This window comes from Cyrtonyx montezumae, unplaced genomic scaffold, assembly GCF_038088225.1.
Source record: "Cyrtonyx montezumae isolate F1298 unplaced genomic scaffold, pur_monq_1.0 scaffold_2, whole genome shotgun sequence".
In the NCBI taxonomy this organism is placed as follows: domain Eukaryota; kingdom Metazoa; phylum Chordata; class Aves; order Galliformes; family Odontophoridae; genus Cyrtonyx; species Cyrtonyx montezumae.
The window spans coordinates 18,756,896-18,817,843 of NW_027071936.1; the positions used below are offsets into that span (position 1 = coordinate 18,756,896).

At 43.2% G+C, this 60,948-nt stretch overlaps 2 protein-coding genes across 6 annotated transcripts; both read left to right on the forward strand.

Moving 5' to 3' along the window:
- The first annotated feature begins 886 nt into the window (after positions 1-886).
- On the forward strand, positions 887-7,018 carry CASP3 (caspase 3). Its single transcript, XM_065736556.1, has 7 exons — positions 887-939; positions 1,453-1,545; positions 2,931-3,055; positions 3,554-3,682; positions 5,500-5,675; positions 6,125-6,242; positions 6,487-7,018. The coding sequence occupies exons 2-7, from the start codon at positions 1,472-1,474 to the stop codon at positions 6,711-6,713; spliced, it is 849 nt and encodes a 282-aa protein (XP_065592628.1). The 5' UTR covers positions 887-939; positions 1,453-1,471; the 3' UTR covers positions 6,714-7,018.
- A 12,051-nt stretch (positions 7,019-19,069) lies between these two features.
- Positions 19,070-58,794, forward strand: IRF2 (interferon regulatory factor 2). 5 transcript variants are annotated; one of them, XM_065736550.1, is made up of 11 exons: positions 19,238-19,307; positions 20,252-20,366; positions 35,002-35,132; positions 36,066-36,163; positions 41,411-41,510; positions 42,125-42,301; positions 44,786-44,832; positions 48,042-48,153; positions 51,957-52,121; positions 56,147-56,193; positions 57,435-58,794. In XM_065736550.1, exons 4-11 carry the CDS (start codon positions 36,077-36,079, stop codon positions 57,744-57,746), a joined length of 1,047 nt encoding a protein of 348 aa, XP_065592622.1. In that variant the 5' UTR covers positions 19,238-19,307; positions 20,252-20,366; positions 35,002-35,132; positions 36,066-36,076; the 3' UTR covers positions 57,747-58,794. The 5 variants fall into 5 exon arrangements, with proteins under 5 accessions (XP_065592625.1, XP_065592621.1, XP_065592622.1 ...); XM_065736549.1 differs by lacking the exon at positions 20,252-20,366 and having other exon boundaries at positions 19,217-19,307; XM_065736552.1 differs by lacking the exon at positions 35,002-35,132.
- Positions 58,795-60,948: the final 2,154 nt, after the last annotated feature.

Below are 60,948 nucleotides of genomic sequence, written 5' to 3' on the forward strand. Positions count from 1 at the left end.
GATGCGTCTTTATTGTTACTGTTAGCAGCAAGTGTTAATTCTGTGATAGTGAAGCATTTGGTTGTTGCAGAGTGTGCTAAGTCTTAAAGCTACTTGCTAAAACTCTGTGGCTGTTTGTCAGGGTTGTTCCTGCTGTGTTACTAAAACTAGACCTAATGGGACGCAGCGGTTTGTGTGGAGCAGTTTGAAGTGAACCCAGAGCAGCCTGGTAATCTGCTTACACTCCCTAACAATCCCAAAGCCAGGGCAGGTCAGAGAGTTGCTATACTTTGGCTGAGTCTTTCTCGAAGTAGTCCTTGGCAGCCCAGGTTGGCTCATGTGATGAACAAGGTGTGACCACGTCTCAGGTGGTCATATATTTGTTAGTTTACACTACCTGAGGCCTTAGTGCTGGCATTGCAGAGCTTCACAGTGCTGGAGCAGGTGGACATCAGGTTTTCTTCTCAGTGACAGCTGTTCTTGTCAATTCCAGCAGTCACAAACTCTGCTTTTCAGTTACAGAAAACTGTAGAGAGACAAAGTGTTGCTGGAGACTCATTTTTCTGCCAGTGATAAGGCATAGGGTTGGATCACTGTGGTGCCATGGGTCCTGAGTACTTGAGTTACCCTTTGGAAGCACGTGTCTTTTTTCACATAGGGAACTTCTAAGAAATTAGACTTCATAGTTGGACAGAATGAATCCAGATCAGGGTGCTAGTCAGGTAAGTTTAACATAACCAACCAAGTTACTACCTCATGATATCGTGTTTAAAGTATCTTTCTAAAATATAATCTGATAATGCATTTTATAAGCCTTGTTTCTAAAATAACACCTTTTTTGATGCTTCTGAAATTTGCTTTTCAGATCTCCTATATATTTCAATGTAGTTCCGAAGTCTGGAATCATCAGAGAAAAAGTATTCAGAGAAACTCTGAAGATCTTTTGGTGCTACTAAAAATGTAAGTAAATGTCTTTTAAGAAACAAGGAGTGAGAAAAATTACATACTCAGAACAGTGCTTTTAATGCATGCATTCATTGCTACCACAGAAAATGTGTGGTCCCAAGGATATTTGTGGTGTGTTATCTAGAATATAAATAAGAAGACAGCAGACAATAATGACACTATGAGGTGACAAATTTAGTTGTGATACTCACATTAAGAACCTTAGCCCTAAGTTTAATACATTCCAGGAGGTCTTTCTAATTAGCCTGGTTACTTACAGGTACCTTAGGCTGAAGTCATTCAGTGTGAATATTCTTTTTGAACTTCATTTTCTCCATAACCAAAAAATCAATACTCTCTGATTATGCAGAGCTTTAAGGAAAGCAAACAAAATGACGAGTTGATTGTTGGACTAGGTGATCTTGGTGGTCTTTTCCAACCTTTATGATTCTGTGGAAAAGTTAAGCAAACGTGAAGGTATTTCGCTGCATGCATTGTCATGTATTTGTGTTTGCTTGTGTTTTCAAGTTGATAATCAAGAGCCATAATGACAGACATAAAAGATGGACCACACTCAGGGGAAGATCTGGCAGATGCAAAATCTTTCTCTGGTTCCAAAGGGTAAGTGAGATACTTTTGGCTTAAGTTCTCTATTTAAGGAATCTTGTGCTGTAAGTGAAGATGAGAGCTGTAGAGGAGCTACTATTAAAAATTAAGCTTTTAAATATGGTGAATTATGCTAATCATTACAAAAAACCTTAATATAGTTATTGTACTGGCTTTGAAAGTATACTATCTCTGACAAAACAGGCCCTATATTTGGACAAGGAACTAAGAAGCAGAGTACTTAAGGTGCAGTTAGATATGGGTTAGCAGTATTACCAAGTCATCAGCTATTCTCGAAGAGAAATTTTTGTCTTACCCTGGGCTAAATGTTCACACCTTTCCTTGTTCTGCTTCTAGAACTTGTGTGAACCTGCAGCAGTCATTTCAGTCTCTTAAACTGACCTATATGTGCAGAAGAACTAGTGCAAGGGGAATTGACTGCAGTGGAAAGGAAGATGAGCAGTCCTGTTTTTCCCAGTGACATTGGTTGTTGTACTGGTGTTGCTCTATGATCATAGTACTCTCCCTTTGGGAAGCTAATTTCCTCCTGAGGTCATTCATTCTAGTGCTTTAAGAAAGAGATGATTTAAGAGCATTACAAACACTTTATTTGTAAAACACAATGTGATAGCAGGTCTCAGTCTTGTAACCACTTGCCTATGTGCTTAAATGAGTAAGGAAAGACAGACTTGAGCATGTGTTGACTGTAATGATGGAAATGGCCTCAGAGTCACGAGGGGTGGTGTAGTTAGTGTGCACATGGAGGAAGAATTACAGCTGTGTAGTCATTTTCTAGCTTTGGAGTATTTACCTGTGAAAATGTAGTGGTAATACAGTTTTTAGGTGGAATTCAGATCCAGTTTTGGTTTACAGTCTTAGAGCTGATCTTGCCTCCACGTACACGGCTATCAGAAGACAATTGTAAAGAAACAAACAAATCCATAACTGATTGTTATTGGTATGATCATTGTTTTCCTTAACTTAATGTTTTAAGTGTTAAGTTATTCTGTGCAGAGGCATTATCACTTTAGCAAGTTCATCCTTGATGCTTTGAATTTTAAGCTAGCTACAAGTTGCACAGAAGATTACTACAAGTACAGATAATTTGTTTATTTGTATATGTGTAGATTTAACAGAACTTGAAACAGTCATATTCTTTGGATGCATAACCATACAAAGCAGTTTCATGGGTTGCTTCAACCTCTGGGCATACGACTTTTTCGTTACTCTCGAGTCAGATCTGTCCACTGATTTTACAGGTGTCACTTCTGTGAATCAGATAGCAAATCTTACCAGTTTCACTGGTTTTGCTAAAACAGCCATTTACTTATTTGGATATTAAGAAATCAGAGAAGAGAGAACAGAAACTAATACTTGAAATTTGTCTGATTTGTGTATAGAATGAACTTACCTGCTAGCAAGTCTGTGGACTCTGGAATTCTGCCTGATGACAGTTACAGAATGGATTATCCAGAGATGGGAGTATGTGTTATAATAAATAATAAGAACTTCCACCGAGATACTGGTACTGCTTTCAACTACTATTATTTTTTCTGTATTTCAGATAAATTTGAGGCATGTGTTATTTGACAGAATTGAATATGCAACCCAGTTTTGAATGCCTTCTAAAATTAAGTGGTTTGGATGGATAGGATTAATTTCAGTGTGTTCTAAGTATGCAGAGAGGGAATATATCAGGGTTTGCAGTAGTGGGGAGGAGAAACTTGATTGGCAGTGTGCAAGTGTGCCATGTTTTTAAGTCATGACTTTTGTTATGCGAATTAGATAATTTTCTCCATCTTAATATAGATGGATAGGTATAAGTAATAAATAAATACATGAAATAAATATTGGAGCGGGGGCATGGAGTGTATGTATAATAGTGCATTGTTTTTTTCTGTGAGTGGACCTGGAATAATTGAATGATATTCTAGACTGATGCAGGTATAAGAAGGAAAATAATTCAGCTCAATCAGACCATGCTATTTATATCATACCAAAATAATACCTCTTTTACATGTAGGACTGTCATCTCGTTCAGGCACGGATGCAGATGCTGCAAGTGTCAGAGAAGTTTTTATGAAGCTGGGATATAAAGTCAAGCTTAACAATGATCTATCAAGCAGAGACATTTTTAAGCTATTGAAGAATGGTAAGTTAAAGTATGTTCAGAATGTGTGTTAAATCCACTGTTTCCAAAATCACTTCTAGCACTTAAATCTCTTCTTCTGTGGTTCTTTTACAGAGTATTTCACACCTCCCATGGTTTATTGCTAAAGAAAACATATACATCATAGTTCCTATGTTAATTCATCTTTGCTGTCTCTTCGTCTTTTGTGCCATGACTTGTCTCAGAAACCTTTCTCATCTTCTAAAGAGAGCTGGAAAAAACAGGCTGAAATTTAAATGCAGAATGATTTATTTCCTGACCTTTGGATCACCAAAACTGTGAGCTGGAAAGAAACCTGCATAATTGGGTAGAAGGGTTCTGGGCAGTGTAGTCTAAGATTTTTCTTACTGAGTATCTTACACGTAGACTGAATTACTCTTAGAGAAGTAACTCGTGTTTTGACTTGTGATGCAAAACAGCTCTCTTTCAAGTGAGACCTTTACTATTGTTTGCATTGATCCTGTTTTGTTTGGACTTGGCAACATCTACACTAGTAAATTAAATGGTGCCTTTAGGTGTTCTGTTGACCTGAAATAGTCTACTCTAGTAAACTGTATGGTTGGAAAGTTCTCTGGCACAACTGTAGCACTCTCTCAGACTGTTTCTCAGTTCAGCAGTGAAAATGTTCCAGGGAGTATTCCCAACAGTAAAGGACTCTGAAGCAATCCTGTTTTTAAGTTTATATGTTTGTGTTAACATAGATTTGGCTCTTTAGTGCCAGTTAATGTTCATGCCAGAGAAGACTCTTAGGTGTGATTCACTTGCAGCTTATCTGTTGACAGTAGCTGAAAGTGGAGTGTCACATTCTCTGATATCAGGCTTCTCTATTACCTGCGGTGTATATATAAGGCTTTAAATGGATGTTGTAAACTACAGCCTAACTAGAGGTTCCCCAAAACTAGCCTGTAGATCCCATAGATGTAGTGTTTGTCTGTAGATTAGAGAAATGCCTGAGCATGTATCGCTTCAGAAAAATAAAAACAGTTGAATTTTTCCAGAATAGAAATGCAGTATTTCAGCAAGCTGTAGAACAGAAGATTTCAGCTTTTGGGACTCTCATGTTTTCTGTCTACTTACTCTTTCATCTTCTTGACATTCCCACTCAAAATTCCTTTTGGGTCTCTTCTTTTAAAACCTTGTTTGTATGTTTTCATATGCTTAAAAGAATCATCTTGGTCATCAAGAACAAGTCCCACAGTTTCAGGCAGCAGAAACATAGCATAACATATTTTCTTTGTCTTTATATACTGCAAGATGGAAAGCTTTATGTCATGCTTAAAGGTCTTTAAGTAGAAAACTCAGGGGCCTGAAAAGTCTTGCTAGACCTTCCTTCTAGTAGGCAGTAGCAAAATGAGAGGTGTAATGTTAGTACCTAGGTCCATCTAGTATCAACAGTTTTCATGCTACAGTTGCCATGTAATCCAAGCTGTTGACATGGAAGGAGAAACGAGACTTCCCTATCCTTTCCCAAAACTCAGAACTTCCCATCAACCTGATCCCATTGACCTTTACCACGTGAGTAAGGTGTGTCATGTAGAGTCTGAGATAGTTGAGTGCAATGATTCAGCACACTCACTTTGTCTCTTCACAGTGTTCATTGCCATTTTTTCCACTCGGCCACATTCTGCAATGAGTAGGGTTGGCCTTCAGTTTAAGGTTTTCTGAAAGTACAATGGCTCCATTTATTAGAAGTGAAAAGTGTTTGAGGTTTTTAGATCTGGGAACAGTTGTTCTTAAGAAATACCAATTGTCCAAAGCTTCCAGGGGAGCGCAATAAATTAATTCTCTTTTCTTCCAAGTTTCTGAAGAAGATCACAGCAAGCGAAGCAGTTTTGTTTGCGTGTTGCTAAGCCATGGCGAAGAAGGACTCTTCTATGGTACAGATGGCCCTCTTGAGCTAAAAGTACTAACAAGCCTTTTCAGAGGTGACAAATGCAGAAGTCTAGCGGGGAAACCCAAACTCTTTTTCATTCAGGTGAGGTATAACTGAACAATAATCATCAAATCATAAGAATACTTAAAGTTTTCCCACTAGCTACAAGTACAAAAAAATTATTCCTAAAATTGCTTTAAAGGGATTTGCTTCTGGAATAAGATTCCCTGCAGGTCTAATATTGGAGTAGTCTGCCCTCTTAGATAGTATTTGTAGTAATTGAAATTACCATAATTCAGATTGTTAAGGTGATGCAAAATCTTTATGAATGCTAGCCAATATTTCGGTGAGCTTCTGCATGTACCTTCATAGGAATATCCATTCTAATTGAACTACGTAGTGAATATGAATAAATACTAGTTACTTTTCTTATGAGTCTTACTAGTCTAATAATCTTCAAAGCTGAAAATTATTAGTAATATTCTTATCATTACAATCATTGCCTTTTTTTCTTCTATTTTTTATTGTCCATTCTTCTTTCCAACAAATAGGCCTGTAGAGGGACAGAATTAGATTCTGGAATTGAAGCAGACAGTGGATCAGATGAAACGATGTGTCAGAAAATACCTGTAGAAGCAGACTTCCTTTATGCATATTCTACTGCTCCAGGTGAGAAACCTGCAAAGAAAATCTTTATTGCTGAAGTTGTATCTATAAAAGTTGTATCAGTACTGGCAGGTAGCAGTTTTCTCTGTACAGTGGATGATTACTCTGAAGTTTCTGATTTTCTTTGAAGTACTTGCTACTCTAAGTTTCTAGAAAAAAAGCTGAATGTGTTATGTCATTCTGTAGGTGCTATCCTGTCCTGTGTCAGAGGCTGCAGTATCTGATTGGCTTGATCTGTTTTCTACAGGCTATTACTCCTGGAGGAACGCAGCTGAAGGCTCCTGGTTTATTCAGTCTCTGTGTAGAATGCTGAAGGAGCACGCAAGAAAACTCGAACTCATGCAGATTTTAACTCGTGTGAATCGCAGAGTGGCAGAATATGAATCCTGTTCCACTCGACAGGATTTTAATGCTAAGAAACAGATTCCATGCATCGTGTCTATGCTCACCAAAGAATTCTACTTTCCTTGCTAAAAAAAAAACCAGAAATTGCACTTTGCAATTTTTCAGTTCGGGTTTTATATGTAATTTATACGCTGTTAGTACGGAAGACCACTTGTAAATCTGAATTACTGTTCACTGCCATATGTGGCATAATGAGCTATCTGAGAGTTGGATATGTCCATTATTAAAAGTAAGCCATGGTGTGGCAAGTTAGAAAAGCAAACCCGTGTAGGGAAATTTGAAAGTAGTAAGAATTTGGAAAAATGATGAAGAAGGGGCTGGAAAGTAAGTCACATCACTTACAAGACCTACTTGGTGCTGCATTTTGCTTTGCAGAAGGAGCAGAGGAAAGAAACAGGTCTTACAAATGGTTTTGTTTTGTATCTTTGCCAATAGGAAGAAGATTCAGAATGTGATCTGTTTGCTAATTACAATTAATATGATGGTAGTGTCATTAACATTTCTTAAAAAAAAAATCAAGCTTTTCAGGTTTAGGTTATAAGCTAGCCTAAACTACTTGTATTACTTAGGGTGTGAACTGTGAAAAATGTCCGTTTCATTTTTTACATACACTTAGGAGGCATCTTTAGAATTAAGTTCATTTTGTCTTGATTTTTTTATAACTTTTTATATGGAGCAGTAGGCAAGATAATTTTATCAACACAGTATCTGTTTCTAAGTAAACTTTGTATTTTTGGCCTTGAAGCTGAGTAAGGGACCAGTCTTCCCAAATGCCTTTTTCTTGCAGCTCCTAGGGAGAGCTTTAATACTCTTTGGGCATGTATGTGCCATCAGGGTTCAATGCAGAAGGAAATATGCATTCTGAAGAGCCAGATTTCTTCTTTCTGGCCATTAAATCAGAGTGGTTCTGCTTTCTGCTGTGTACATGCCACATTTGATCTTTGTGGAAACCTAAATATGGTGGTACGAGAGAAATTTCCATTGTCTGCTATCAGTTGGGCTAATTACACCTTTTACAATAATATAGTATGTTAATGAATAGTAACTAAGTCTCTTAGTTTTGAGCCTGGATTTTGTGAAATAGGCTTTTAGAAAATTGTGAAGCATGTATGCTTTTGGTGATGTTTCAGCTTGTATCAGTCTTTCAGTGAACAGGGGAAGCCAATGGTAAATGACCGTAAGGTGCTTGGAAAACAAGACTTGAATTTCTTTATGTAGCATAAATGATGTTAGCAGATTGATGCCTTCTTCCTGAGGTGTTTGGATTTGTTTTTAAACTAAATGTTGTCACCTAATTGTGTAATGCTTTTCTATTTGTTTAGGATCATGATAACTTTTGGAAATTAATTTCAATTATATCCCTTTGAAACAGAACTTTCCCTTCTCCCCATCATCTTTAACACCAGAAGTTTTAAAGCATTATATACACAATAGCCAGGTAATAAGGGGAGTGAGTGAGACATGGGGATTAAAGGTACAAAAGTTACACGGAGGAAGGTGATTTTAAACATTGATAACGGGTGATCTGGTGACTGCTGAATGGAAGGGAACACATCTCTCCCAGAAATGTTTAGGGAGAGAGGGTTAATCTGTCAGAGCTTTTACAAAAGCCCCATGTATGCTGTGAACCACAAGACACGGCTGTGCAGTTACTTATTTGAAGTGACTGATGGGAATTCTGTTAATCTGCTTTGAAATAACTGGGAATAGGAATGTTCCTTGAATTCTTCGTTGTGGAAAAAGTCGTTCATCCTGTCCCAGCTAAAGCAATATTGTTTCAAACACAGGTGAAAGAGCACTAAAGAGGGCAAAGTCTTGGCAATTGGTTTTGGTCTGTTGGACATTCTGTTTACGTCTGGGCAGTGTTTTTCCTGCAGGGGTATTTCAGCCACACAAATACCACTCTTTCAAAATAGCTATTTTGACTGTAGGAGTTCCTGTATCTTCAGGTCCTGAGGGTATTGTAGAATTCTGCTCAACTTTTGCAAGTTGAAGCTGGGATATATGGGCTCTGGGCTTGGCTCTGCTGCACTATAGTGAAATCCTGGGCAAATCTCTACCTGGTCTTTTCCAGCACTAAAATATTAGAACCAAGACTCACCAGCAACTGCTTCAGAGTTCTTCAAGAGAAACAGAAACGCTGTGTTAATTCAGGTCCTGTTGCATATCAGAGCTGTTATTTAGTCCTGCCTTACAAGACTTAGCATGACTTGATAAAGTAGTCATTACAGACAGTAACCTCATTTTCGTTCTTGGTTCTTTAAAGAAAAAATGATGCTATGACTTCAGGTATTTGCTAAAACGGAGAAAAGCAAAGTTGAAGCTTAGCTACAAGTGTAGGCTATTGAGGAAGATACAGAGGTTGGGCTTAGGGGAAGATAATTTGGAAGGCATACTGTCCAACGAACTTATGAAATACAAGGGAGGCAATTGCCTGGTTGTTGTGGTTTATATTTGGTTTGTTTTCCAGAAGTTTTTCACTGTTCCAGGGCAGGCGTTCATGCCAAGTGTTGCAGTTCTGAAGCTGAAGTTGAAAACAAGTGCTTGTGTTTTCAGCTAAATATACATTAGGCCGAGAGCTCCGTTGTGTCTGAAGTGAACCCTTATATTCAAGGCGGTTAGTTTGGCCCCTCCCACAACACCCTCTGGGAGTGTATATGGCCACATATGCGTCTCTGTCTTGCAGAGAGCCTTGGCTCTGGTAGGGCTGAGACTCCTCTGCCTTATGGCTCATTCGTGGAAGTGGTGGTTGGAGGCAGCCTCTAGAGGGCATCTCCAGCTTCCCACTCTAAGCAGCTCCATCACCAGCGCTGTGTCAGCTCAGCAGCCGTTTCCTTTAGCCAAATCCTGAAAGCCTCCGAGGATGAAAATACAGCGACCTTCCTGGGCGGTCTGTTCTGTACTGTGTTGTACTACCTGCCCAAGAGCATAGCTAAAACAGCCCCCAGAGCGTTCCCAGCACCCATCCTGACCTTCCCAAGCTGCAGCATATGGCCTTGTCGTGGCACCTCTAAGAGCTGCCTCCTCTTTTACTATTCGTCCAGTAGTTGAAGGATGTAACAGAGCTCCCCTTTCACGAGCCGCCTTTGTATTTTCCTCAAGTACTTTCTGCCTACTTTAAAATAAGTGGTCTTGATAAAGCAGACTATAATAAATAAATCATCCAAAGCCCCAAATACTTTGGTTGACGCTATCTGGATACGTACATTGTAATCTCTTCTATTGCAGCTGTATTTCTATATCCAATTTATAATTTTCAATGCAATGTTACGTGTGTTTTCTTATGAAATCACTTAGAAATATTTACAGCACAGGCAGTAAGGGATAAATTACATAGCAGCAGGAAACTTTTCTCCTTATATCTTGAAAGGAATTATGCTTGTTATGGTGGGAAGCTACCTTCCAGTGTTGTATCTTCTCCTGCTGCTGAGGGTAAGCAGAGGAACGGCCATAGCAGAGCTTCTGTTTCTGTGAGATAAAGGGTTCAGGGATCAACTACTCTTCACCACCACGGGGTGTCACCGGAGATAGCACAATTATCTCACAAACAATTCAAAAACAAAACCGAAACACTCCTGAATGAAGCAACTCTTTCACAGCTCTCAGTGGCTTTGTACACCACGAGTCTTAAAAACCTAATTCCGCAGTGAGGCCTAACTTTTCCAATCAAATCGTGTTTGCTTTCTTGATGGAGACCGCTCTGTGCTGTTATGAAGTTAGTCATGTAATTAAAGCACCTCAAAAGAAAGAAGTGCACAGTATTCATTTGCCAAAGGGTTTTGTTAATTAACATTTGCAGATGAGGCTTGCAATCGAGCTCAGTAGGTCACCACTGCTGCCCCTAAGCTGGGAGGACACACTGGGACCCATGACGCTGCTCTGTCTGCTGCAAGGCCAGGATGTTGCCATCTGCTGAACACAGTGAGCTTCATATGGACTCAGTGATATTCAGTAGCATGAAGTGTGAGAAGACCAACCTAGATGATGTAATCGGTCCTCTAGACTCAAATTGTATATAGAAATGGGCCATCTCATTCTGAGTTGTCTCTTCCTCTCTAAAAGAGGATGAAGTTGCTAGTTTTCGCCTGCATATGTAAAAGTGGTGTTAGATGAGTGGGCTGAGAGTATCTGATGCAATGGTGGATCTGTGTGTGAAGGCTACTACTGTAGCACTTCATGGTCATTAAGAATGTACGTGTTCTACTTATTTAAGCATAGCACCTTTAAGGAGAGCAGCGGAAACAACCAGCACTATGTGGTTTGTACTGCTCTGTACACGAACATAAGTAAAACTAAACACTGACACCTACCTTACAGAGAAATTTTTCTGTAGGATCCCTTGTAGCAGACACAGGAGTTTCCTCTTTCTCTCCCCTTCAATTTCCGTTGCTAAAGCGAGAACGTTTTGCCTTCCCTTTTATCCCATCCAGCTGAAAGTGGTTTCCTGCAGATGCACCTCTTCTGCATGGCACCATGCAACAAGGCTGGCTATAAGGAGATACTGCCTTGCTTTGTCAGCAGTCGGCTTGGGGTCCTGTTGGGGTGAATGATGTGCAGATCACAACATGAACCTCATCTGCTTGGCGTGCCAGCACAGGGGTTTGAATCAGCTCTGACAGCACCTTGTGGAGCCACATTGGTGTGAACTGGGGCAGCAGCAAGTGGGCCACCAGGAGAGACGTGGCATGTAGGGATAAGCACTCTTTGCGAGGCCCGGGGAAGGGAAACCCTGCAGTAATGCTTGGGCCACTCCAAGTCTTTCGAGCTGGACGTTGACCTTAGGAATGTAATCAGAGAGCTGATTATAAATAGTTGGTGCAGTTGTTGATGAGATTAAAATGTGCTGCAACAGGCAGGCGGTTGGAGGCAGGGGTTACTCCTGTGTGTGCCCAGGATGCTGTGTGCTCATTTGTCTATGGTTACGTGTTGAGCCTGAAAAAGGGAAGTGGCTGAAAAATGCTCAGAAAATGTTCCCAGGGAGGGAGAAGGAGGAAGTAATGTGGCTTACAAAAAGAGGGGTGTGGGACATGGGGGAAGGAGCCAGGGAGCAGAAAATTAAAGAGGAGGGAAGGCGGTCACTGCAAGTGTTCAGGGAGCAAAAGCCTAAAACCAGGGGAATGCCCTATATAAAACAGTGGTAAAAACCTCCAGGTAAACCACTGATGCTGATGTGTGTTCAGCTGGTGGTGCGTGTTGGAGGTGGGGAGAAAGGAAGAGAAAAGGAGTAGATGAGGAAGCATAGGGGGTAGATAATGGAGGTCAGGGCATGGCTGCCCTCGTGAGCAGAGGAAAGCCAAGGCCTCCTTAGCTGCCCCAAGGCCTCAAAGCTTGAGGTGATAGTGCTGAGCAGCAGGCTCTGGGGAGGAGAAAGGTGAGAAATAGTATTTTGTCAGCACAAAGATTTTGCTAATAAAAGGAATAATCAGGAAGATTGCCTGGCTTCTAGTGTGACAGGAGAACTGTCTGGAGCAGGCAGTGGTCCATCTGTCAGAGGGGCTGGGGATGGAGCTGAGTTTGTGTCTGAGGATGAGGAAATCCTGCAGGTGAAGTGTGCCAGGACAAGAGGAAAAGAAATTAGAAAGCAGATAGCTGGAGAATTTGGGGGAAAAACGACTGTCTAATCCCAGCATTCCTGCTGTAAGGGTGTGAGCAGTCATAGCTCTGTGCTACCATGCTGTAACATGGCAAGAATCAGGCTGGGGAACAATTCATAACCTGGAGAGAATGTTTTACCTCCCCGAGCTTTGAGCAGAGGGAGAAATCAAATGCTCTTTCCTGACACGAGGCACAGCGATAGAAGTATTAAAAATAATGCTTCTATGAACAGCGAAACTTCTGTAGTCGAACTTCCTGTGGCTTTGTGCTTCCTGTTTATGTTCCTTTCGTGCCATGCACGTTGAGGGGTGAGCCCTGAGTGCAGCCTGCCCGAGGCTCTGCACGCTCTTGCCTGCAGGGCTAGAGATGGGCACGGAGCTGCTAAGGGCAGAGACAGGGCATTCCCTGTGCCTCCTTGCCTTAGGAACGTGGGCTGGTAACAGACCCAGTGAGCCATCCGCTTTGGGTATCCAGCATTGAAGTTACATGTACAAAGTGTGGAGAGCCATGTATTTAGTTCACTCCTTGGCTTTCCTCTGGACTTCAACTGTATCTTCATCACTATTGCTCGAGAGATAACTTGGCTGTGGTGGAGCTCACCATTTCCCTCCTTTCTAAGAAGGAGGACCATTTGTTCAGCCACCGTGTAAAGCACTGACTGCAGGCCCACACCAACACAGCTGCTGCAACCGCCATTTCCAGGCCACTTTTGGAGCATTAAGGACATGCTTTTGGAGCTGCTTGAAGAGGTGGTGATGTGATGCTGAGAGCAATGGAGCCAAACACAGCACAGCTTTGGGCAGTCCTGTGTTCCTGGTGGTGATGGGTGCTGGCAGAGCTGCTAGGACACTGGGCTGTACCCACAGAGCACTGCAGGCAGGGTTAGGTCAAGCAGAGCACCACAAACACCTCAAATACCTGACTGGAGAGAGGGGAAGCCTGCAGAAACCTCACTCTTTGTGCAAATGTTATTTGCCAGAATTTCACTAAGTATTTACAGCTATTTTATGTGCATTAAACGTTTGCTTGCCAAGGAATAACAGATTACACCTACTTTGATGCTGATTGAGAACTATTACCATTACCACCTTATCAGGCTGTTATGTATTAGCCCAAGGTATAACACTATAATGCTTTCCAAGAAAGAAAACTCCTGACTCAATTCCAACAGCGAAATGGTGGTGCAGGAGCAATAGAAATGTGAGGAGATAATACGTAATTACCGTTTCTCCAGCTCCCTTATACGGGGAGCAGGTGACTCAGCATTCCCATAGAACTGCCTCCATGGGAAAGGAGGAGCTCTGCCTCCACCTGGCAGCCTTTGCTGCAGCTATCTGCCTGCTGAGCCTTCCCCTGGGGCGGCTGCTGCTGCTTAGCAGCAATAGCATGCATACCTGCAGAGTGCTCCATCCATTGAAAGGAGAATTTGCCACCCCGTGTGGAATGCTTTAAAGCAAGGTGCAAATATGCAAGTAATAACCCGTGAGCATCTGAGCTTTATTTATTTGTTTATTTCGGAGTCCTCCCTCTGACTTAATGCACTGGTGCAGATTAGCTGGGGTTGTGGGCCCAGCTGTGACCTACAGAGCCAAGGAAGCGAGCCTGCCCTGCTGCCTCCCAGCTCTGGTTGACCTTCTGGTTATTGCTGTTTACTCCTTGGTGGTACTGAAAACACAAAGGCAAACATAACACTCTACTGGAGAACTGCTGCGTAGAGCAGTATTAGTTCTCCCAGCGCTGTGTAGGAGGTGGGGGTCCCTCCAAGAACAAGACACATTCGCACTGGGCACTGTGACACTGAATGTGACAGTCGCTGTCTTGGGGGACTTACCATCCACGCAGACACAAAGACAAAGCCTGTGTGAAACAAGAGCAGTGAGGAAACCCAATGCTGGTGGTTGGAGCTGGGGAGGGGGCTGAATTCGCAGTGCCTGGGCTGGCGCTGATGCTGTCTGAGCAATAAGGCCAACAGATCTCCTGGGTTATTTTTGACTTCGGGTGTTTTAGCTCTGACTACTTAAAACTCACCTGCACTGCAAAGTTTGTTTAATATGTTGGCCTCTCTCTGATCTGCACATGGCAAGTCAGCAGGTAAAGCGCGTTGAGGCTTACTTCTGCACGTCAGTAAAAGCATTCAAAATAAAACCGCTACTCATAGTTGCAATTAATAGCCAATAGTTTTCCTCTTCCCTCCCTCCCCTCCGTTGACGTATTTCTTCTACAGTGACAGAGCAACCCTGCTGGGGTCTGACACACGAGGGTTCAGCACCTCCAGCTGCTTTGCTGCAACACTTCCCCATGAGCCCACCCCAGCGATACACTAGTGGGCAGCCAATTTTGGGAACAGAGGACTGCAAGCTGGTGCTGCTGCTGCTGGTTATCTGCCCGGCCCTGGCGTCCTGCCTAGAGATCCTCTCCTGGGCTGTGTAGGCTGAGCAAACCCGAGAGCGGGGCAACGGACAGAGCGACAGAAATGACTTGCTGCCGGAGAAGCGCAGCGAGATGGGCTCCAGGAGAGATGAGTCACTGCCAAGCTGTGCTCCAGAAACAGCTCACAGAGCCAGCTGCTGCTGTTCAGATGATGAACTTACTGGGCTCTGCAGGCTGGCAACTGAGGTGTGATGGATGAGCTTGGCTTCAGCTATCCCAGCACATGCAGAAGGTAGATCCATTTGTGCCTGGGGAGAACAGGCAGCCGGGTGTGCAGAGGCTGTCCTGAAGCTCTGGAGGTCATCCTGGGCAGCTCCAATGCAGGCAGCGCTCCTTATACAGCGCTTACTCGTCTGTTAATCATTAAACACTGATTAGAAAAGGCAAAACAGCCAAAGCCTCAAAGGTGGTTCTGACTTTGTGGCCTTCCAGTATTTGAAGGGAGCTTACAAGCAGGAGGGGGAGTGACTTTGTACAAGTGATAGGGCAAGGGAGGGTGGCTTTAAGTGAGAAGGGAGATTTAGGTTAGATGTGAGGAGGAAGTTCTTTCCTCAGAGGGCGGTGAGGCACTGGCACTGCTGCACAGAGCTGTGGGTGCCCCACTTGTGGAGGTGCCCAAACCCAGGTTGGATGGGCCCTGGGCAGCCTGAGCTGGTGGGGGGCACCCAGCCCATGGCAGGGGGTGGGTCTGCGGGGGCTTTAAGGTCCCCTCCAGCCCAAACTATTCTGTGATTCTATGACTTGGAAATGGGTCTGTATCTTGTAGTGACCTTTTTTACTTAAGGTAATAGAGCTTAAAATTAAACATTTATGTTTGGCTCCTTTGCAGTTTGCTCCTTTATTTTCAGGATTGCACTCAGCCATCACCCAGTCTGTGCTGCTGTGTGAGACAGGGATCATGCCAGAGAGGAAAGGCTCAGGCTGTCTGTACCTAGCCCCACAGACATGTGGGCACAGAGCACAGCCTGGTTTGCCATCAAGAGGCAGCCTGAGCCAGAAGCAGACCAAGAAGGCTTCAAATTGTTCTCTCTGTGCTGCTGGGGTAGGGACTGGTGGGGTAACAGACTGTGCTGCTGCTCTGCTGCCCAGTACATGTGTGCAGGAGCTATGGAGGCAATAATGAGAGGTGAGACATTGCTTAGTCTGTGTCGGCCCATCTGCCCAGTTGACACCCTGGGAAGGTGCCACAGCTGGTTTGCTCCCCATGCCCCTATGCCCTCCAGTTCAGCACCCCTAGCATGGAGCTTCCTCCTGGGAGAGCTCCCAGAGGGGCCCGGCTCCCTGCACTGGGTGTCCCTGACTGAGCAGGACTGGGGCAGAGAGGCCAGAATGCCCTGCCCACTTCAGCCATCCTGAGCTCTGGTCATTCCTGCCACGGGTTATTATTTTGTCCCTGAGCTCTTTCTAAGTGAATCCACTAGCGGCTGGGTGAAGCAACAGCTTAATTAATGAGGACACCTACCTTTACAGAAAGCGTGAGAGACTTTGTGTTGCAAAAGAAAAGTTTTATTCTCAAGTTGGTCTTTTCTTTGGCTCACTTTTTTTGGCACATTTTGAGAACTGCACGCACTGCTGGCTAGAGAAGACTGTGTTTACAGTGTTGATTAAAAATATCTTGCTCAGAGCACTTTCTTTAGATAATTCAGACATTCCTGTTCTGAAGTCACCCTGAAACATCCTTTCACAATACTAAAATAGCAAAGAGATTTTTTTCCATCCTGGAATGGTTTTGTGTCATTATTACCAACAGCAACAAAGCAGCACTCCTGCCATCTAAACACTTTGCAATCAGATCAGCACAGCTGAAATAACACAAGAGCTGAGGAGCACTCTGTAATTGAGACACCCTCTCTAGACTCTCAGGGCAGAGCTGCAGGGCAGCAGCACCTAGCTGAGGGCAGAGATGTCACACAGATGAGTTTGCACTGAAATGCCTTAAAGAAATGCTCTTTGTACTGCGTATAGCGTTGGGGCGGTGCTGCTGGCATGAGGCGCTGAGCAGTTTCCTAACTATTACTGAACTTCAAAAATAAGCCTGATGGGTTATTTCTCCTCCGGCACTTTGTGGATTCCCATTTTCAAGGATTAATTTATTTATTTTCTTCCCGTAGAAATCTCAAGGCCAGGTCAGAACAGTTAATATTCCTCGAACGGCAGGCGGGATGCTAATGGAATCAACTGATTCCCCACGGAAGATGATGAATAGCTGCGAACTTTGGCATTTCTGGAGAGAAAATGCTCCAAATATTTGGTGCTCTGTGGTTAAATCTTCCAATTCTAACGTTGCCAGGTCTTACTGAAACAGCAGAAGTCAGGAAAGCTAGAACTCTTTCTTCATTTGGGTGGAACAGTCATCGCTGAAAGCTCTGTGTCAAAAAAGCATTCTCATTACCTTCCAGCACTGTGAAAGTATCACAGTGGGAGATTTCACTTCTCCTGCATCCCTTGAACTACTCATCGCAGGAGATACGGAGGGGAACGACTTTGTTAATGCCTTTGAGTGAGCCCCTTTGAGATCAGCAGAAGGCAATGGGAAGAAACGGAGAGGGAGAGTTGGAAATTCTGCTGAAGGACTCGGTTACTGTTTCTTCAGGAAGGCAACTGTGTTTTCAGTGACCAAAAACAATGAATGTCATTCACAGCATTGTGAATAAGTCGTCCTCTGAATGTGAGATTAAATTATTAGTGTGATTGTAAGCATTCTTCCCACGGCATCTGCTGAGACATCAACTACAGCCTTTCATAGCTCTCCCATTCCACAAACAAATTAAAAGTGTACACTGCAAATGCCAGCAGCCATGGAGCACTGCAAAACCAGCCCGGCCGGCCTTCCCCTGTGCTCAGTGAGCTGTCCAGGCAGCACCAGGCGGGATGCAGGCATTCATGGTTGGGCCTTTTGCAATGCCTACAACTAAATGCTTGAAGCAAAGCATATTAAGAAACTGCATCCTGCTGAGATGGAGATGGAAAGATCTATGGATACTACTGCAGCCACAGAACAGCTTCCAGCCTCTAGAAATCTCTTGCTTAGGGGGCAGCTTGATGCAAAGTCAAGTCATTTAATAGCACCTCATGTTTTTTTCCTTCTGTGAGTGTGCTCGGGTGCTTTTTGATGCCCTGTGACCTCTTAGAATCTTAAAGCAGGAAATACCACTGTTCAATTAACTGCTGTGCAGAGAGCCTCCTCCTGCTGCCTGCTTTTAACCTGCCACCTGCTAGTTTCGTTTGGTGCTCTCTAGTTCTTATATTAGAGAAGAAAGCAAGCAATCCATCCCTACTCTTCTCTACTACCATCTCTGCAGCCTAAAAGACCCCAGGCTGCACAGTCACTCGGGCACCAGGGATACTCCATGTTTTCAGTTGTCTTTGCTGCTCTTCCCTGAGCCTTTGCTGGGAGGCAGGGGTGCTCCCAGTTGTGCTCTGTTCTGTAGTTCCCTACCAGCTTTGTCACGCTTGCAGGGCACCCAGGTACCCTCCCCAGCATGGTGAAGGCTGAGCGGCAGCCAGGTAGATTCTCACATTGGTCAGAGCTGGCGTAGGGATTGCCTCCATCCTGCTTGGGGTCAGTACTGCCAGCTGAGTGTGCCACTGTTTCCTACAGAGACCTCAAGTGTGTAAAAATTCAGCTTGAATTAGCTGGTCTGATTTTGTGGATATCACTTGCCCACACGTGCAAGAGCATATAGGGAAAATACAGATGCGCATGTATACAGGAGAGGTGTAGATGCCACTTTCTACATCTATGTAGGACCTTTTGCGATTGGTAATTCCTTATCTCTCGCCGTGCTCGAGGCCTTTCCCTCATTATCTCCAGGCAGAGCCGGGATGATGCACACAACCTCCCCTCGGCCGGTCGGACCTCTGCAGCGTGCAGCGGGGTAAGTTGAATCGTGCAAGCCATCTTTGGTCTCCACAGACACCGCGACTGAAGGCAGTTGGCAGAACCTGCCGCAAACCAAGACCTTCCGCGAAGCGATGCCGGCTCCGAAGCACCGGGCCGGGGACTGCTGCAGCAAAGGGAATCGTGGGGGCCACAACTCCACCTCGGGCAGAGGGGACCCGCAGCACGAGGGAATTTTCGGGCTCTCGGGGGCAGCTGTGCCTCGAAGCGAGGAGCCCGCGGGCTCACCCTCCCGACACGGCCGCGCTGAGCAGAGCGCGGCCGCGGGAGCGAGGTCGCTCGGAGGCGCGGGCGGTTCTCCCCGCGCGGCAGCCGGGCCGCGGCTGCGAAGCCCGGAGCCGAGCGGCGACCGCACGTAGGCGCCCGGGGCCCAACCCCCGCGGGACGGCTGCGTTCCGCACAGGCCCCGCGGCCGCCCCCGGGGCCGGCGCTGCCGGGCGGGCTGCGGGCGGGCCGGGGCCGAGCCGCGCGATGACGGGCTCCGCAGCCCTGCCCCCGCCGCTGCGCGGCCGCCCGGCCCGGCGGGAGGCGGGGGGATTTCCAAGCGCCGGCGGCTCGCCGCTTCCTCTCCTTGTTTTGCTTTCGATCTGGACCTTTCGCAGCCGAGGCGGAGGGACTAACTTTTAGTTTTGCTCCCGCGATTATTCAGCGCCTGGTTTTCATTTCCATTTCGCGTCCCCTGGCAACGGCGGTAACCTTGAGGAATTATATAAGCGCCGCGAAGGCGCGCTGGAAAGGTAAGAAGCGCTGACAGCGGTATTTTTTTATTATTTTTTTGGGGGTATTTTTTAATTTTATTTCTCCCCACCGAGGTCACCGCGGCGTCGGTGCGCGCGTACCGCCGGGACTGCGGGCAGCGCCCGGGCCCGCGAGCGGAGCGGCACGGCACGGCACGGCACTGCACGGCGGCCGCGGGGACAAAGGAGCGGGCACGGGAGCACGGAGCGCAGCCCCGCCGCCGGAGGAGGCCGCGGGCCCGGCCCGGGTGGGGCGCTCGGCTCCGCGTTCGGAGCCCCGCGGCCGCGCGCCGCCCTTCGCCCCGCACTTGTTGCCGCGAACGGCGTCGTGGGCGCGGCCCGGCCGCTGCGGGCCGAGGGGCTGCGGGAAGGCCCGGGGTGGGGGGTGCTGCCCGGCCCCTCCCGGCCGTTACACAAGCGGCGGCCGCGCCTCCCCACCCCCCCTCCCTCCCGCTCCCACCCTCCGCCGCGGTGACGCCCAGCGGCGGGCGGTGCAACCGCCACGGCGGCCTCCGCTCGGCTCCGGGCCGCGCCGCTGTCCGCACCCCGGGCTGGCGGCGGGGCCGGGCGTGCGCCGCCTCTTTGCCGCCTCCTTGCCGCCGGGCCCGGGCGGAGCGGACGGCCGCGGTGCCCGAGGCCGCTCCGCGGGCGCTCGGATGGGCTGTAAACATCCAGCGAGGAAATGCGGCCGTGGGAAGCGGGTGCCCGTCCTGTTAGTGCGCTATCGGAGCGAGCTGCGGGCCGGGAGCGGCGGCACGTAACGGCGCCGGAGCCGGGACGCCGCTCCCCGTCCCATCCGGCAGCGGTAGCGGCCTTTTGTTAATGGCACGTTGCGCCCATTCGGCTCTTGTGCCCTGCTGGGAGGGCAGCGGCGAGCGAAGGGCCGAGACCCGGACGTCATTCCCGAAGAAAAAGTTAAGAGCCGGAGTTTTGTTTGCACGTAGTGTGAGGAGGGCCGGACTGCGGCACCGAGCCTGGATGCAGGCTGCGGGGACTGAAGGGTTACCTCTCCGAGCCCGGATCCCAGCAGTGCTCGTTCGGGTCGTTAGCTCCCGCTGGGTGAGTGCGAGGGGGCACGCACCGAACGCAGCATTGTGATTCAGGATGGTGTGTTTAAACATGGAGCTCCCGTACTTCGTTTTCAGCACCCGGAACGTTGCTCCTTGGACGATTGTCTTGCATACTCCGCTCGGGTCTTCTGGGCAGTGATCTCTTGAACGTAGGAGCGCTTATAAGGCAGAACCTCCGTTGCTTGAGGTGAAATACTTCACGTTTAAAACTATGGCGACTACATCTTACTGGATTTGCACGTAGTATCCTTTGGTAGTACCAAAAAAAAAAAAAAAAGCTTAAAGTAGCAACAAAATTTAAATTCACCCTTGTGCGGAAATGGCAACACAATTACAAAACTAGCACCAGTGGTCTGTGTGGCAGATGGTTTCTGTCTGAATCACAATCTTTCCGTGCCACTGGCCCCTTCTGTGCCTTCATTGTCCTTCTCTGGCCCATACTGGTAGTGGCTCTCAGAGGAATAGCTCCATGTGTGCCCCAGCACGCTGTGGCTCCTTCTCGCTGATAAAACTCAGTGTTGTTGGTATAGTGAACCCTTTGGCACAGTATTGCTTTGCTGAGATCCTGTTCCATGCGTTTGGCTATTTACAAGCGCTGCCAGTTAACTGTCATCTGGCGCTGATGGCATCCCTTGGGGGTAGCTGGGCATTGCAGTGAGGAAACAGAGGTGTTCAGAGTCACAGTGACACATGTATCTTGGTGATATCTCTGTCAGAATATGGCAAGCCGGTCTTTTGAGAAGGGCTGCTAGTCAGGGACCGTGCTGTATGGATAGGTAGCTAAGAGGTTTAAGAAGTAAAATACTGCTGTTAGATGGGGGGCTGAGGACCCAAATCTCCATTGTATGGCAGCCTGCAGTGGTGTGCGGTGTCAGGGAAGCAGTCATAATGCTTTGGAGAGAATGATGCAGAAGAAGGGAGCAAAGATTCAAGACGAACTGGAAATACATTTGGAATAGAAAAGGCCTGCATTAAAAAAATGGGATTTTTCTACATAAATCCATGCGCGCCTTAAGCTGAAGTGTACTTTTATGTATGTGTAATATGCATGTATAAAAATAAAAGTTTTAAACCAAAACTGTGGAGAAGGCCTGCAGGTGAGGAATGAAAGCATGTAGGTGAAGAATGTGAAGTTTGCCATGAGATAGAGAGGACCATCCCATAGCATTAAAACTGCTGTTAATAAGTCTCCATGCTGCAGTACTTGGAGTGTCAGAAACTGCAGAAGATCAGATAGTGTAACGACAGACTACAGCTGGCCTAGGGAGGGTGGGATAGCTTCCATGTGCATGAAGTGGGGTGCTGGTTGTTAAAGTCACTGTTTCAGGAAGTAGCTCAGCATCTCATGAATCAGTGCTCCAGGCCTAAGTAGGATGAGGGTAGATTAAGACTGCGTGGTTGTCCTACCAAGGTGTTGACTGGCTGTCAACATATATGTTAAGTTAGAGCAGAGAACTGTTGTTTCAGGAGCAGTAAAGCCAGGGACTACTGTGGTGATGTTTATTCTCCACAGTTAATCTTCCTGAAAGAAGAAAAAATTACATAAGGGCAAGAGGCAGTCAGAAGTGTAAAATACTTGCAGGTGGTGCGTAATTCTTCAAAGACAGTATGACAGAGGCTCCCAACAGTTGCATGGCATCTGCCAGAAATACCAAAAGAGCTGAAGAAGCTGGAAAGCAAAGTGTAGCAGTTCAGCAGGAGTAAAAAGACATCTTTCAGCAAGTTAAAAGTTTTGTGCTCAGTGAGAAGGATGGAAAAGAATGTGAAATCTGTGTTAAACGCAATAAGGTAAACCAAACAGAGTCATGGAAGTAGTTGCTAGAAGCATGAAAACAAACAATAAATCCTCTTTGAAGTGCATCAAAAGCAGGAAGCCTGCTGATAAATGACCCATGTGGAGAAGGAGTGCTCGAGGAAGATAAAGTCACAACAGAAGGCTGAAACAAGGTCTTTGTGCCATGCTGATCTAGGAAGAGTTTTGAGAGATCCTTTTGTTATAGAGGCCTTTTCTAAGGAGTAAGTGTGTTTGGGGTTTGCTCTCAAGTAGGTGTGACTATATCTGAAGGTATCAGAACAGTTTGCTGGAGAAGAAGGATGAGATGGAGGAGGTAACACTGAAAATGTGAAATTGCAACTGCATTCCCTGATGCGTGTCACTTGTCGCTTGGAGCTGGCTTTGGTGTTCCAGGAATAGAAAACTTGAACAACTGACAAGAGATTTGTCACCTTCTGGAGTCCGGGAACTCCAGGGCAGTTGGTTTTGTGTTTGTTTGTTTGCCAGTACTTAGTGAATGGGCTTAGTGAATGGGAGGTATAAATGTGATATTTGTGACAAAGAATAAACCTGGCTTTTGTTGAGGATACCTTGTGCGTCATGAGTCTTGTGGGGTTTGTAAAGGTGTTGTTGAGCTGTTGTTGTAGTCTCCTTGATACCTCCCTTCCCTGAGCAGGGCTGGTCTCAGCATGGGATCAGGTTGCTCCAGGCACGGCCATGGCCAGCCAGCCTGCTGGATGGGAGGAGGGTGCGGGAGGGGTTGGGTGGTGGTGCAACAGGTTTGCTCGCTGGAATCACCTGTTGTTCATGGTAGTAAAACTCCAAAGGCTAAACTGCAAAGTCTGCAGAAGGATCTCGTTAAGTTGAAAGCCCAGCTGTAAGGCTGCAAATGAAATTTAGTACAGACCAATGAAATGTATTGCACATGGAAGGGAATGTAATCTTAACTTTATACACAGAGGGGAAGCCTGAACTGACTGTTTTTTCTTGGGAAAAGATCACAGGATCTAGGCAAGCCTATGAAAAAATAAGCTCCGTGCCAAGCAGTGGCTTAGGAAAAAGAAGGTAGGTTAGGATTTATTAGGAAGGAGTTAAACATGGAATAGTATCATCATGCCATCGTAAACCCCTTTTGCTCTCCTCTCCTGAACAGCATTAACAATTTCTGTTTCCCCATCCCAGAAAGGGTGCAGAGAAGGGCATTAAGGACAATGAGGCGGCTAGAACAGCTTTTGTGAAAGACTGGGGAGCCTCAGCTTGGCCAAGAGGTGGCTGAGGAGGATATGGGAACGTACCTTGAAATCATCAGTGTAATGAGGAGAACAAACAGGCAGTGGGGAGCAGGTAAGCACAGCCCACAGAAAACAACTGAGAGGCACTCAGTACAGGAGGAGGTGTTCTCTAGGCAGCCCATAAATGTGGTGCTCACTGCCCCGGCTGTAGTGAGTGCCAGGAGTTGAAGCAGGTTCACAAGCGATTAGGCAGCCTGTGGGAGGGAAACTTGCTGTGCCGCTTAGCAGTCGGTGCAGGTCAGTTTCGAACTTCGAGCACCGAATATCCACAAGTTACAGCAGGTACCGATCAAGAATACTTTCTGAGAACTAAGTGCAGGTAGAGATTTCCTCCATGAGAATGAGGATAAGCCTAAGAAGTGATGTATTTGTAGGTGACCTAGAGAAATGAGACTGTACATTGGCCTTTGTTAATGAATCTTGTGCCGTAGCTTTTTAGGAAACTTCAGAAGAAAGGACACGTGTTTCCAAGGTGCCCCTATTCAATCTGTGCTGGTTACACCTGGACTTCTTAACCAGACACAAGTTAAATGCATCATGCGTGCACCAAAGGCTGCATGGGAGTGGTGTTCCTGCAAAATTCTCTGGGGGGGTTTGCAGGATTAGAACCTCCATCTGTGGACTTTCAGCACTGAAAGTCAGGATCTGTTTGTAGATAAAGAAGAACTAATCACACGTTACTTGTTTTGTGGGACTGCTGCTTATCTCTGTGACTTGTTAAAGATTGACTTTTTAGAACTCAGTTCTTCAAAGGCCTTCAGTAATTGTTATATTGAGGATATAAGCCATAAGGTAGTGTTTACAGAAGTTTTATTATAGCTTGTGCTGCTATAAACTGTGGTTGGTGTCAGATTTTTTTTTTTTTTTTTTGAGATCACAAGTGCAAAAGGAAAACAAAAAAATCAGCAAAACAGAAAGAATGAGAGAAACAGATTTATAACATTGCATATTCCTCAGGCAAGAATAACTTCATGGGAAAAAAATATTCAGTTTAGTAAAAAAAACCCTTTCCTTCTCTTTTTCATATACATTGAATCACTACTTGTGAACATTCTGAAGGTTCTTGCTTGCACTGACAATGTGTGAGCTCTTGTGTTAAAATCAACATAGCCATTAGGAAAAGCTAGTATTGATTATTAACTGTTTTAAACTAAGCACGTTAATAGTCAAGAGTTTAATGCCTACATATTTATAGCTAACAAATACAATTACACATTTTGTATATGACATGATGAATACATTGTGTAATATGATTACATTGTGCAGCACACACATCTTACTGATAGGCTGTAAAACACTTAACTCGCTTTTGCAGTTACTGCTGGATATGTTTTCAACATCTCAAGGTGTTAGGAATGGAGCCAAGCTGTGGCAAAAGCAGATTTACATTTGTTACATGGTCTGAAATGCATTTGCAGTGAACGTTGTCTAACTGTTTCTATACGATCATTTTCAATTTTTAAAGACTGACAGGCTTAGCACAGTAAGACACAAAAGAAGGAGGGTTTGCTTACAGCTTGTTGTAAGAAAGTTCTGCTTTCTGGTATGTATGGAGGGTTGTCTGTGAGTTGAGGGGCTCAGTGGGTGCACAGAGGGCAAAATCTGTGCTGCAGTATTTCTATAACATGGCTTGACAGCATTACAGGCGAAGCTCTTACAGTGGTACCTAAGCAAGATAATGCCTTAATTCGTCAGTAAGGGGAAGTAGGAGCAAATTTATGTCTGTATATACATCTGATGTGTCTCTAGAACGTGCATTTGGTGCATGGAATGGGCTTGCTGTGCCCTTGATGTGCTGGCTGCTCTTGTTCTAAAGATGTTTCGTAGTTTTGTTGTTTTGTTGAGATGTGCTTTATTTTAATTGAGTTGAGAGTTGAAACAAGTGGAAAGTACAGAACTATTGAATTAAATTCAGCATAGCATATAAATGTTTAAAAGCAAAATAATTCTCTTGCCAAGAGTGTTTTAAATTGGTAACAGCGTCTTAGGAAATTTATTTAACATAAAAATAACTCTACAGTTGAACAAAGGGGAGGATGGGAGACAAATACTGTTAAGCTGCTGAAATATTTCCTGCAGGATTTGAAATGCACATGCTGTTATGTTAAAAACGTGAAAGCAAAACTTGAGCATAAAATTGAAACCAAATATAAACAAAAGTGAAACTGACTCCATTGGTTTTCATTTCCAAGTTGGCAAAAATGAAAGAATAAACACAGAGCGAGGAAGCGTGAGAGCTGGACTTCATAAAATGTAATTCCATGTTATTATTTATTTCATCTCTTAGCAAATTTGACTTCTACAGGAGAAGGCTCCTTTAACCAAGTAGAGGATAAGGAGTGAGAGCTTTTCCCCCTGGTTTTCCAGTTAATGCTTTTCCCATCTAGAACTCCCTGTGATAACCTTGCAGTGCTAAATGTGGCCCTGTTCTTCTAAGGGGAAGTAGTATTTGGAAATGTTGTAGTAATGCTGGCATTGGGATGCCAGGGAAACTTGAATGCATATCCTTCTCATATGTAGAGACACACACTCCTGGAGTGTACTGAACAAAATGTTAATTGGATATTGGGGATCTGTATGAGTGCAAACTGAAGGGGGTTGACTCCGAAGATTGAATTCTTACACACTTGATGAGCATTATGTTCACGTGTATCTGGACTTAGTTCTTTGGATGCCAAACCTGTTGGGATTCATGAGGGAAGCTGCTGAAGAGTGGCTTTGTTTAGCTTAATATCATTTATCTGGCTCAGAATAGCAGTGAAGATGAGTTCAGTGGTCTCACTCTAGCTCTGTAGTATTTTAGGAAGCTTCCAAGATAGAAATAGCTGCTGCAGATCAGGAATTGGGTCTGTCTCATTGCTGTTAGCCTGTGATTGACACAAGCATTAGAGGAAGAACATATTTTGTAAGCAATCCCTTTAACCATTCATATCTCAGCATGAATGAGTTAAGAAGTTCCTCTATGTCCTGTGGTGGTGGAAGGAGTAACATTTCTGTAAGAAGAAGGATTACAACATACTTTTTCAACACGTGTCTGTGTGAAGCGTTTATTATTTAGTGCTCTTGAAATGGAGACCTTTAATGTTTTCGTACAGGAGAGGGACATTTCTTTGTTAAAGTCACCAGCATCTGCCACTGTCTCTGGAATAACTAACTCGATTTAAGTTCTTTTTGTGCTCACACATCTGCTTCTTTCGTGGTGCTATTTTTGTAAGCATAAATAAGTGCATGTGACAGACATGTTTCCAGTTTGCCGTGCGGATGATTCAGAGTATCCTAGCCCCTAAGTCTGTGCCTTCTGTGGTCTGTCCTTAAAGCAAGCGTGCTAAGTAAGTGGCAGAAGTGTGTTTTACTAATCCAAAATAGCATATATTTCTCTTTAATAACTGAACTATCACAGGCATATGGGAGTCGTCCCTTCTCTTAGAAGTGAGCAAGAAACTGTTTTCACGAGAGGGCTGGTTTTGGTGCTCAGTGAGAGCATAGGCAGGGATGGTTTTTGTGTTTTGCTCTTAGTTCTGGATGCTGTGCAGGTGATTAGAAGTTAGAGGAGCAAAGGAAGGTGTGGGTTAGCTATTAACTTTGGTGGTAGAGGCTGCCTTTGCCCAGACAATAAAGTGAAAGCTTTAAGCAAATATTAAATGGTACTTTAGTGTAGTGTGCAAATAGTTTCTGCTGCGTGTTGCAGAACAGTATGTTATACAAACAAGGCTAGCTGTGGGAAACGAGTCAAATCTGAGCAAGGTGGATTACATCAGGTTCAGGTCATGGTCAGTAAATGTGAAAACTCTTCCTTGAACACATTTCTTGGTGTTAGCTGTCTGAAATAATTTTTCTGCCTCTCTGAGTGCCTTTAAAACGTAACCATCTTTTCTGGAGGCTTGCCCAATCCTCACAAGCTACCAGTGTGGGAACACTGAGATTAAGGACTTCTGGTTTACAATGGCTGCTTTTCTTACTTGTGGTGTCCTATAACTCCCTGACTGTGTATTTAGTTAGAGGAGCAACAAGACAGGGGATGAAGGCTGCCCAGGCTTTTTTAAAATGATTTTTCCAGTGTATAGTCCCCATCTTGGTACTTACATGTATGATTTTGCATTGCTTTCATAATGACCAGTTGCGTGTAGGAAGCGTGTGCTCGGCAGATGTTTTAGGGATGTCTGTCTCCTTTAAGCTTCCTCACAGAGCATTGAGTCTAAGAGAGCTGGGTGGGGGACTTGAAAAAATGCTGCTGAGCTGCATTAGTATGATAAAAGAAGTGATTCTTGATAATTGTTTGAGTCTTAACAGCCTTCTAGTTTCCACCAGCCTGGAAAATTCCTTATGAATCAGCTGTCAAAAGCTGAGTTTTCCTGATAGATTTAAGAACGTGCAGGATTTGGCCGCAGTGGATCCACATCAGCTATTACATGTGGGTGTTCGGGACTGAATTCGTGTCTGAGCAGTTAATTCCAGATTAGAATTGATTTATATGGGAATAACTGCTCCCCGATGCAAGGAATTAATTGTTGCCTGACAACCATGCCTGTGATTTTTCCTGTTGTAAACAAGTCCTTTCTAAATTTGCCTGAGTGAAGAACTGATCTACTACTGAAAAAATGACCAGTTTGTCTTCTGGCAGCTTTTGGGGGAAAAGTTGTGACGCATCCCAGGTGCTGAAAACAAATCTTGAGCAATCACCAGGCGTAAAATTGTGCTTAAGGGGTAAATAAATCAGGTAAAATTTGTGGCTGTGTTTCAGACTTCTAGAGAAGGTGGCGGGGAAAGAATTTGCTGTAATCACATGCCATTGACTCCTGCTTGCATGGATCTACTGTCATCCTGACACCGTCTGAAGCTGGCATCCCATCCTGAGTCAAGGGGAGACCTAGGAAACAAAAGGGAGTAAAGAAGGAAACAAAGTATTCCTTTAAATTTGAAAGTGAAGCAGCGGCTTGTGTGTACAAGTCATCTTGGTGGCCAGACGCTGTGTTGCCAAAGAAGCAAATGGGCACAGCAACAGATATTATGATATGTTAGTATTCAGCTTGAGAGCCAGTAAAAGGGAAACCTTGTTGTAGGTACTGAAAAGCTGAAGCACTGTTTCATAGCAGCTCAGTGCAGAAGTGCAAGACAGGCTTCTGGTTCTGTTGTATTAAAATATCTCTGCTTTTCTTTGGTGCAGTTATGATCTGCAAACCCAAGGGCTACCTTTAACAATGCCTGAGATCACTGCAAAACAACAACTCCTGTCTTTGCTGCCGAGGGAAAATAAGCTTTGCATGGAAACCAAAGGAAAGAGTCTGTTTTGATGTGTAATGTCTGAATCCCAGCCAGGACATGTTAACACCCTTTGGGTGGAACAGAAATGCTATAGGGCTGATGAAATACACTCTATACAGTATGAATTCCCATTGTACATTTTCCTGGGCTTGTATGTTGTGCAGTGCATAATGCTGATTTCTGTACACGTTTGAGGTGTTTCTTTCATTCTGTTTTGCTCTTCTGTAAGGAATGTTGGGTTAGTTGGGAGTTTTTCCACCCTCCAGCCCTTGAGGACACAAGCCTTTTTTTTTTTTTCCTTCCCCCTTTCTGTATCTTCCTTGCTTGCAGCAGCAGCACAAGAGGGGAATGCTGAATGCTTGTGCCCCCCTCTCCTCCATCCAATCACACCTCCCTGCAGCCCAAGGTGAGCACCACCAGCCCATGCTGAGTGGGACCTTTAGCAGTTGTGTAGCTATTGCTGGCACCATCCCACAGATTTCCAGCCATGATCCTGGTGTGGCCTGTGGTTTGGGAACTGTGGTAAGCAGGTGAATATTTCTCTGTGGTTGCCCTTGGTTGCCCTTACTAATGGCCAGGTCAGGCCATCCCAGCCAGTGCTGTGAGGACCTGTGCCTTACTATCCTAACAGCTCTTAAATTGTTGGCTTTCCAGCCTGTCTCAGTGGAGTGTCCTCCTTCCTGCAGGCACCTGAGCAAGTGAGATGCAACCTTCCTTGGCTCCTGTGAGTTGTTTTTTTTGGTGATGCTCAGGGAGGACATAGCACACTCACAGACTTTGTTTGCATCTGCGGCCAAAGCATTTGTGAAGAACAGGAAAAGTACTGACTTTGCAGCAGTGTGGATCAAGAATTATGGCTGGGGGTGTGGAGCAGTGGGACGGGAGTAGGCTTTAGGTGGAAGAGACTACAAGGCAGAGTTGGGCTGTTTCCATTGTCCCTTTTTAAGTGTCAGTATTTGTAGGGAGCAGAAGAGAGGCACCATTAATACACGAGAAGACCAGTACCAGTTTTGTTGTCTATTGTGAATTTATCTGTGAATCTAGGAAGTCTTTCTTGCCTTGTGTCTGTTTTGCAGCTCCAAGAGCTTCAGGGTTTTATTTGGAACTCTTAACCCATGCTCCTGTGAGAACGGATATGCGTGCTTTTCCTCATTTACTAATGTTACTTTAATTAAGTGTTTTGCTGCAGGTTCCAAGAAAGATAACATGTATTTGCATAATTTGGGGTTGTCAGAAAGCAGGCACATTAATTCTGCGTTGGCAGCATCAGCAGTAAGATTCTCTCTGTGTTTTGGGATGAGATGAAATACACCCCGGCAGAGGTCTCTTGTAGGATTCAATGTAGTTCAGATATCAGAAATCAGAACAACTAACTCCAGTTCAGCTATGTGTGTTTCAGCTTACATCTTATTTATATTTTTTGGAATATATCTGACCAGGTCACGTTAACAGGTTTTCTTACCCAGGGAAATATCTCTGAACAGGGTGACTTCCAAGCTAGATTTGCTCAGTCTATACACACAAAATGCTCTGCGAAGGCACAGACCAAGCTGTGACCAAGGGACAGAATTTTGCTTCGAAGTATTGGTCTTCAGAATAAGATCATGTTTCATTGTATCCCTGAACAGTCTTGGCACATGGACAAATACAGAACCCAGTTCCCCGAATCCTAAAATTAGTGTATAGTCTCATTTCAGCATATGTTTGGTCATGCTGTGATTGATGCTTTTCTGATGTGCACCAGCGTTAGGAAGCAAAGGGAATGCTTTAAAAGATTATCAGCAAAGCACAGATACCAGATTATTATTTTATTAAATATTGCCAGTTCTTTATTCACAGAGAGAAGAGAAATAAATCCCATGCAATATTCTGCACAAGTCCTCTAGGGAACAGATGTTTTTTCATACCTTTGGGGAAAGGCTATGACCTATGTTGCAAATACACCTCCATGTGCCTTACCTCACCTTACCTTGTCATAGCTGTGCTTCCACATCCAGATCTTTACTTTGTGATAGGGAAAGAAGAATTACTTTCTCTGATTTTATTTCTTTATTAATTCATTCATATAATTATTTAGCTTCCATAGAGATAAGTTTAAAAACTATCCTTGTTGTAGGCATAGAGCAGTTTGTGGTTTTGGGTTAAGCTTTGTGTGTCTTCTCAGTTATTCAGATGCTGACAGACAGAATGAAACGGAAGGGAATAGAACGTCTTGTACTGCTTGAACTTGCTATGTGCTTTACTGCTGCATTCACTTTCTTTCTAAAGCTACCATAATTCTAATGAAGAGCTCTTCATTCTCAAGGGTTACGCTTTCTATATGTCAGTAGTGTCATTTCCTTGTTCTCTAGTATCAAGGAAATTACTAATATATCTTAGCATACAGCAGGGAGGGCTACAAGCTGTTTATAGAGCATTACCAAGTGAAATATTTAAAGCTGTGAGAATAGATAGAATGTAACCCAACTGTCACTTACAGCTTTTCTAATATTTCTTTAAAGGGAAATATCTCTTGAGAATAACCAAAACTTTACTAATATCTCTTTAAAAACAAACAAATGTTCCAGATTTCCTTCTGAAGAGTCTTACATAAAGAATGTTAGAAAAACATGACTTGCAAAGAAGTGTGGAGCTGAAATTCAGTTGAGTGTTATGTTTTGAGGATGCTGTAGTGACAGCTACCTGCTCAATGCTCTTTGTATCACTACTTATAAGAGCACTTATACCTGTGCTTCGCTCTCTTAACGCTGTTGTCCCTCTTTTCCTTCAGCTGTCTTTCTTGAGAGGTTGGCTTGTATGGTTGACCCCAGGCTGCTATTACAATTCTCGTGTAGAAATCTTATTTTCCAGTGCAGCGTGTTGTAGTTGGAGCTGTGTCACTGGCTGGCCTCCTCCAGGTTTCTGTATTCATAGCTGTGCTGTGCTGTCCAGACTTCAGCAACTTGTGCTATCTTTCTTCCATAACACTTTCTCTCTGAGTCATGTCTGCAGGATTAAGACAGTTTATAGCTTGTCAGAGAGGAGATTCCACTGTGTTTTCATGGTATCTAACTGCAAACAAAAAAAAGACAGAGCTGACTGCAGAACTAGCACAAACCTTCAGAAGTGGTCAAACTACTATTATTGTGCTACTGCAGTATAAGTGCTGTTGTATAGTGCTGCTGTACTACTATTATTCCCCACAGACTGAAGTTGTTGAGTAAAGGGTAATGGCTGTTGGAAAATAACGTCAGTCAATATGTTCCAGCTTCCACAACTGAGAAGTCAACAGCCCCTGATTGTGTCTCCCTTTTAAGAAAGATTTAGATAGTGAAAATGGAGCAAGAAAAGGGAAACTGTATTAACAGAGCTATCAAGCTTAATATGCTTCTAGGATGTAAACATCTTGTTGATGTGCTTTCTTGTTAAGAATGGCAAGTGTTGACAAAAGTGAATTCCCTGTAGGTAGGCCTACTTTCACGTCTAAATGTGTTCTCCTTTTCTTGTAGGATAGAAAAATGTTTCCTTGGGTCCCATCTGCATTAGTAGTTGATTGTGCTTCTTGGCAATTATTCTTCCCCTCCCCCCACCACAGGACAATTATAAACCAGAAGAAAAAAACAAACTATCCTCAATGTCATGCCAGAAAGCCTGATTTCAGCATGGTTCTCTGGAAATGCTGAGCATTTCCCTGAACCCTCCCTAGAGAGGTGCTGGAAATCACTACAGCCCAAGTTCGAAGCTGTGGTGTGAAAGCATAGTGTCTTCATTAGCAATTTTGGATTCTGGGGATGCCACCTGTCCTGTCCAGCTGCTCTCATACCAGAGTACACTTCCCTCTCTGCTGTGTGGTTTTGGCCAGGATAGGAGTGTTGGTTCAGCTGAATAAATAGGTCTTACAGAAAGAGGTGTTGCTTACAACCCTGGTACTTCCCTCATCAGTTCACAAAGCCATCTGAGCGAGAACGGCCTTGACTCATGATGAGACTGAGATGGAGCTGAAGGCAATCTCAGAGCACAGAATATGTACACCTACACTTTGACTGCAGGGGTGTGAGTCTGCAGGGGAAGTGCACTATGAATGCTGATCAGCAGTGGGCGGTTGGTGCAGAGGCACTCCTGATGTGGGCCTGCTTCAGACTCTTGAGTGCTAACGTTTTGTTCTCCTTAAAAGGATGCACTGTTTTCACTTTTTCCTTTCTGATGGGTAAACACCAGAGAGAAGCGGGCAGCGAGGGGGCTTGGTGTGCCTTGTGTTTTGTGTGGCTCACCCTCATTTCTGAGTTTGTGTTTGCTTCATAATCTACATATTCCAGTCTAGGGTCTGATCAGGGAATCTGACTTGATGTTTAGCAATGGCTAGTGAAACTCGGTTGCTGCCTGTTTAGGGGAATTGTAGAGGTCTTTAAAAAAAGTTGAACAACGCTTAACTGCAGATGCTCGTGGAGGGATGGACTTCAAGCTGGCAGTGAAGGCTACAACAAAAATAGCACAGAAAGGAGCCATCATCATGAGACTTCCAGGTGCACCATTAACCCTGCCTCTTAACCACATTGCACATCCTGGAAGGCAATAGTGAAATACAGAGGTTACTTTTAAAAAAGTCACTGCAGAATCTTGGTGTTTCTTACTATACAAGCAAACACGTGTTTGACAGCCCTGGAGGGAAGGACGTGGCACCTTCATTTCACACAGACAATTGCTAGATAGAGCTGACTCCTAATTTTCATTGCAGAGATGTTGTTGACATGTGGCTGCCAAAAGAACACTATATTTAGTGTTGTTATGGTCCATGCTGTCCCAAGGTAGCAGGGTCCAGGAGTGCTTTCTGAAAACGTCGTGGTTTATTTTCTTCAGCTCACGATCATAGAGGAGTACAGGGCATGTTTTGATGAACACACGCGTGCCGTGTTTACCCTTCTGTGAAATACAGCTCTCCAGAAAATGCCCACAGCTCCCTGTCCAGCTGGACATCACCACAGATTATTTTTAGCTGGGTTTGGTTTTACTTTCAGATAAACACATCTTGGGAGCCACTCCTCCCTCCTCACAAGCCAAACTGCTTTTCTGCTCAGTGCTGAGGAATTTGATGTGGTGCAGGTGATGGATGTGAAGGTGTGTGCAGCTGGCTATGGATGCTATGGTGGTCCCAGAGGACTCCAGACACTGGGAAGGAGATGAGCATCTGCAGGGAACAGCTGGCAGAACTCCTGGGAACATGAGCAAGATAAGATAAATGTCTCTACTTTGTCATTCTGGGCAAGGCCTCCTTCCTTGTAGCAGCGGTGTTGGCAGTTTCTCCTCCCCTGAAAAGGAGCTTTTTTTTTTTTTTCTTCTCCCAAGTGGAATTTGCTGTTGCTACCTGAGAGGTTACTTTCTTGCTTTTTTTTGTGTAATTAGTTCATTCAGATATGCTTGAAATTTGTCTTTAGAGGCTTGTTAGCCACAGCACGGGATGCGTACTGTGCACACATTTGCCAGTTGAAATCTGAAGATTATGCATAGTGTTTCCATGGCTTGTCTCAAAGTGTACGCATATTTGAAGAAGTCTTATGAAGAAAAGCTTGTAAGATGGTAATTGCATCTGCATGCTTTTTCCTTGGCAGCTAAATAGAAATGCACTCACGTTTTCAGTGCAGTCATTTGCATTTTCCAACTCTGACCCTAGTTCTGGTAGGTGGGAGGAGGTGCTGAGTGTTAGATACAGTGTTAGATACAGTGTTGGTACTGGAACGGCTTCTGGGGCCTGACTGCATCTGCTCTGTAAAGTTTTTGTACTTCTTGTGTTATTTGGAAAGGGAATAGTGCATTTTAGCAGCATTGACAGTTGGACTAGATGATCTTAGTGGTATTCTCCAACTTCAGTGATGCTGTGATTCTGTATCACTGTCACTCATAGAACAGCTGTGCTCCTGCACAGTCTGGGGCTTTGCAGGAGCGTGGGCTCGTGGGTTGTCTGCTTTCTTATATCTGAAGTGGACCTGAAAGCAAGCTGACCAATTGCAAGCATTTTCTAAGCTATTTTAGACCTTTTTGGTCACTGGAAACATATCAGAGAGCCTTATTGTTGCACTCAAGTTTAAATTCCTTGTTAGTTTCAGGAAATACATGTCCTCAGAGCAAGGAGAGGAAACTTTGAACATTTTTCTTCCTCTTGTGCTGGGTGTGGGCTTAGTACTGCCTGATTGTTAGTCTGTCTAATGCCTGTAATCCCATAGGAAAAAAAGAACAAACACATTTACATTTGTGTCATTGCTGTGTGCTTTCAGATGTGTAGCCTAGTCTTTTTGTTTTTCTCTTTTTTTTTTTTTTTTAAGATCAAAGGTGACAAGAATAGCAGAGGAGAGAAGTTAAGAATGATGCAGAGAACGCAGATGTGAAGAACAAAGGAGAGAGGAAGGAGCTGAGCCTGGTGTTGTGGGGGAGAAAAGAAGAAGCCTAAATGCAAGTACTCGAACGTGGAAATGATTGATTGCAGGCTGGTTAGCAGGAGTTTAATGCAGTGCTTTAATCTGCATCTAGTGCTGCTTGGCACTTTGAGATAGGTTAATGTTTTTAAAATTATTTGTCCTGGCTTCAAGACTTTGGACTTTTATGTCAATAATTTACTGTTCTAAATGGGGAAGTGGCATCAGGGTCACGTGTGCTTGTGTGTGTGATTGAGAGTGAAAGAGAGAGACAAAGAAGTTAGTTGGAGCCTTAACTGAAAAACTTAAAGTGTCTTGGTGCATCTGATGGGGCTGCAGAGCACTCCCTTCCTAGCTAAGCACTGTTGAAATGTAGTAAGAAGAGGTCAGTGATTGAGTTGATCAGAGAAAGCTGGAGGGAGGGGCTCGTACTGTGCAACCAGAACCAAGCTATCTCACAAAGTACTGTGATGAAAAATAGAGTTTTTGCTATCTTAATCAAATTTATGTGACAGAAGCAGACAATTGCAAATGCTCTAATTAATAGATACATCATTTTAGCTACTACAGTAATATTTCCTGTGTTTTATTTATTTATTTTTTTTATTATTGTTGGTAGAAAATGTATTCAGCAAGTGCAGGTAACAGAGGCTGATGAAAGAGGCCTGTGCAGGAGGATAACTGACTTTCTTTGTGGTCTCCTGCCTGTGTCATTAGAAAAGCTGTTGCCATTGACATGTGTCTTCAGGTGATGGGTTTACTAATGCAGCTATACCACAAGACAGGCTTTCTGCTGTGGAGAAAGTCTTACCGTCTTAGTTGCTCTTAAGGGAGTCTCCTACACAGATCCAAAGTCAGTATTATGATTGTTAAGTGCCTGCAAATTGCTAGTAAGTAGGTCTGTGTGTATTTTGTGCTGAGTGCTGCCAGGAAGACAAGTAACATTGTCCCTTGTTCCCTTCTGCTCCTTCCAGCGTGGGTAACAATGCCTGTCGAAAGAATGCGGATGCGCCCATGGCTGGAAGAACAAATAAATTCTAACACAATACCGGGGCTGAAATGGCTAAACAAGGTAAGGGGTGTGTTTGTGCAAGTACGCCAGCACGTGTGCGTGGATGAGCTTCTTCATAGCAGTGTACATTGGTGTTCCTGGCTTTCAAAGGGGCAACATAAGGAGGAAGGGCAACGCCGAATGCTTCCTGCTGAACCTGTTTTTCTGGCCTTACATTCCAGCTTGGAAGCTCTTTCCATTTGCCTGTTAGATCTGTGACTTGTTTGTAAGCATTTTCCCTCTGTCTCTTTGTTGGTGAAAAAAAAAAAAGTAGACTCTGTTAAGTTTTTAGCTGGAACGAATTGCTTACCAAGTAGTGTTGGAGGGATTTTGAACAAAATGCTGAGGTGGAATGGTATGTTCTACATTAACCTCTGAGTTGAAGTGGTGATCTCTGTACAACTTATATGAAACCTCTGATACTTAAAACAGTGAATCTGAGAAAAAAATCAAGCAATTTATCCTATACCAGACCCAACTTACTATTCCTTTTCCAGAACTCATTGTGAGAGTGCTAGATACTTTGTGAGCACATCAAAACCAATTACATTTATTTAATTGATTCAGTAAAACAGTGTATTGAGACTTTGATCTCTAATAAACCCCAGAATTATGCAATGTGCAGAAAAACTATTCACCATGCTAAAAACAATTGCACAGTTTTAGCAACAGAAACCACTTCATTATCAAAATGAATACAATGGAAATGCTGTAAAGTAGGTGCAGAAATATGGGAGCTGCAATTCTGTTTAAGGCTCTAATCCAGTTAGTCTGTTATTCTCTCCACGGTAGTTTCTGTGGTGCTCAGATGTTCATCTTTAAGACTGGAGAACGACAATTGAGAATAATATTTTTTTAAATTTCAGTTTGCAAAGTTAAGAATACTTGTGTCTATACAATTAACAGCAGCCCTGTCAACTTCAGCAAATTTTGTCTCTCAGGAACACCCTGCATCAGTTACTCTCACATGCTTGACTGGGTAAATAAGTATTCATTTATCCATTCCCAAGTTAGCTGAGTAAGTCCTTATTCTTGCATAATGGGGTCATAGTTGAAGAGGAACAGAACAGATTTTACTGTTGTCTTCATAATTTAAATACCACGTTCAGAATTCTTCTTCTGTACTGTCTCTACTCCTGTGAGGTCTCTCCTACTGACAGTCCATCTCTGCTGTGCTTTCTTGAACATTTCTATTTGATTCCAAACTCATTTCTCTGTGCTTAGCAGCAGAAGTATTTCAGATTCTAGCATCTTATGCTTAAATGTAGTGGTGCTGTCTGAAGGTTATGTTCACGTTACCTTTCTCTGTACTCTGGGAACATGTTCTATAGTGTCAAATCACTGCTCCTGTATATAGCATCTAAATGTTTCTCAATCACCTCCAGGAACGGTGACTCCAACACCTCCCTGGGCAGCCCATTCCAGCACCTGACTGCTCTTTGGAGACATTTCTTAAGATACTGAACAGGACAGGCCCCAGTACCGACCCCCGGGGGACACTGCTCATGGCCAGTTGCCAGCTGGATTTATCTCCGTTCACTGTCTGGGCCTGGCCATGCAGCCAGATCTTCACCCAGCTCAACAAGCTTTGAAGTGCTTCTGAGTGTTTCTATTTAAAAATGCTTAAAAATTAATTCCAGTGATGAATCATTAAGCCAAAATTATTTCTGTTTTTACTGTAATTCCTGACCATAAACAAAGACATGCGTGAATTCTATGATAAAATGTCGTATGTAGCAAAGCACACTATGTATGCACGGGGTCAACTCTGGAAACTGTAGGATTTCAGGACTTGTATATTTTAATCAGAGATTGGGAAAGTACGGTTCATATTAAAGAAAAGAGGATGGGGCAGATTAGTGAGAGAATGGCACGTGTACACATGCACAGGTTTTAAGGAAATAAGATTGAAATATTGAAGAAGTGAGTATCAGTCTGAGATTGTCATTGGCTATCTTTTCTTGGGGAATTTTTCCAGACCAAGAGAGGAATTAAACCTCACTCAGTTAACAGTGATAAATTAGGTTAATGGCCCATTTACCTCTTTCCTTCCGCGACTGTCAGTCAGTTACACTATGCCTCCTGCTTTGCTCTGCATTGTGTTGTTGATGTTTTTTTTTTCTTCTTCCAGATTACACTCCCTCCTCTATAGGGCTTAAATAATAAGTACTTATCTTCCTCCTCAGTGAAAATATTTTCCTGCTGAACAGCAGAAGGGAGGAAGGGAATTTACCATCCCAGGGAGACAAAACTGGGACACGCGAGAGAAGTTATGTAGTTCAGCAGAGGGCAGAGGTGATGTGAGGAGGAGGATAATGTGAGGTCAGCATCCCTCATGGGCCTGGAAAAGGAAATCAGAGTGGAAACATGCGAAGTAGCTGTAACAGGAGCTGAAAAACAACCCGCTGCTTTGATGGTTGCTTGGAGTATTACCATTCAGACAGAGGTCACTATTTAAAATTTGTCTTATGACTTCCTAACTAGTCTGATCTCATGCTTGTTCACCTGCTTGGAGCATTTTGTGGTTAGAGTTTCAAGTTTTCATTACTATTTTACTCTTCCTACTTATTTCTAAGAATGTGATTCCTCTTTCCCTTTTGATATCCCCATTGGATAGTGGTAGCAATGGCCGTTACACAGCAGCAGTTTTGTGGGTTGTGCTTTTGACTTTGGTGAGTCTAATTTTATACACAAACACAAGACTCCAACCAAAATGCCTGGTGATGAAGTGTTGTGTAAAATAGTGCTTCAATTTCCATGTCTAAGAAAAAAAGTGATGAGCCTTTTCCTATTAGTCGTTATTTATGAATAAGGAGCGGAGAAGGATATGGGAAAATGTTTGATGATGAGAGAAATAAAAAATTAGTATTTAAATAGGAAAAACCTAGATAAAGTGGAGCAGAACAACCATTTCCGCTGTTGGAACTTGCAGCCACTTGAGATTGTTGCAGTCAGCAGTATTGAGGGATTTCAGAGAACATTAAGTATTTACATAATTGATGAGAAAATGTTTCTAGATGCAAAACTAGATATATTTAAAAGTTGTAGTACAGGTATAGATCTTATGATTTTTACTTTTGATATTACAATTTCTTGTAGTCCTTTTGCTTCAAGACATGGAATTAGGAAGGATTTTCTGAAATGAACATTTAGGTAGCTATTGGGAAAGTCTTTGCACTGTTCTTTGAAGCAGTGGATACTGTTGATGGTACATGGTGCTACATTCGTTGTCTTGTTCAGTATGCAGGTTCCTAAATAAGGTTTTGAATTTTCAGGCAGCACGTGAAATCAGTGGTATAACCTTTGTAGCACTGTGTAGTGTTATTCAAACTTCTCCTCATCACCAAACATGAGAAGACATTAGTCTGCTCATTTCTTACAGTTCTCACTGATAGATTTTTAATTTTTTAATGGACTTCTTTTTTTTTTTTTTTTCCCATACTGATGATCATCTTTAGAACAGTATAGACAGTGGAGCTTATTCTAGCTCCAGTGAATTCAGTAGTGCTGTGTGGACTGCAGGACAATGGGATTGAAGGCCTTCCTTTAGGCCTTTTCTACTTGGGAGAGAGAGGAGCTCCTCTTTAGGATGATTTAATGAGGGAATAAGGGATTTAAGGAATTTAATAGAGGGGAAAGAGTAAGGTGGCAAAAGGCACATGAGATAAATAACAAGAATGGCTGAAGAAGATGAATGGGTTTATGAGAATTTGATGGAGAACGGGGATCGTGTTAAATCTGCTTTTACCAAATAAAGAAAAGATGAAGAGAAGCAAGACAAGATGAATGCAATTCTGAACAAGTGAACTTAAACGGAAGGACTGAAGAAATGAGTTGAAAGTTGTCAAAAAGTACATGCTCAAGTAAGCAGAGATCATAGAAAAAGGAAGAGAAGTAAACCTAACCTTTACATTTGTGAAATATTAACCAGACAGACAAGAAGGAAATGCAGAGGATTCTTCTCCCCTGATATTAGACATCTACAATGCAGTTGTTTAAATGAGAGCTGCCTGTCTACAGTTGTTTGCAGTTAATAGAGAGAAATAGGTATTTTTGGGGTGTAATTGAGTTTGATGAGTTGAGGTAAATTGTCCCCTGGAAATGCCTTTCTTTTCACTGGTTGTGAAGGGAATCTAAACTTGAAAAGGTGGCACTTAGAGTGCAAATATGTCTGCATTTGAAGCCAGGCAAGGTTTCTCTTCTGCAAGAGGAGGATTTTATTTGTGAAGCATAACCCCTTTGCATGGCTTCGCAGAAATGGGCATGAAGTGTTCTTATGCTGTGTTGTATGATGTGAAAGCACATCTGGCCCATGAAGGCATCCATCTGGCCCAGTGTCCTGTCTTTGATGATGGCATGGGCCTAAATGCTGATGGAAAGAGTATTTGAAACTCTAATTTAACTCTAATAACTCATAATTGAGCTGCATCTGAATTCATCATCCTTTATAGACACCACTGTACTTTATTCCACAAGTTCTTCTGTCAAATCTAGCATCCTTAGTTGTGATTTAGTGTACCATCTTCGATGAGTTTTTTCTGTTCCCTTTGTGAATCAGTACGTCCACTGTATAAGGCACGCCCTGGTTTAACTCTGTGCTGTGTAAACAGAGGGCAAACAGCCCTTCCTTTGGATTGCTTTAAATCAGCTTCTCTTTGGGTCAAAGTTTCTAAACTAAACAAGTTCAATTATCTTTAAACCCATCCGTGCACATGGGTGTCCCATGTTTTTTTTGTTTTTGTTTTTGTTTTTTTTCCCACTGCACGGATGTCTTCTTTTGATACATGCCCTGTTTGCTTGGCTGGTAAATTTTGAATAACCTTTTTTTTTTTTTTTTTTTTTTTTTCTGTGTCAGTGTTTTGCTCACTGAATTCTAAATGTCTTGAATTAGCTCTGTTCCTATGGTTGTTTATTTTTATCTCTGATTTTTCTACTCATGAGTGTTTCAGTGCTGCCAAAACTAGCCTTCATTTGAATGTTTAGAAATGTTTATCACTGCACGTTTTATCCGTGTGTCAGCTTGGAAAGCTGCCAGCCTCACAGTCTGTGAAGGGGCATCTGAGTATTTTGTGCGCTTGGGGCTGTATTCTACTTTCACTGACGCCAGAGGATATTTTCCTATTGAGCCCGGTGACAGCAGCACTGTGTTAGTAGGAAGCAAAACCCTTGCAGATGCTGGAACTGCGTTTTTAAATAAATGACTTGAAGTCATCAGAAAATCCATCAAGTCAATCAGCATTGGCATTTCCTGTTTGTTTTCCCTTCCAGGAAAAGAAGATTTTTCAGATTCCCTGGATGCATGCTGCAAGACATGGGTGGGATGTTGAAAAAGATGCTCCCTTATTTAGAAACTGGGCAATTCACACAGGTATTGAAACTTTCTTTTTTGCAGGACAGATTTTCACCCGTTTTTCCTTTTTAAATTTATATTTTCCTTTCATGATTTTGTTTTAAGTAACACAGAGAGTGAATTGAAGTTTCCAGATCTGTGTGAGGTTAAATGCTTTTTTTGGGGCCTGCAGTAATCTCCAGCTTTATTGAATGGCCGTAACTCATTTGCATCGAGGTGCACAGTAAAACTTAATTGATTTAAATGTTAACAAGATTGGACTCAAAACTGTTTTGAGTAGAGCATGCTCAGCACTTTGTAGACTTTGTCCCTTAGGCTTTTTATGCGCTTCTATGGATTTGAGCCAGACTTAATAAAGGTAAATGCTGTGCAAGCTTTTCCACATTGTTGTAAAGTTGCATCTGATCTGCAGTGCCCTAGGTCTTTCTTGGTCAGAAATTGTTAATCATGTTCCAGAAACATGCATGAGAATGAGATCACAACATTCAGTTACTCTTGCAACCTCAGCTGTTGTTTGAATGCCTGTTTTGACAACCAAGGGTTAATACCATGATGTTAATCTACATTGTTACTAGTTTGTCTTAGGTTTTCAGTTACACATCGTATATGCTTAACTCTCTTTTCTTGCTTAGGAAAATACCAGCCAGGAGTAGATAAACCCGACCCAAAGACATGGAAGGCAAACTTCCGGTGTGCTATGAACTCTCTGCCTGATATAGAAGAAGTTAAGGACAAAAGTATAAAGAAAGGAAACAATGCCTTCAGGGTCTACCGGATGCTGCCGTTGTCTGAAAGACCTTCCAAAAAAGGTAGAGGAGAGAGTTTGTGAGTGTGAAATTGGTGTTGGCTGCATTGTTCCTATGGGGCCTGCATAATGTGCCAATTTTACTTCTCCTACTCTAAAGTTAGACTTTTTCATCCAGCTGTTCCCTGGAATTTAGAAACTTCTCTGTGAAAAATAGGCTGCATTCACTTAAGGGAACGAGTTGCTTTGAGGGAGATCAACAAGATAGGGTACTGGGCTGCCTAAGCTGTGGTAGTTCTATTAAAGCCATCAGAGCTGTATTCAGATGTTAATTGCAGGTACAGTGCTTGTTTGAATTTTAGGTCTGCTAAGTAACTGCTGCCAAATGGCCAAAGTTTCACTTCGGGCAGTGATACAGTATAAACAGCTGAAGATTTGCTGAGTGATGAACACCCCTAACTCGAATCAGGAGCTAGCTTTCATGCAGGAGGTGTTAATATCAGTGCTGAACTAAAACACGAGTTTAGGAAGCTGAGAATACCACAAAAGAGCACCCCTATATATTTAATATCCGTGGCACTGCTTTCAAAATCACAGTCCATGTGAGATGTCCTAGTGAATGAAAGCAGCACAAAGCCATATCTGCTCATTTCCTCCCTCTCGTGAGATAACTGGGCCTCATTCAGTCAAGGAGAGTGATCGGGGCATATTAGAAATTGTTATATTTCATACAGTAAAGCTCATTCAGAGTGTGGTGGCAGACATTTTGCTGTCTTCTTCCAAGCAAGGGTAGAAATAAACTTGCACTCTTCAGCTGAGTAGAAAGAGTATGCTCTGAAGTTTTGCTGTGGCCTGCATTGAAAATCTATTTCTGTAGGACATAGGAACCAAATTTATCTGCCACTTGGAACTGGGAGCACAAGATCAGCGTCTGGGTTTCCTATACAAGGAACAAACTCACAAGTTTGGCATCCTGGGTGAACACTTTATTAAACCAGAGGCACTTTAGTTCTGTAGGTAATCTAGGCCATGAAAAAGCAGGAAGAAGGCTGTGCCTACAGCATGGTAGAGGTGAAGTGAGAAACTGTTTAAATTCCCCTGATTTGGTTTAGATGTTGAATTTCCTATGTGCCAGGAGAGGACCTAAGCACCAAGTCAGTCTAAGGAGTGTTTAGTTTCTTGTTGAGTAGAAACATTGGCATTTTTTTAGCTTTGTTATTGGCTCCATAGAGTAGAAAACAGGGCTTCCTTATTCCTCTGGTATCTTCTAGTGCCTAGGTGTATTAGTTGAATAGATAACCTGCCATCCAAATGTTGTACTTCTGCTTGATGTTCTTCTAAAATCAAATTTGATGTAGCTCAACTTGCTGTTTTCTTAAGTTGTGACATATAAAGCTCATCATAATTTTAAGGTGTGAATGGAAATGAATGAATTTGGAATATTTTTGGGGTAGAATCATACTATGAAAAGAAGATTAATCTGGAAAAAGCAGAATGTTTGCTTTGAAATCTCTCATCTGTGCTGTGTTTTGTACATGCAGGCATATATCTATGAACCATAATTTGACCCATTGTGGCAGATTCTTCTCATAGCTGTAAGAACCAGAACAGTTCGTAATGAAAACTGAGATTCTGGAGCTCTGTGTCATAGCCAGAGAAGATTCAACTGCAAATCCAGCTACCTTTTAACTAACATCTTTTGGCCCTTGCATATCTTCTCATTTGTCCTTTCTACGTGACACATGGCTACATTTATGTATGAGTGAGGGCAAAAGAATTCATCTGCCAACATTTTTAATTCTAAGCCCTATCTTGTAGTAGGGATGGGAGGAATTCCTGGGGCACGTCTGTGCAAAGAGCGTGTAGAGCAGAACTTTCACAGCAACTCTGAGCTTCCACATTAGGGTCTCCTCAGGACAGAGCAGGGACAGCAGTGCTGAGGTCTTCCAAGGCACAGGAGATTTGGTGAGAGCCACATGCTCTGGCTTATATTCTGGATTCTCCAATCCAGTATGATTGCATAAATCACTTTGGCATAAATTATAACATATATTCCTCCCCCCATGTTGCAACTATTTACAAAAATACGTGTTGAAATTTCCTGTGATCTCTTTTCACACATTAAATAAAAGAACAGTCTCCCTTTTCCTGTTGCTATGTACATGAGTCTGTCTCCAGTGTGACGAGATATATATTTGGATTCTTTTTCTTTGACAATTTTCCTCCCCCTTCCTTGGTTCTTTGTCACTCTTTCATGTTTTTCACCTTGCTTTTTTTTTTTTTTTAACTGAGATTGCTTCCTTTGGTCCTTTAATAGTTCTTTTCTGTAGTCCTTCAAAAATGAAGCACAAAACCCTGTGCTCAAAGTGAATTTTGACTGTCCAGTATTTAAAGTGGATTTAAAACTAAGCAAAAGGAGTTCTCCCTTTCTTAGGAGATGCTGCTATTTTGAGTCACATTTGAAGGCTATTTCTTAGTGAATATAGAAGTCATGGAGGACGATTGATGGCATGGAGGACTTTAAGAAATCTTCCTTCTGTTGTTGCAGGAAAAAAAACGAAGTCTGAGAAGGATGACAAGTTCAAACAAATTAAGGTAAGAAGCAACTGTTTGATACTTTGAGAGCCTGTGAAAACAATCCGGTGCAATTGTTTGTTCTTTTTAATAGTCCTAGTAGTATCTAGTGGTGGGCATTTGCAAATCTCCCATGCGTTTGGTTTGGATTGGTTAATTAGCTATAGTTACTTTGGTGTAGTTTTGTTTTTTTTTTGAAACGTGAAGCCTGTTAGAGCCATGGCTGACATCATCAGTTGACACAGCCCTTGTGTTGCAATGCCTGGAGGTTGGAAAGCTGGCAGCTTTGGCAATACATTTGCCATTTGTCTGTGTAAGCAGAAATACAGTAATTATGGAAGGAATGCTTGCAAACAATAGAAGTACCTTTTGGACGATTTTTTTCTGCAGAAGGCATTTGAAATTCATTTTTGTTTAGGAAAGGGGGAGAGGTCTGTTGGAGCCTTATGTTCTGCTCATGCTTTGTAAAATAGAAGAAAGCTGTAAAGCTCATCAGCCAGGATGATATTTCTTCTTGTTCAGAGCATGGACCCAAACTCACATTCACTTTCCCTACAAAACATAGTATTTCCTACAATTTGCAGTTGTGCTGAGGCCCCTCTGAGATGGTCACTGTTATAGACCAGCAGGATTTGATCCAACTTCAGTGTTTTCATAAAACAAGTTGCAAAGTTTCCAGGCTTCACAGAAGTTTTTATTCTTTCATTAAAACTGGGGATTTGAGTGCTGAAAGCCCAGCCCACGATAGCATGCATTAGTGTCTGTAACAGAGCAACAGCTTGGTGCTCTGCTGCTTGCTTGTTCAGGACTGTGGCTCTCATGTCTCGATGAAGCAGAGAGAACACCGAGGGGTGAGAAAAATCCTTTATTAAAATTGGATTTGGAAAGCAAAAATCTCTTCAGGTAATGGTGATTGTATAATTGCATATCAGAAGGCTGCTTTATAAATTCTTCGTGATTTCAAATTGGCTGTGAGGTACCAATTTTTAACCATTGTATCTGGATTCTGCAGTCATGCGTGATTGTTATCATATGACTGATTCCAGGGGATCCAGTAAACTCCTTTGGTCAGAGCTGGGCAGCACACGATACCTTCCAAAGCTGACTGCAGCACTTTGCTCTGCCCCTTCTTCATAACTTTTCTTTTAGTTAAAATATTAAATACCTGAAAAGCTGTAGAGGTACCTGTGTAATCTTTCCCTCTTCATTCAAACGAATCCCACAAATATTAGTTGCTGAGGGTATCACAGTGATGTCTGGGAGATTATTATGTGCAGCAGGTGAGTTAATGCAGACGCACATAATTGAACACTAAAAGCTGCTTAAATTTCTTTGCTTGGTGATGTGAATTCTGAGCTGTGTGGTTTTTGTTTAAAACCTTGCAATTGTCTTGAAAACCTCTTAGTGAAGATGGTTGGGTTGGCTACACTGTGACCTGCCTGCTGACCTCTACTGACCAAGAGAGAGAGAAGCTAAGAATCAGAGAAAAAGGACCTCAGTGTAACAGAGCCTCACATGAAGTTCCCCCCTGTCACTGCTGTCAGGCCCTGTGGGTGCCCAAGTTCCTAAGATGATGTGAGTGAAGACCACTGGCAGGCTCCACTGGTGAGACTTTGGTTCCTGCCTATGGCTGACTGGTGAGGCTGAGCTTGAGCAGGATGCTCAGCCAGGACTCTTCCTTTCCCTGACCCTCCTGAGTATGTGAGACATCTGGCCTGTGCCTAATCTCTAGTTAGGGCAGCACATCTCCCACCTTGCAGATGTATCCCCTGGTCACTGGGTGCCTGGGCAAATGGGAAAGAGGCCAGAAGGTAGCTTAGTAGTCCATGGAGACCATGAATAGGCTCTTTTCTTCAAAACAGAGGTAAAGGTTGAACTGCCTGTGTGAGATGTAATCTGTACGTTGTGGTAGGTGCATAATTGTGACTATGTGTGCAGCTCCCCACTGAGATAATGTTTACCTTTCCCCATCCTTTTAGTTCAGCTTCCTCTAGACACGTAAACACTGAAAAGTGGTGTAACACCGACTGTGCTGATATCCACATCCCTTTGTGGACCTGGCCTCATCACCCAGGTTTCAAGATGCACATTTGTTCCTGCAGCTCATAAAAGCAGCTGAATAAACTCTGCTGTAACGAAGCCTCGGCAAAGCTGATCAAGTTAGGGTGTGAACAGCATTCTCATGGGGGCTGTTGTGTTTGCCAGGGCATTGCATGGCACGGTGGCTCCAGTGCAGAGTCCTCCACGATAACTCTTGGTGTGGTTAGTGCTGTGAAGGGCTAGCACCATGAGTCCTGAGGTTTGCCTGTGCCCTGCGCTTACTGAGGTGTTTTAGAGCAGTGAAAAAGGGCATGCCAAGGCAACAGATCAAACCAGCAGTTTTGCACCTCTCTGCAGATGTCATCGATGCAATAGTGATGCAGAACTTGGCTTTCACTGGCAACACTGCCATCCCAGAATGAGAGCTGAAAGCTTTGGACTTCCTATCTGATAACCTTGTATGGGTCCCAATACCAGGGAGGAGATTGGGCACATAGTTCTTTAAAAGTGTTTATAGCTTTTAAAAGAAATTTTGAGGTTTTGGAATGAACATTTTTTGGTGTCTTGTCTGAAGGGAGATTTTTCAATTCCCATTCAAATGTACCAGACGTACAGAGTATGCATCTTGTGGGTAGCTCAGTATATATAGAACAGGTGGTGTTTTCCCAATGCTATTGCCCCATGGCAGTGTTTATGATGTGGTTTAAGCAGGCTGTATTTAGTGTAAACTCTTTGATTTGCTGCAGAGAAAAATTAAGGCTAGAATTAAGTGATTATTGAACTGAAGCTAGGGCTTTATTTCAGAGAGTGCTGAGAGATAGAGTGTGTTTGGAAGAGAATGAGGGTGAAAATGAAATAGAATACATTTGAAAGCAGTGTTTCTTCCTTGTTTGTTCTAAATGTTGATCTCCTGTCATAAATAGCACACTAATTTCTTGCTCCCAGAAGGCTCGCTCTAAATCTGAAAATTAAAAATAGCTGGAGTTTCAAAGCTGAAGATTTGGAAGTAAACTCTGGCTGCTTCTCAGAGAACCAAATTACTTGTTCGGATACTGTGTCTAACAGGGAGCAGTGGGGATGTGGCAGGCAGAAGCTATTTGATTTATTACCATCTCTGAACAATGAGATGAACTTAGTCCAGGCTCCTAAAATAAATCAAACCTGACCCAACTGTACTGTTTTCGTTCTAGCAAGAGCCAGTTGAATCATCTTTTGGGATTAATGGGCTAAATGATGTTACTTCTGACTATTTCCTGTCCTCCAGTATAAAAAATGAAGTTGACAGTACGGTGAACATTGTAGGTAAGTACTCCTATGCTTTTCATAATGCTAAGCATACAGGTGAACTATAAGACAAATACATGAAGTAGGTGATGCCAGAAAAAATAACCCTTTTAACTGTTTCAAACTCACCTTTCCAGCAGCACTGCGTGCTTTGGAGAAGATCCCAGGTATAATCTTGTCTATGTATTTCTTGTTAGCCAAAGCTGCACAAGGTCCTGCCTGCAGACCAGCCCCACCACTCTGCAGTGGTGGTGAGCAGCACTACTGCAGCATGGCTGTTTCTCTGGGAGCAAAGCACATAAGAACTTTTTCAACTTTTTCCCTCACATCAATTTTCTGCACAGTATAGTCTTCTTCTGTGAGGAGACTGTAGTCGGTGCCCATGGGAAGTTGTGCTGAAGCTGGAAGGTGGTTTCCCTTTGCTTAAAGAAAAGTTTTATACAGGATAACATTTTGTTTGTGAGTTTAAACAAAAAGATGAAATAGAAGAACTTGGTTTTTTTTTTTCCTCAATAGCAGAGTTAGTTCTTAACATTACAGAGCTAACAGGAAACATAAGTAAAGTCTGGATTTAGAAACAGATACATATTAGGAATTAGGTGTCATCTCAGAATGTGAATAATTGGCCCTTGGTAGAATAACTGGGCTGGTTTTGACAACTCTCACATTGCTAAGATCCTCACTGCAGTGAGGGCTCCTAGAAATGTGGCCCATTTACTATTTTCTCTGAGAGTTCTACTTCTATATACAAGGAAAAAGTGCTTGAAAAATATGTTAATCTTCCTTTTATGAAGATGGCAGAAATGTCATGCACTGGCTATTCTTTTCTACCATTTTTTATATCACAGGGCTCTGCGTTGAGTCATTCCTGCATGTACTTCCATGGCTGGGGAGTTCATGAGTGTTTTTTTTATTTTTTATGACAGTTTACTTAATTGGTTCTTGCTTTGTAAGAGTGTTAGGACATGAATTTGTTCATACTGTTACAGAGTGTTTTATAACTTGAAGGAATTACACTATAATGAATTATATATACTGACTGACTCAAATCCAAATCTGAAATATGCCAAGGCTGATATGCAGCCCTGAGGAGGAAGCTTCCTACACTTTAGCTTTATTTTAAAACCTTCACGTTAAACAGAGATAAATTAACAGCAGCCTTTGCAATGTACCCGGTATTCCCAAAATCCACAAACATACAAGAGAGTCATTTTACTGGAACGGCTCAGTTTTCTACAGTGCAGTGTATCCTGAACTCCTGTCAAATTTTAGTATGAGATGAATCCATGTTGCACCTTGGAAAATCTCAGTGATTGTGGAACAGGACCCATAGGGTGATATAAGAGTTGTCAATGTGCTAATGTGGAAACCAAGAGAGGAGCAGAGCTGAATTGCTTCTGAAGGGCTTTGGTTTTCCTTGGGGCTCACAAGGGAGATCTCCAGTTAGCATTTGTTGTTTTTTCTCCAGTATCCATTTTCAGGGGTATGACGGCAAGGTTTGGGTGGATAACTGTGATCCAGAGTTGTTTAATTAATGGCTAGGGAAGTGTGCTGCTTATCCAAACTGAAGAGAGAAGTCCTTATTTAGTACTCCAAGCCAATATTTAATATAAACAGGGGAGAAAGGGTAAAATAGATATATTCTGCGGAAAGGACAGAAGTCAGCTGGAGGGGAGAAAAGACAAACAGCACCTGTGCTGTTTCTGATGCAGCTCAAAGGAAAGTGATGGCATATTTCCCAAATAAGCAATATATTTTGTTGCACTAAACTTCTCTCTTGAGGTGGGTAAGAATTCTTCAGGTATCAAGGAGAAAGATAAAACAGTGCAGATGGCCTGCTCTTATCCTGAAAAGGTTGCACAATGCTGGCTTCTTGTGGATAAAAATTAACTGTGTGTGTGTGTGCTCCTGCCTCCCAGCACCCCAACATAAGGCAGATATTTTCAAAACAAAATATCTGGAACAAAATGGTAGTAATTGGAGTGATTCAACTGTAAAAAAGAACTATCAGGTATGTATGTCATTTTTGAATGTTAGGACTGTCTCATAGCCTGCACAGACAGCTTTGAGGGAGTTTCCAGTAGTTGGCTGGCACTTCACAAAGCTTTTCCCTAGGAGAAAACCCTGTCATTTTTCTTTTTTAAATAGTCATACTCTAATCTTCCCCAAAAGATAGAAGACAGAAGTGGATTGTGCATTCATGCACATTTATTTGAGTTCACCCAGGAAAAGATACATCTGTCTTTTTTTAAATCAATAACCAGATTGCTTAGGTCACTTAACTGAAGAATTTCAAGATGTGCTGTGCTTCATTTATTACATTTTTCTTCACCATGGGTTCTGGTTAAAACAAACAAACAAACAACACTGCTATCTGAATTTGTAATAATTCAGAACCTTATAGTTTGGTGAATTGATTGCGACTGTTCTTTGAAACATCCATTATTGGCCACTTCCAAAATGACATTGCCAGGTGGGATGGGCTGCTAGTGCCTGGAAAGACTTGTTGCTGTGTAAAACTCAAAATAGGCATTGACTGCTGTATGGTGTGTTTAAGACTAACAGTTCACAACATGTAAGTAAATCTGGACTAGTTCCTCTGGCATAAAATCTTCCCAAACTGCTGTTGAAGTTGGTAGGAGTTTGTGTGCATGAAAATTGTTGTTTTGTGCAGTGAAAGAATATTGATAGTCTTTCTCCTTCTCTCGTGGTTACTCTCCTTCAGCTGTGGGTACAGGTTAGTCATCCTCTGAGGTGGTTCCTCACCTGCTTGCTGTTCTGATCTGGCTAGTGGCTTTTAGCTCAGTGCCAGATTAATGTAGTTATCATGTGTTCATATTTCTGGGACCAAAAGGGGAGTTGTACAAGATGCAGAACTGTCTCTAGCAGCTCCAGAAAACTGAGATTTTGGCTTTTACCATAGTGCTTCTTTGCTGAGTAACTTCTAAGTTTATTCCTCTGTTTTAGAAGGGTGTTCTATAGCACAGGTAGTGCCTACAGAGCACTTTTGTGTGCTTGCAAACCATCCATGGTGCCTTAACTTTGTAGAAATGAAAATGTTACTTTGGAATTAAATATTACTTGCCTGAGGTAATAGCAAAAACATAATATAAAAATAACTAATCAGACAGTAGCTGTCAATCACAAACCATTGGGACTGGGGACTACAGAGTATAGGTTCAGCTATGATTTTCTACATGCTATCACTAGCATTTCAGGTATCAGTGGGAATAAGCATCCAAATGGAGAAATATATTTTTGACAGATGCATGCCATATATTAATTGGCTTTTCACCATATTTTACATAATTGTGAGACCAGTTTTTTTGTGCAGCAAAGTTATTTGTTCTCTTAGTGCATAATCAGTGTGAAAGCATCCAGATGCTGTGGGATATTGGCAGCTTGCTAGGTGAGGATGCTTTCCCAGGTTAAGAGAGATTGCCATGGTCTGTATATCCTGGTGAGGAAAGAGTGTGTGGCTATAGTGTTCCCTAGAAAAGCGTAAGGGAAGATTGTGTGTTGGGGCTGACTCAAGGGCATTTTGAGTGAGAGCCAGGAAAGAGTTAGGCATTCTCAGTTGTCACAAGTGGAAAAGAAATTTCTTTGAAGGTGATGGAAACTAAGTAAGTCACATAGTTTTCCTTGTAGAAGTCCCATTGAAAGCAGGTGGTGGACGTGGAAGAAAGTGCTGAGACTGTATTAAAGACTCCAGTTCACTCACATACCAAGCATGCTCCAAGGACAAACTCTTAGAGATTCAGCAGGGTTGACATATTACAAGTAATGGATTTTTTTTTTCTTTTTTTTCATCTAACTTCAAGTTGTAGGACAGCAGCACCTTGATGGCAGCAGCGAGGAGCAGGTGATAGTTGCCAATCCTCCAGATGTTTGCCAGGTAGTAGAGGTGACAACAGAAAGTGATGAACAGCCTCTCAGCATGAGCCAGCTGTACCCCCTACAGATCTCCCCTGTGTCGTCCTATGCAGGTAAGCATCCTTGAGTTTCTTTATGTTCTTTTTAAGAAATGTTTGTTAGATGCTGAACTTACTAGAGAGTGCCAGGCCCTGAGGCAGGGGTCACCAGGGAAAAGCAGGTTCTTTAAGGACAGCTGGCACAGATATAGATTCAGTAATGTCTGTTCTGCTGGCTTCTGTATTTTTAACTCAAAACTCATAGCCCTGTATATTAATTTTACATTGGCAACTCAGCAGAGCTGAGAATGGAAATATAAGCTGCAGTTTTTAGCCTGTGACTAATGGAAAAAGAACCTTTTCAGATGTAGTGTAGAGAGGCCTTTTCATCTTTTATTAGAGGGATGCTTTCAATGGTACAAGTGATATGCTGCAAATATACTGTGTCCCCCTGGCAGCCTGATCTTTTTAAGATAAAAGGTCATAATCTCTGCTGTATGTTTCCCTGGTGCTTGCTGTAGTGGATACAGAGCGCTCAGGGCTGCATTAATGATATGTAATGCAAACATGAATCTGAAGGCCTTGGGGGGTGGATCTGTGTTAGAAATATTCTGCAGAACATCCATGTAGTGACTGATAAGATGGGGTCTGTGGAAGTCTGGCTAGCAATGTCTGTCTCCCATCTGGATTCTCTGATATCTAAAAAACAGTGAGATAACAAGCTTTCCCCAGAGTTGGGGTGCTAATGGTTTCTTGCTGTGATCTGGCCTCTAATTTTCATAAAACTGGTAGGAAGTTAAGAGTTTTGGCCCTTATTTGTTCCTTATCCAAGGCTGACAATATGTTCAGAAGCTGTTAAGGGAGAACAGACACAAATGCACACATGGGCACACCACAGAGTTCCTGCAATCATACAAGCCTTATTTCCGTAGGAAACAGGACAAAACCACGTTTGAAAGTAGAAAAAGTTTCATATCCAACCTGTCTTTCCTTTTTTAATGTGTTGCTAACTTGCAAGCCTCAGGAGACAGAAGCAAAAACAGAAATGTCATCTTTTTAGGCAAGCTTGAGTATTAATTGTTCCCAATTTATTATTTTATACGTGGTTTTGCCTTTGACTCATTAAGCTGAATTACTTCCAGATGCATTTTTATAAAATATGTATGTAGGAATTTTTATATCTTTGGGTCTGAGTGAATATTATGATGTTTCATTGAACAGCCTCCAATGTTAGTCTCAAACATTGATATATGGTCATGCTTCCCCATGTGTTTAGTCTGTAATGGTCAGAACATTTAAAAGGGCTTTGCAAAGGATAAGGAGGGGTGCTTTAATTTACTAGCAGTGGGAGACAGGGCCTTTGAAACATTTGTCCTTGTTCCAAATGCTTCTTGCAAAATTTTTCCTGGCTGTGTGAAAGCAATAGTGATATATATATATATATATTATTTTTTTTTAACCTCAGCTAAAGGATCTAAGCTCTTGCAGTGCAGACAGAAGGCACCAGCTAGATCTGAAAGTCATTGTATTGTGGTAATAGAGAGGGATATCTGGTGACAAGAGAATCACCTGGACATGAGCAAGTCCTGAGTTACTTCTCCAAAAGTCAATGCAAGAACTACGTAAATGAAGCATGAGTGAAGTACTTCTGCTATCCCCTCATGTTGTCTTAGTATCCTTGTGGATTTCAGCTTTCATAACTTGTTTCAGGACCGACTAAACCATAACTAAGATAGCACAGGAGATGATTTCGTGCCACCTACATGCCTTTGAATGCGTCTCAAGACAGGATGAAGATCCTGATTACTGTAGCTAGGGGCCAGTAAGATGTGGAGTGCCTGGGAAGAAGTAGCCCTTTGCAGCGATTCGGTCTGGGGCCTGTGGGATCGGCAGCAGCTCTGCAGAAAGGGGGTGGTAGTGAGCTGAACATGAGCCAGCAGAGCACCCTGACTGCAGAGAAAGCCACAGCCTTCTGGAGCACGGCTAGTAAATCTAGGCAAGTGATTATCTCCCTCTACTCAGTGCTAAGTCACACTGCTTCCAGTGTATTGGGTCCAGTTTTGAGTCCCTAGTCAAAGAAAGACACAATCAAACAGGAGCAAATGCAAAAAAAGTCTGCCAGGATAGTCAGGGGTCGAAGCACTCATCCTCTGTGAGGAGATGCTGAGAGACAGGACTTGTTCAGTCTAGAGAAGAGATGGTTTTGGTAACCTCGTGGCACCCTGTCCACATCAACAGCAATGTTACTGAGAAGGTGGAACAAGGCTCTTTCATGGTCGTGCATAATGAGAAGTAACGGGCATAAATTGAAGCAATAGAACTTGGTCCAACTGCATGTAAGAAAAAATGTCACATTTTTCACCACAAGGTTTTTCAGAACCCTGAAATTTGTAGGTCATCCTCATGCCTATTTCTGGCTATATCTTGTTATGCACAAAACCGTTTAGATTTGGAGCCCTAAACCCTTGTGGCTCTGCTGAGTACAGTTGCCTACTCTGTCAGGTGCTACCACTGAGTGGCAGGAAAGAGGATGACCATAACAGCTGCACAGGAGCACTTAGTTTAGCTCTTCTGAAATAACAACAAAAAAAAAGTAGCCGTAGATATCAGCTGTCCTACATAAATCTGCTTTATTTCAAAAACACCTCTAGTTCCTTTCTGAGGTTACACACGCAAATGATATTTCTGGCCCTTATGAGTTTCCTCATATTTCCATTGACGTCTATGAAATCCACTTTTTTTTAGTACCAAGGATGTTCTTGTCACCCTCATCTTGTTTGACACTGATTCAAATAACCTTCTTGACTCAAGTGACCTCTCTAACTTTCCATACCAGAGTGGCTAGCTTCCATGGCTTCTCCTAACTATAGCGCTCCCTCTTGCTCAGCATTTTGTTATGTATAAACATCAAGGATGGATTCCTTTTCATCTACATCACTATTTTTTTTGTTGCCACATGCTTTTTCACGTCAAGGAGTATCTGTTTCTTGTCTCTGTGTGGATTCTTCCTATTGACTGTCTTCAGGGCCATTTCTCCTTTTGTACAGATTACTTTCTGCATCTCTTTCTCCTTTCCCTCCCTCCCAGTATGGCTTAATTAACCAACTTTATCATGTTGTGACAATGAATGAGGAGCCTTGCAGAGTGTTAACTTCATAGGGCTTCACAGTTAGATCCTCTGTCTTGCTGCATGTTGTGACTGGGACTCCGGAGTAGGCAAGGTGCCAGCTATGGAAGTTAATGGTGTTTAGTAGCTGAGCTGTCTGCTTTCTTGTTTTTCAAGGGCTTTCAGGGCTACCTAGAAGGCTTGAAAATACTCTGGGGCTCAGGCTCTTCTGCAAGCAAGGGCTGAGCTGCAGGAGGGTGGCCATCCTCTTGGAGCTGCTGCCCTGTCTCTCAGTGCAGAGGGGTGGCAGCTAGTGTGCTTGTGTCTCTGTGCTCTGTTTGAAGGTAGGAGGTGCTGGGGTTGTCCTGCTGTGGTGCAGGAGGTAATTGCATTTCCCTGTGCTGGAGGGCAGGGGGCTGAGGAACAGAGTGGGAGGCAGGGCAAAGCTGAAATAAGAGCAAAGTGTAATAACAGTAATAAAGTGCAAGAACTGACAACGAAGCCTTGAGGTGACAAACTGAGATAACAGTTTATGAAACAAAAGCTCGCTTATCTCCTCTAGGGTGGAGTTGTTGATGGTTTTGCAGGAGGTAAAAATAACGATTTGCAAAGGACTTTGCTCATAACTGGATTCAAGCTGCCAAGAGCAGGAAAGGGGAAGAGGGCACATTCCTCACTGGCAGGAGTCTCTCACAGCCCAGAGTATGAGCAATAACACCGACCTGCTTCTCTTCCACCTCTGTTGCTGTCTATTCCAGAGTGCATCCATACTAACCATGATACACTCATGAATTTACTCCGTAGTTCAGTGATGCTGTGTTGTCTAGCCCTTAGATTACTTCACAGGGGGTTCATGGTTTACTATTCTTTTCCGATTGTTTGGCTTGGCTCTGTGCTTGCACTTGTTTGAAGTGGATCAGGCCTCTTGAGCTGGATTTTGCTACTGTAGATAAAATTACTTGGGTTTCATTTTTGCTTCTGTTTTATTTGACAGAAAGTGAAACGACCGACAGCGTTCCAAGCGATGAAGAAAATGCAGAGGTAAGTGTTTTCTGGATTTTTAATGCTTTGGAGCAAGATTTCAAAATCACATCCTGAGGTATTCTTTCCACTTCTTTCTTTGTGACTGTCTGCTAGTGGGCCATTCATGTATTATTGCTGAGGGAGAAAGGAAAAAAGTAGGAAGCTTCAGGGGAGACAAATGTTGGGATGAATTTTAGGCAGAACAGATATCTCTGTGAGTTCATTCTTCCTCATCTGTCAAAACTGCAAGGAGACTGATTTTCATGAGAAAATCCTCTGCAGAGCCATCAGCAGTGCCAGCTAGTTTGTTAACATGGAGCAAACTAGCAAGCTTTGTCGTGTGTATGCTGCATTAACATTGCTGGGTAGTGGGTATTTTGTCTCAGCTGAAAACACACTCACTTTGTTTTCCTTAAATGGAATGTGAACTCATACAATTGGAGGAAATGCTTACACGTGTGACAGAAATGCGACTTGAATGTTTGAGGTGTGTGAGGCCAAAAGCTTTCCCAAGCAGCCAAAACTGAGTTAGCACACAGCATGGGCTACCTTCTGTCTGCATGCTTGTGACAGTTTTTATTCCTTTGCCCTGGACTGGAGGACTGTCCCTGCTTCCATGAGCAGGTGGAAAATCAGCTACCTGTGAGAGTTCGTGTCACAGGGAAGAGAGAAAAGTGAGGAAATGCCCCAGCTATTTCACCAGTGGTGGCTGAGGTGGGAGCTCTCCATCTCCCCAAACCCAGTGAGGACCCTCTTCTGACAGGATGTGCCACTGCAGCATAGCATGTGTGATGGGGAGAGGGCAGGATGCTCATATTTCCTTATCAAACTTCATCCCTATGATGGGTCGACATGCTACCAAGGGATTTTTCTGGCAGCCTTACCTCTGATGACAGAGCCTTTTAGTCTCTGTGACAGCTCTCCCCAGTAATGGAGGAGACTTCCATTTGAAGCTCTTGAGTCATGTCCAATTTTGTCTATGGCATACTGTGTATAAGGTCTTTATTTTCCATCAGAAGAATGAACAGAGTGTCTTGAGTGCTGGAGAGCCACCAAGTTTAAGATACAGGACTTAAAAAGGGGGAGAACTGGCAGAGAGCAAAGACGTTCAAAGCCAACTGCTGGTGACTCGGTCTTTTAGAGTTGGGGTAACTCCTGTGCAATCTGTGGATATTTCAGTCATCATCTTACTACTGGGAGCAGTTTGCAAAGTGCATTCACTCATTCAATCTTTCCTGGTTCTTCTTCCCCCTTCATAGGGACGACTTCATTGGCAGAAGAAAAACATTGAAGGCAAACAGTATCTCAGCAATCTGGGAATGCGGAACACTTCTCATATGCTTCCCAGCATGGCTACTTTTGTAGCCAACAAGCCTGACCTCCAGGTCACCATCAAAGAAGAAAGCTGCCCCCTGCCTTACAACAGCTCCTGGCCCCCTTTCCCAGACATCCCTTTGCCACAAGCCATGTCCACAGCCTCCACTAGCAGCAGCCGGCCAGACCGCGAGACACGGGCTAGCGTCATCAAGAAAACGTCAGACATCACCCAGTCAAGAGTCAAGAGCTGCTAAGCCTTTGACAGTGTGTTTTTTAGCTTTGTTTTGTTTGGTTTTGTATTTTACGTTTCTCTAGGAGAGGTTCATCCCTTGACGCACATTAGACAAATCTAAGGTAAAGAAAGCCTTGGCAATATAAAACATTGCTGTGTCTGACTCCAGTGCCGGAGTGTTTTTAACTCAGGACTCCAGCCGGCAGTGTGTACATCTGAACCCAGGTGGACTTGCAAGGTTGCTACGTAGGATAAGAAAAACCAAGAACTTTGGCCCACTTGCAGGTTCCAGTGTTTCATAAGAGGACCAACTGACCACAAGGGAAGTGGTGCTGCTGCGCTTCTTGCTGTCAAGGCTGTGATGGAACTGAAAGCCTCAGAATGGAAGAGAAAATGTGAACTAGCTGGAATATTTTTAAATAAAACAAAAAAATCTATTGTGAATATTGTACATAGTGCAGTACTAGCAACGTTGCAGTCTGCTTCTGCACCTTATTAAGAAAGCACTTACAAAAGGCCTTTTATTACCTTGCTCTACTTAATGTCACATTGAAGGTCCCTCCCCACCTGTATTCTTTTCCAAGGCTATTCTTGCAAAAGTGTCCACTAAAGAATAGTGGAAAGGAAAGAAAGTTAAAACTTCCCATGTGGATTTCATACATTTTAAGACTGCTTTTCTCGTGTTTGTTTTCTAATCTGCTATGCTTGAATGCCGCGTGGTACAATAGGGAAAAAGAAAAAAAAACTATTACAGAGATGTTATGCAAATTCCCAGATTTAAAAAAAGAAGAATACTCTAATTCTAACCAGAGCAAGCTTTTTTATTTTTTATACAGGGGAATATTTTATTCAAAATAAAATTCTAAAGTGAATATAATTTTTTTTAATCTTTTCTACAGCAAATTTATAATTTTAAGATTCAATCCTTGGTTATCAGCAGTTATTACATCCTTGTGGCACATTTTTTTTTTTAATTTTGTAAAGGTGAAATAGCTTTTATGAGCTCATGTAGCAATCAGATTATCCTGTGGATTGATAATAAATATGGTATATAGTTAAATTTTTAATAATCCTCTTGTTTGTCTCTCTTTTTTAATCTTTCAGACGCCCCAGATGGCATGGGTGTTTGATAGGTGGATGTGACCCCTCAGAGTGAACTATTAGCATGAGCCACCTTTACAATTTCTGCAGTGCACATCTGACAGAGTGGGAAGTACTCTGCTCAAGACATCTTGAGGTGGAAAGAGGAACTAGAGCTTGATGGTAACCGGATCAAGTTTGGCCTCATGTGCACGGGTTGGGAACGGTGGAACCTCTCCTGGTGCTATCCCATGGTTTAGCTTTGAGGAAAGGAGCTCATGGAAGGGAGCTTGAGGATGTTTATCTGCAGCCCATTGTGTGCTCAGCTGAGTTTGCCCTGTTCCTGGTAGATTAATTTGCTCTCAGTTTTCTTGGGCTAGAGCTTTGGTTGGAAGCTGTTCTGTAGCATCTCCCAGCCCCTTTTAAGATGATGAGATCCTGTTATCCTGTTGGTTAGGCACTGATTTTATAGGATCACAGAAGAACCAGGGCTGAAAAATCCCTGGTGTACCTTGGCTCTGACTAGTTGAAAGCAGAATCTGGAATCCAGAACCACGTCAAACCAGGTTTTTCTAGCAGGGGAGACCAAACTCTTCTTCACCCAACAATCTTCAGTGCACAGTTTTCACAGAAGAAAACATTCTTTATAGCCAGAGCTGCTCCTGAAGCGGCTTGGACCCATCGCCTCTTGTCCTGCCACTATGAATCCTTTTGAAGAGACTACCTCTGTCTTCTCTGCGACCAACTTCTAGGCACAGGAGACTGTAATTAACTCACTCTGAGCTTCTCTTCTGTAGGCTACACAAACCTCTTTGCTTCAGCTTCTCCTCACCTGATCAGTGGCCCACCCTGGGCTGCATACAATGGCAAACTGGGAGCTGCAGTTTTCCTGGGGCTAGGTAGGGGCTGCCAGGCTAAATGAAGGGCTGATGGCTTGAGTTCTTCTCTGGCAAAGGCCTCTTCTGGGAAAGGAAGGGCTGCAGTGACTGGGCTGAGAACTGGGTCTGCCTCGGGGCTGAGGGAAAAAAGCAGCTCAGTTGCACAGGGCTGGAAAGCATCTTGTAATGTAAACTCAGTGCTGGTGCTGTCGTTCTCCTCTCAGGAGGATTTAGTCTGTGAATGGAGAGGTTCTCCTGCCTCTGGCTCAGCACTAGTGTTGCAGCTGAAAGCCCAGAGATGCAGTCGTGTGAGGACAGGAAAGTATCTCTCAAAGTAAACAAGAGCTGACTCTGGGCTTTTGCTTTTCCACAAACAGGGCTTCTGTTTATGCCACTGATGGCCTGCTCTCTCCAGGGTCGGATTGGCTGCATTAGATGCAGGCACATCTCTGCAAACCTCCTGGTGATGGCAGTGGCCTGTGCATTACATTCTGAAAGCTGCAGTAGGCTATTGTTTCTAGCTGTGTTTTAAGCTCCCTACCCCTCACCCATGGCACTGACAGTGTCTCGGGGGCTTTGTGCCTTTCACCAGTAGCTTCTGCTTGCAAAGTTCCTTTTTAATGCTGAGCTTCTTCCTTTCAGCATGTCCTGCGTGGCTGTGGATGAGTCTGGCTTCAACAAGCTCTGCTGTGCACTTGGGTAAGCAAGGAGCTGTTGCCAGAAGGGCTGCCAGAGTTTTTCTAGGTAGATAAATGTTTGTTTCCAAAGTAAACTCTCGTTTGAAAGGAGAAGGCTTTGCTGCTCTTCACTTAGGCCATCTAAAAAGAAGGACTAGGCGACGGAGAAAGGCAGGCAACACCAATTCCTCTCAGAAGCAAGGAAGGCAGCTAAGCTCCAAAAACAGCAGCCCCCACCCTGCTTGAGCAGCTGCGCAATAGGAGATAGATGTGTGTCTGGGAAGGGCGTGCATACTTGCTAAATTCTCCTCTTCCCAGGGCTTAGGTGTTTGAAGCTCTTCCAAGAGATGTTCACGCATGGGAGTTGCTGAATGTAGCTATAGCACTGATCCCTCAGACAGAGCATCCACTGCAGATGAGAGGCAGTGGTGTGCTTGCTGCTCACTCTGAGGACATTACAGTTTGTAGGGCGTGTGTACAGCCTTCTCCTCCCTGTCTGGGCTCCTTATGTCCTTTCTAGTCTCTAGTGAAAGGTTAACCTACATAGTGACCCCTTCAGCAAGGACCTAGTGAAGGCAGTCTTTTATCT

Coding starts and splice junctions, on each gene's coding strand:
- CASP3 (XM_065736556.1), top strand. CDS start 1,472: ATGACAGACATAAAAGATGGACCACACTCAGGGGAAGATCTGGCAGAT. Junction 3,683..5,499: donor TTTTAAGCTATTGAAGAATG/GTAAGTTAAAGT, acceptor TTTTCTTCCAAG/TTTCTGAAGAAGATCACAGC. Junction 5,676..6,124: donor CCAAACTCTTTTTCATTCAG/GTGAGGTATAAC, acceptor TCCAACAAATAG/GCCTGTAGAGGGACAGAATT.
- IRF2 (XM_065736553.1), top strand. CDS start 36,077: ATGCCTGTCGAAAGAATGCGGATGCGCCCATGGCTGGAAGAACAAATA. Junction 41,511..42,124: donor AAACTGGGCAATTCACACAG/GTATTGAAACTT, acceptor TTTCTTGCTTAG/GAAAATACCAGCCAGGAGTA. Junction 44,833..48,041: donor ACAAGTTCAAACAAATTAAG/GTAAGAAGCAAC, acceptor TTTTCGTTCTAG/CAAGAGCCAGTTGAATCATC.